The sequence below is a fragment of the Zootoca vivipara genome, chromosome 4 (assembly GCF_965207765.1).
Source record: "Zootoca vivipara chromosome 4, rZooViv2.hap1.1, whole genome shotgun sequence".
In the NCBI taxonomy this organism is placed as follows: Eukaryota; Metazoa; Chordata; class Lepidosauria; order Squamata; family Lacertidae; genus Zootoca; species Zootoca vivipara.
The window spans coordinates 78190718-78262806 of NC_142587.1; the positions used below are offsets into that span (position 1 = coordinate 78190718).

At 43.2% G+C, this 72089-nt stretch overlaps 1 protein-coding gene across 2 annotated transcripts; it reads left to right on the top strand.

Annotated features, from left to right (window-relative positions):
* Nucleotides 1-5371: 5371 nt before the first annotated feature.
* On the top strand, nt 5372-41104 carry KATNAL1 (katanin catalytic subunit A1 like 1). 2 transcript variants are annotated; one of them, XM_060273807.2, is made up of 11 exons: nt 5372-5655; nt 11037-11212; nt 14328-14488; nt 15288-15453; nt 20621-20748; nt 22327-22432; nt 28992-29150; nt 30805-30931; nt 32297-32431; nt 37283-37409; nt 38414-41104. In XM_060273807.2, exons 2-11 carry the CDS (start codon nt 11051-11053, stop codon nt 38610-38612), a joined length of 1470 nt encoding a protein of 489 aa, XP_060129790.2. In that variant the 5' UTR covers nt 5372-5655; nt 11037-11050; the 3' UTR covers nt 38613-41104. The 2 variants fall into 2 exon arrangements, with proteins under 2 accessions (XP_060129790.2, XP_060129791.2); XM_060273808.2 differs by having other exon boundaries at nt 5593-5853.
* Nucleotides 41105-72089: the final 30985 nt, after the last annotated feature.

Sequence of the window (72089 nt, forward strand, 5' to 3'; positions counted from 1 at the left end):
AGCAAATCCTGCCCATCAGCATGTTCTCCCACTCAGCCATTTGTTTGAGTTTCCTGACTGTGATAAGAAATCCTAGTGTGCAAGATAGCGCCGTGTGGAGCATACCTAAATTCTTCTGTTTAATTATTTTTTGCAGTAATAATATTTATTCATTTTCCACATAAAAAGAAATAACCATTTTGACAATTTCGACAAGTTATATCACTTCTTATCTTAATACACACATATAAATTTCCAACAACCATTTCATACCCGTAACCCACCTAAAGAGAAAAGGAGGGGGGGAAAGGGGGGGAGAAAAAACACACAAACAGAAAGGAAAAAAATACAAAAAACAAATATTGGACTTCCACACTACCTTTTGCTGTTGTTGCTGTTTTTTGGTTTTTTTGAAATTTTTTATAGTTTATGCAGTTTTCCCTTCTTTATTGTTGTTGTTTAATTATTTTTAATGGGCTTCCTGTTTTCAGAAAATACAAACTTAGTTGCATAACAGCATAGTGCTTGCATCAGTATAGATAACAATAAATGAATAAAAACTGAGTAACATTAAAATGCAGGTCTCGTAAAGTGGATGAGCAGCCCCAAATTCTTGTATCTTTTTGTACAAAAGTGCAAAGCAGTTTTTGCTGCCTGAGATGGGACTCATTCCCCTCCTCCATTCTTCCACACCGCCAGCAGCCACGAGTCAATAATAATAATAATAATAATAATAATAATAATAATAATAATAATAATAATATATTTATACCCCGCCCATCTGGCTGGGTTTCCCCAGCCACTCTGGGCGGCTTCCAACAGAAAAATGAAATAAAATAATCTATTAAACATTAAAAGCCTCCCTAAACAGGGCTGCCTTCAAATGTCTTCTAAAAATCTGGTAGTTGTTTTTCTCTTTGACATCTGGTGGGAGAGCGTTCCACAGGGCAGGTGCCACTACCGAGAAGGCCCTCTGCCTGGTTCCCTGTAACTTGGCTTCTCGCAGCAAGGGAACCGCCAGAAGGCCCTCGGCACTGGACCTCAGTGTCCGGGCAGAACAGTGGGGGTGGAGACGCTCTTTCAGGTATACTGGACCGAGGCCGTTTAGGGCTTTAAAGGTCAGCACCAACACTTTGAATTGTGCTCGGAAACGTACTGGGAGCCAATTTAGGTCTTCCAGGACTGGAGTTATATGGTTTCGGCGGCCGCTCCCAGTCACCAGTCTAGCTGCCACATTCTGGATTAGTTGTAGTTTCCAGGGTCACCTTCAAAGGTAGCCCCACGTAGAGTGCATTGCAGTAGTCCAAGCGAGAGATAACTAGAGCATGCACCACTCTGGCGAGACAGTCCACGGGCAGGTAGGGTCTCAGCCTGTGTACCAGATGGAGCTGGTAAACAGCTGCCCTGGACACAGAATTGACCTGCATTAAGTCTAATATCGCTTAATCAAGTCGGTGGTGAAAGACTTTGCCGAGTCTTCTGAGGCTTGGCCAGGCCAGACTTGAAGGCACCTGTAGGAGGGCTGCTGACCAGACCAGTCCTCTGCTGGAAGTGGGGCAGTTGCTGCCCTTCAGTCAAATGAGAAAGGGGCCCACCAGCAGCTCCCCATGGCCTAGCTGGCAGGCAGAGGTTCCAGTGGCGCAGTAGTGATGTCTCATGGCTGTAATGATCCAACAAGGGAAGAGTGGGAATTCAAGCAGTGGGGTGGTAGAGACTCAGGCAGGTGGTGACCGCAGAGTCACTTGCTCAGCTACCCCCCTCTCAGTCTTATCACCTGAGACTAAGGATCGGGGAGGAATTTGATTCAGTTCACATTTAAAGCTGAATTTATCAAATTAGCACTTTCTGAAACAGTAGAGCTGCAACATAGCCAGCCTTCCAGATTCACACTGAACTGAAGGTTGTGACCAATGTGTACAAAAATAAATGTAATAGGTAAAAGTGCATAAAAGGAATATATTAGTGAAAATAACAGACAAAATGCATTATATTGGGAATTTTTTTGGCAAAAAATGTGCACATTAGTCAAAAAAGAAGTGGCTTTTATGTTGTGCGAAAGAAAACTCAAAAAGCAGAAATTAAAGGAAACATTGGGAAAACGGAAAAATGTGCTGTCTGGCATGCTCACCACAGAGAGGCTTGCCAAGCAACAGACTTATTAAGTTTTTGGTAAAATATGATTTATTCTGCCACTCCTACAGAGATAGTTGCCAATGCTGTCGACATGAATTTTATAGTGTTCTTACCTTAAGTTATTCTACTGTTCAGGTTGTTTTATTGCATTGTTTTTATGTGTTTTATTGTACATTATTGCAGCTACTTTTGGAGAGACTGTTTATAAATATAAACAAACAGAGTGGCATTTGGCACATACTTCCGGATAAGTTGCTTAGGACTGAAACAGATGTGACACCAAAAACAAAAACAAAAAAACAACCATTTAAAACCATCCTCAGAGGGATTTTAATTTATGTCAAAGCAGACTGGAGGAAGGGAATGTTAACCCTGCTCATGTGCCATTATGAAGCTGCTATAACATCCATCAATGGGGGGGCGGGGGGAACACAGACACAGGTACTTGTAGTGTGTTCGTATTTTTCCACCAACAGGGCCAATAGCTGTGTGGGAGTGGGCCAAACTGAACATTGTTTTTCACCGGCTGATGGTGGTATGCACCACACAGGTACCCGATATATTTTTGCAAAATGCACGTGGCTTTATTTTGCTTTATCATCTGCCTTACAAAGGGGCCTGTGTACTGAATGGAGGTAGAGATTTGAAAAGCCCCGTTTTCTTTAGGAAATAGCACCTAAGAATCAAACTACATGTGTTGCGACCAGATCTCCTGGTGACCTTTTGGCTACATATATTTAAATCACACCTAAGCATGCTGGGAACTGGAACTCTGGGGGGGTGGTAAACTACAGTTCCCAGGATTCTTTTCTTTGGGGGAGGTGAATGTTCTTCAAATGTATGGGGTATATACAGGTTCTATGTATTTGTGGATTGTCTTGGGGTAGAACCTCTCTAAGGAATGGGTTAAATACCCAGAAGTTGCTAATAGACTCACTAAGGAGAAAAATACAGACACTAAACTCAGCGGAGCTTTCTTCTAAATAGGAATCCACAGGATTCTTGCCAGCTCATCTATCAACCCATGTCTGTTTATTGTATAACATTTTGTTCATCAGCGCTCCCAACCAGGAAGGACCATCTGCTCAACACCCTCCCCCCCCAAAAAACCCCAACCACCTTGCATATGAGAATATTCTGTATGTGCTTCAGAGATGCAAAAGAATGATATCTTCTGCCCTAGTCAACAGCAGCTTTGAGCTGAGGCGAGGGACGGGGAGGTCTGGAGCCAAGTCATTCTTTCCCATATCCACCCACAGTGGCTTTTAAGATTTAAAGAAATTATCAAGAGATCCAATAATGCATTGGCTACATTACATCTTACTTGGCCTTAAGGGGCAGCCTTTCATTGGAAGATGACACCCTTAGGAGTGCTGTACAGCAATGAATAATGGCTATTACATTTTTAAAGACATTTCCAGTGCCTAATAATGCTGATCTGATACCTACCTGGGAAATTGCCATTTTAGGCCTGGAGCTTTGAATTGAGTCCTTAGCTGCACGTTACGGCTGCAAGTTAATGCTAAAGTTTTCATTTTAGATGCTGCACCAAAATTATGGCGCACTTTGGTGCTGTTCATTGAAAACTCCTTTTTTTCCTGCTCTTTGCAGATGTTCAGTCGTCTCCAGCTCAATAACTTGAGCTTCTCTCCAGAGAGCTTTAAGTTCTTTAAATATCTTCAGGTTGCCAGATTTCTTATGTTCTCTATCCAGGAAACCAATTTTGTGTCTAAACTCTCGAGATCAGTTTGACAGCATCTTCCGTGTGTTCCATGCAGCCCAATAAAATGCTGCCTAATTGCTGCCTTTGCAGAGTCTCAGGGGTGAGTGGATTTGGCTTTAGACTATCATTGTGGACAATAAATTCTTCTCAGGCTGCCGTTAAGCCTTATTATTGAAATTGGAGCTGCCGTTCTCTTAAGTAACCCCAAAGCATCTTGTACAGTTGCTCCCTTCACACACAATGCAAGGCTGTGATTTGCAGGCAACTGATATGATGAATGATGACAGAAACACCAGATTTCTTTCCTCTTCAAAATGAAAATGAGTGTTTCTTCAAACACAGCAGTGAGTAGCACTTAAGTGGAAACTGATAGGATTTATGATAGTAGTGACCAAACTGTTTTGTCACCAACCCACCTAGAGACTTAAACATGAGTAAATTTAGTTGGATCTGAGCCAATTTTGTTAATTTAGTTGTATTTTTTATTTATTTACTCCATTTCAAAGGGCTGCAACAGGAGAAAGGGATTTAAAACACAAGCACCCTGCTTCTGCTTAAATATGTTTAGTATTGTACTGTTTTCTTTTATTACTGCTGCTAATTTTATTTATAATTATTAACAGCACAATCCTAAACCCGTCTACTCTGAAGTAAAATCCCAGTGAGTTCAATGGGATTCATCCTCAGAGACTACAGGCTTTTTTTTTTGTATCAAAAAGCACTGTACGGTAATGATGACTCTATACAGCTTTACTAATGTACACAGCACTTCAGTTCTACAATGGAGGAAATAAAGATAGATACCGTGTACACAATTTAATTCTACCATGATGTGTAAAGTTTAATAGAACACATCTTACTATATAGTCAGAGACTTGGTAAAAGCTTAATATGATTTTATTTGTATTTCTTTAGTTTATAAAATTTATATACCACTTCTTGATTGTAGGAAAAAACTCAAAGCGGTTACCGTTTCCCCATGACTACATTAAGGACCTTGGTGGGATAAAAGGTGGGTTATTTAGAAGAAGTAGGGCTGGATCCAGACCCATAGCTGACCCATTGACACTAATGGAGATGGTAGTCATGACTACCCTAATTCCCATTGATTTCAGTGGCATGACTGTCTGGCTACAAGCCGGAATGCCTATTTTATTTTATTTTATTTGTGTGTGTGATATATATATATATATCACGCTATTATATTATTACACTTTGTAGCCATGATCGTTATACATCAACCTAGCTCGCTTGCAATTAAAAGAAAAATGACATATGAAGTGGGGAAGGGGGCAGCATAGTAACACTCCCCCCCCCAAAAAAATCTCGGCGAATAGATTAAAAGATAGAATGGTTTTTTTTTAAAAAAATGCTGACGTGAGCAGAAAACTCTGAACTGAGGAAAAGTTTATTCGGTGGGGGAGGGGAGGGGGCAGCAGAAACCGCCCGTGATTCGTTCGACCTCGAAGATTCAAGTCTCCCTCCAGCAGGGGGAGGAGCGGCAGGAGCGTGCGCGTGCGCCCCTCCCCTCTCTGCCTCCATGGTAACCAATCGCCGCCACTACCGCGCGCTCGCACCAACGAGGCGAGGGAGCCGGAGGGCTGAGCCCCCTCCTCTCCCTACTCGTGTGCGCGAAGAGATACGCGCGAGCGTGCGCGCTCTCTCTCAGCCCGGCCTTTCCATCCTCCCGGCCGTCCCCCCCACCCCGCCCCGCGCGTTCTCACCGGATCGTCAGCCCAGAGTCAGGACGATGCGAAGCCAACCCCCTCGCCACCAGCCGCGTGCCGCAGTGTTTCGTAGTTAGGCGTCCCTGCGCACAGGTAGGCCAAGTCCAAAGGGGTCCGGGGGGGAAAGGGGATTTTTTTTCTCTCCCACCTTCCCTCTCACTCCTTCGCGAGGCATGATGGGAGTTGTAGTCCTGCCTTTGCCTGGTAGCCCAAGGAGACGCGAAGCTGACAAAAAGACTACAAATCCCAGCGCAGTTCTTGTCTCGGGGTTCGTGCTGCTTCTTTTTGCCTGTGAGTCTCTTTCAGCGCCCCGTCCCCGCTCCCGCTGCATTTTGAGGGTCGGCAAGAGGTGGGGGGGGGGAGAGAAAGGCAGTTATGTGAAGGGGAAGGTGGTGGGGAAGCGACCGCAATGTGGGGCGTCGCCCATATAACGGTGTCGAGAGGCCCCTCCCCTCCTCTTCTGCCTGTAGGAGGCCGTATAAATTCGGGCTCTCAGCCAAGGTTGGGGTGGCAACTTTAGGCGGCTAGATCATGATGCTATAAGTTTACGCGAGAAGAAGGAGCTGAGAAATTAATGAGATATATTGCCATGGCTGCAAAACCAAAAGAGAGAGGAGGCTGTACTGTACTTAGGGCTCTGCAGTAATGTCTCCTGTATAGATTTCAGTGGGGCTACGTGCAAAGGACAATAAAACCAGATAATTCCTTGCAGCTTTAATGGTGGAGATTGCTGCCCCCTTCACAACGTCATGGGATGAATTTAACATTTCAGGCTTTATTATTAATAATACTGCCCTATCTCTGCAGGTCTCTCGGTGGTTCACAGGAGAAAATTAGAATATAAAATCACAAAATACACAATCAAAATAAAAACAAAAAGAACCCAATAACAACCCACCCCCAACACATTTTAAAAGGGCATGGATTCATTTTGTATTTCAGCTTGTTTTCCTTAAAACACGTAACATTTTAACGGCAACATTTTAGGCGTTTAAAAAGAAAATTTCTTCAGGTCTGTATTGGATGAAGCATTTTGAAGCATTAAGTTGGGTGAAAGCTAACTGCAATCTCACCCTTTTCTAGAGCTGTGGCCCTTTCAGAGTTCTTCTGCAGTTGCTGTTATGTGGGTTCTCACCTGGATGTGATGCTTTGCATGTTTGAAACTGCCACCATTATTTGAATGCTACAGGTAGAACACTTGGAGTCTTTCAAACACAGTACATTCCAATAGAGGCATTTCACACAATCAGCCTAAAGTCATTGTGTGATGCCCATGAAGCAGCTATGAGTGGCATCCAAGTTAGCAAGGTGTGCTTAGCATGCTTTCATGTTCGCTCTCTGTCTCCATGGAGGACCCAGAAGACAAGACCGCATCAATGGGCTTGATGTGGCCAAATAAACATGCAGAATCCTGGCAAGACTGAGGTCCTATGGGCAAATGGGTATTGATTTGAGAAGCTGCATAGGTAGCCTGTTCTGGAAAGGGTTGCAACCTCCCCCCCCCCCCCGAAAAAATTGATTGTGCAGCCTGGGGCTGTTTCTGCACCCAACATTGTTACTTGAGGCACAGAGTGCCCTTTTCCAGCTCTGGCTGATTCATCAGCTCTGACCATTCCTGGTTAGAGAGAACCAGGCCAGAATGACATGTCCTCTGTTAATCTCATGTTTGGATTACTATAGTGCACTGTATGTATGGCTGCCCTTAAGAACAACCCAGAAGTCACAGTAGGGAATGCTGCTGCCAAAATATTGTTCAGGGCAGTAGGTAGGGATAATTTAATACCTAAGCTGGAAGATCACTTTTGGCTGCTCTATAGGTAGTTAAAAAGATATGGGGTTCAGCCTTAGACCCCTCTGAGTCACTCCCTAACAACACCCGTGCTTATTAGCACGTGCATCTGTATTTTGTGGAGCAAAGGCAAACTGAGGAAATGGGTCTAGTAGAGCATAGTGTTTGCTGGAATGGCAGAGTACAGAGTCTGCAAAAATGTTGGGACTCTCTTTCCGAAATGTAATTAAATTTGAAACAAACTTGTATGCAGGTGATTAAAAAAAGGAAAAGCCTTTCAGAATATATTAGATCATTGGTGTCTTGTTTATAACCCACAGAGAGAACTTTCTTTCTAACCTTGGTTAGGGATCAGCTCAGCTTATGCTGTTAAGAGTGAAGGTTAATATCTTTTGTGACCTCCTTATCTTATCTAGTGTAAGATTTCTAAACCTTGGGCAGGAGCAGCAGCTTTTTGATATGCATATATGAACTCTCTTGTGCATGATACATAAATGAAGGAGACTCAAAAGCTACCTGGGATTTTGTGATGGACTAACACAGGAGTCAAAGAATAGTTTTGGCAAATCATGACAAAACTGTAAAAAGAAAAGAAAAGGGAAAGCTGTTGGCATAAATGTAAGTAGCCAAAATGCTACAGTTTTAAAGAGCCAGGTTCTGCAGGCAGGAAAAAAAACAGAAAAATGTTTGAAGAAAAAACATTTTTGGTTATATCCTGTGTTGTGTGAGCGGCATTCCACTAATGCAGTAGGACTTTCCTTTCCTCTTTTCCATGTGCCCCTCAAATTGCTCCAGAGGGTCTCCCAACAACATGAGTTGGGAAAGCATTGCAAGCAGTGCCCTAATGTTATGGGGGACTATTTGCTTTACATAGCAGAGGTTGTTTTGTGCTCATTTCAAACTGAAGAACATTCTATAGAGCCTTTTTGGAGATGGACAGCACTCCTTTTGAGATTCCCCATACCATTGGGGCACTGCTTGCAATGCTTTCCCAACTCATGTTGTTGACTTTTAAGACAGGTTTCCTGTTGTGTTTGTTATTAGTAGGATACAGTAAGCCTGCAACTTAGGCACATTTTAGTTGTGCACATTCAGCTTTCCACACATGACAATTTAAAAAAATAAATAAGAGGCAGAAGGGGGCGGAGTTACGGGGGAAATGATTTTGGCAATCCCATCTGCCATTGAACCCAGTGAGTTTTGACCATATGTGATTTTGGCTTTAGGCACGATCCCCAGAACATAATCTCAAGGTGTGTCCAGAACACTGTCTATTCCTGTTGTGTTGGATGAGTTTCAATTTGGGAGGCTCAAGGATGTGGACAAGGTGCTTGGATCAGTCAGGGCAACCACTTGAGCTCTGGACCCTTGCCCTCTTGACTGATAAAGGAGGGGACAGTTGGCTGGGCCTGGGAGGTGATTAATGTTTTCTTGTGAGAGGGGGTAATCCCTGCCTGCTTGAAGGAGGCAATGGTAAAACCACTCCTCAAGAAACCCTCCCTGGATTTATTGGTTTGTTTATGTTTTATTGGTTTGTTCCTGTTTTAGTATGTATTATGTATTTTGTGTCCTCATTTTGCAGTTTTCTGTTGTGAACCTCCCTGTGATCTTTGGATGAAGGACGGTATACAAATTTAATAAACAAATTGTGTCTTCCTTGTGCCAGAAATAACTAGGTGACATCACCTTCTCTTCAACCATGTTTTCAGAAGCGTCCTGGAGGGCTTTAACTTTATCTCAAGTGCATTAATTTCTTTGGGTTGTTGTCTGGAAAGAGGCCAGCTTCAAGTAATCAGCAGTTCTGTACATTGAACCAAAAGAGCATTGCTTGGCCAGAACCTGCAGTGTAGCCTATGTTTTGACTGCTTTGCAACTGTCATTCAGCAAGGCATCTTTTGTGAGGACTAGAATGAATAAAAAACAACACAGAGCCAGCTTGTTGTGTAGGTTGATTTTTATTTTTAAAGATCTGAAAAACCTGCCCTTGTATGGATGAGCAGAGGGTTGGAGACTATTTTTATTGATGAGATGCAGTACTTTTGTACTGTATCCTTGCCATTATTGGGCCTCACATGCATGAATACTGCTGTTGGGTCCGCATTGTGTAAAACATTGCTCTACTGTATATATTTTGGTATTATTCACAAATGACACCTTTGCAGTGAATTTATTTTTAAAGGTAATATAGTTTCATAGTTAGCAAGCCAGCAATAAATTGCGCAGAACAGTAAAAGGTGAGATTACAGTGGTGCCTCGCAAGATGAATTTAATTCATTTCGCGAGCCAATTCGTTTTGCGAAAAATTCATCTTGCGAATCACGATTTCCCATAGGAATGCATTGAAATATCTTTTTTTGCCCATAGGAACACATTAATTAAATTTCAATGCATTCCTATGGGAAACCGCGATTTGCAAGACGAATTTTTCGCAAAACGAATTCGTCTTGCGAGTCACCATCAGATCGCAAGACACATTCGTCTTGTGAAAATTCGTCTTGCAGGGCATTTGTCTTGCGAGGTACCACTGTATAGGCCTAAATTGCAATTTTTTAAATTCATTGTTTTTCACACACAGAAGAATGTCCCAAAATGACTTACAACATAAATTACATTAAAACTATAATAATAATAATAATAATAATAATAATAATAATAATAATGTGGTACCTAATTGTGTCCATCCAAGAATATTCATAGAAGGACAAATCCTACCCACCTCACTAAAGGATGAGAACTGTAAAAGCCAAAAAAAAAAAATCACAACTCACCACCCTCCCAATTAACGAGGCCTGGTCACTGGGCACAAGTCCCTTGGGAGAGTTTGCCGCAAACAGGGAGATACCACTGAGAAGGCTTGCTTACATGTTGTGGCTCTCTGCACCACCCTCAGAGAAACCGGGTTGAGAAGAGCCTCTAATGGCTACCACAAGATCTAGATAGGTTCAGATGAGGAGCAGTATTGGAGTCCTGAGCCACATAGAGCTTTTAAAGCTCAAAACAGGACTTTGAACTGAGCTTAAGAATTGATCAATGGCCAATGCAGTTGTGCAATAATTGGACTCCTATACTCGGCAATCTTGCTACTTATGTCTATTTTAGCTGAAGTTTCTGAGCCATCTTCAAAGGCAGACTGTAGATAAATAGGTACCACTCCAACGGGAAGGTAAACGGCGTTTCCATGCGCTGCTCTGGTTCGCCAGAAGCAGCTTAGTCATGCTGGCCACATGACCCAGAAAAACTGTCTGCGGACAAACGCCGGCTCCCTCGGCCTATAGAGCGAGATGAGCGCCACAACCCCAGAGTTGTCTGCGACTGGACCTAACGGTCAGGGGTACCTTTACCTTTAATCTAAAATTGAAGCTACCACAGCATAGACAAGAGAAGTTTGGTTATCTCTGTCTATATAGGGTCATAGGTGGTGGAAGACACACTATGCTACAAAGGTTGTTTGTGCCTTGATCAACAGTACATAATGGATTCACAAGTACCCCCAAGCTACGCACCAGTTCCTTCAGGGGGAGTTTAGCAATATTCAGAGCAGACTGAGCCCCACTCATCTGGTCTAACAACACCTCAGTTTTTTTGGTCTCATCCAGTTCATGAGAATAACCTCAAGTTACTACTTAATTATTTGTTAAGACCGCATGTAATTATTTTCTTTTTATGTTTCCATGCTGCGTTATAGGTTTCTCGAAGAAAATGAATTTGGCCGAGATCTGTGATAATGCTAAAAAAGGAAGGGAGTATGCACTTCTCGGAAACTATGACTCCTCCATGGTTTATTACCAGGGTGTCATCCAGCAAATTCAAAGACACTGTCAATCCATCAGAGACCCAGCACTGAAGGGCAAATGGCAGCAGGTATGAAAAAACAATACTTGCATGACTAGATATTTTATTTATTGGGAAATATATATCATAGCTGCCAAGTTTTCCCTTTTCTCACGAGGAAGCCTATTCAGCATAATGGAAAATCCCTGTAAAAAAGGGATAACTTGGCAGCTATGATATATATGCTGCTGCTGATGGCTCATGTGATGGCCGGAAATAGAACAAAAAGATTGAAAACATTAAAATAAACAATACAAAACTTAATAACATCAACAAATTAGGAGCAGGGCAGGCTGCAACCTATGGAATACCCTTAGCAATCAGTCACATTAAAGTCCCCACCTTAACAAATGATTTTACTCTTTTCCTAAAATCCATTAGTTGATCTGGCTAGGTTAGCCTCACCTAGTAAGTGCACCACAAGAAAATGGGAATATATTTCAACAATTTTTAAACGTATTGATGGTCATGTATGAATTCTGCTAAATTGAAGTTCATAAACATTTAGTGGACATTTGCAGATTAGGTTTTTTCTATTTATAAACAATGGTTTTTACATCTAATGGAATCTGTTTTTGTTTTATTAATAATATTTTATTCAATCTCTTTTCTTTCTGAATGCATATTCATCATTGCATTACAAAGAAACACCCCTGTTCACAAGCATGGTTAACTCTTCCTATTCCTCTGCTGCCCCCGCTTTCCCTTTCCCATCCTCCTCCCCCTAACACTCTTTCCTGTGTTTTGCTTTTAGTAAAGATAGTGTAGGTGCTATTTTGCAAGTTCTTCTTTCCTGTCTCACCTAATGTGCAGGAAGCTTAGACGCATAAGCCTGATTTGCTAAAAGCGTTAACTTAGTCTGGACACTATACAGTGCCATCAAAATTTTTGTGGCAAATGTTTTGCGTTGATGTCAGAGATGTTTAATTTTCTACAATTAGCTTTTGGTTGGTGTCAGTTCCAGATAATTCTAATTAAGAACAAAGCAAATAAGAGTAATTGAATATTTAGAGTTGGGCTACAAGTCACATCTTCTTCAACCACAATTCTGTTAGAGACTATTGCTTTCTTGGGGGCGGGGGCGGGAATTGCACCCCTGTGTATGATGTGCTAAACTAGAACAAGGATAATTTCACTGTTACTGTGTACAGTGGTACCTCGACCTACGAACGACTCGAAAACCGAATTTTTCGACTTACAAATGGGGGTAATGGGCGTGCGCTTGCAAATGTCTTGACATCCGTAGGGAAAACCGCGGCGGTTTTAGATAGGGATTTTTCAACTTATGAATTTTTAGATAGGGTTGCTTCGACTTGCGAATTTTTCCATTTCCAATGCATTCCTATGGGAAATCGTGTTTCCAGTGGCATTTTTTGACTTACAAATTTTTCGACTTACGAAGGTGCCTTCGGAACGGATTAAATTTGTAAGTCGAGGCACCACTGTATTTTTATTTAAACTGGCATTTTACATGAATCCTCTTTTCATATAATAAAAAAAACCCTTAGCAATATTTCATCTCACTATTTCAAAATAGATTTTTGTTTTGACTCATTTAGCCTCCTTCATATTTGTTGAGTCCATTATGGCAGTTGCTCATTGCCTTATCATTAATAAGCACATCAATTTCTCCTGACGTATTGTCATGACTATGACTGTGCAATGTACAATTCGGCCTTTTAATTTAGGGGTGCATTCACAAATGCCATCTTGCTGTACATGCAAGCAGTCCTAAACATCCGTATACATACATATGGACAAATGTAACTTGTAAGGTATGCAATCATGGATACAGTCACCAGCAATGTCCATGATTGCATCAGCATTTTCCAGGGGCACTGATGATGGGCATTGCTGTCTGCTGGGTCCATGAGTGCCTACTTTGCATGTTACTTTGGCCCTACAAATGTGTAGTCATGAAAGTATCTGTTGTTAAGTGTCCTTGAGAAAACCAGAGGTTGAAAAATAATCTCTCTCTGATTCAGCAGGTTAATTCTCCCTGCCAAAACTAGAAAGTCCAATGATTTCAGTGGGTCTATACTGAATGTCACTTCCTTGGATATTGCCCAATGCCATTACACCTATTCAATTTTTTTGAAGTCTGTCTTATTTGTTAAACTCATGGAATCATACTGTTGGCTTTCTGTGTGTGATGCTTTGATTTTGTTTGAGGTGTGTGTGGAATTGAGTGTTTCAAAGGCCACACATCCTTTGATCGCAACAGAAGCGGAAATAGGCCATATGTTTGCTGTTGATAGATATAAGAGCAAGCTCATTGGAGGTTTCCGGTGCACTGTCTGTTCCATCTGTACTGGATCAATTTTGATTACTGTGTCATGAGGATGTAGACAAGCTGCTTGAAGAAGTGTGTCCGACCACCTGCCCCCTTAATACTTTTCCATCCTGGCTTCTTAAAGCTAGTGTTAGACTATTGACTGGGTGGGTCCAGGAAATGATCAGTGGTTCTCTGGAGAAATACCCAGCAACTAATATCCTCTTTTCAGGTAAGGTGCTCCAGAGGGTGGCAGCAGTCCAGCTTCAGGCATGCTTGGATTGAGACTGAATATCTGGATCCATTTCAGTATGGCTTTAGGCCTAGTCATGACACTGAAAGAGCCTTGGTTGCCCTAACATTTGTCAGGAAAGAGATGGGGGGAGTGTGACTCCGTTCATTCTTTTTAACCTCTTGGTGGCTTTCCAAAACCATTGATCATGCATGCTGTCTTTCTGGGGCAGCTCAGGGAGGTGGGGTTGGAGGCACTCTATAGTTCAATGGTTCTGTTCCTACCTTCAGGGCTATTTCCAGAAAGTAGTTTTGGGAGGCTACTGGGAAGCCATGGGAGTCTTCCTGTGGTCCCCATGCTATTTGAAATCTATGAAATGACTGGGAACTGCCATCAGGAGTTTTGCTGATGCAGGGCAGGTAATAAATTTAATGTTGGTAACATAAACACATTTTTTAAATAATAAATGATATGATCTCACACAGAAAATTGGGCAAATAGGTGTTGGGGAGATAGACTGCAGTCTGCCTACTGCCAGCTGTGCAGTATATCATTCCTGCCTTATCCTGATGATGAGCTTAATTCTTTTGTAACTTAACTATGAATGCTTTAGTCAGTGTAATAAACTGCTTATTTTCAAGGTTCGGCAAGAACTACTGGAAGAATATGAACAAGTAAAGAGCATTGTCAACACTTTAGAGAGTTTTAAAATAGACAAACCTACTGATATTCCTATATCTTATCAAGATGAAAATTTTAGGGATCCAACTGTTTGGCCACCTCCTGTTCCAGCTGAGCACAGGTAATTGGCTTTAAAATAAGTTTGCAGTTTTTATTGGTGGATTATTTACCTGTACTTAATATTTGAGAGTGTATGTAATATAGTGACTAAGAAATTAGGTTTATTTCAAACCTTGTATTACTTCTTTCCCTGTTCTGGCTTCTTTAGACTGTTTTCTGGTAAGGGCTTCAACTTGTTGCTGGATCAGTTCAGAAAACACAGCAAACAACAGTGGTCTGTGTGAACCATTGTTCATAACCCCAAGTATCGTTTGAGCATATAAAAATAGGGAAAAACTATGATTTACAGTGGGCCCTGCTTTGCGTAGGGATTGGCTGTGCTTCAGAGTTCCCACTTGGGAACTCCATAGTGTAGCCAATCCCACTATGGTTTGTTGTCAGTGCTGATCAGCTAATTGGGGCTGACAGCAAGGCTTGCTTTCCAAGTAACAATTGGGAATGTAATTTAAGGCTCACAGTTTTTCCTTTGCAGCCGTACCTCTACTTGTCCCATGCCTGACAACAAAATTGGGACCCGTGTTGAGTCTAATTTGGCTTCCGGGCAGAGGTCCCCCCCTCTGTTTTACAAAAATACAACCATTATTATTTTCATAGCCGTAGAAGGGATGGCAAGGTAGTATGGGGCTACAATGTAGTTTAATTCCACTCTCTGCCCCAAAGCATGGCCACTCACCCACTGGCGTCTCACAGATCAACTTGCACATCAGGTTTCACCCACTGAATTGGGTAGCAAAACACAGTAGTAAAGCATTTTTGTTTCTCTCCAATGCTAGCTGTATCGTGTTCCCTTTGCTTGACAGACTCCCACCTCAAATAAAACGACCCAATCGAGAAGTGAAACCTCTGAGGAGAGAATCGCCAGGATTGCAGCGTGGGCCTGTGGGCAGAGCTCAACCAATCTCAAAAAATGAAAAACCTGCCAGCAGCCGAGAAAGGGAATCTAGAGCAAAAGGAAAAGATGAAAAGGTAAGAATATAGGGGGCAGCCGGCAAATACCCTTTTTTTAGTGGGGAAAAAAATGTATATTTTCTGTAGGCAAAAAAGCATGAATCTGTAATGAATGTATATTTACAAAAATTTAATTTCCCTCCCAATATTTACAACTGGTTCAGATATTAAGAGAGGTAAAGGAACAAGACTGTGAGAGTTACCATCTCCTTTGAACAGCTGATACGAGATACAATTTTTAAATTGATGAAATTTAGAATGTTGAAAAGTTTGGTATTATATTCTTTGCTTCCCAAGCCAAAATGTGTCTTAGAGACTGAACTCCCCCCCAAAAAAGAAGAGGGGAAGATATGAACAGTGAATCTGTTCTGCTGTGTCAACACAAGAGAACTGCATTTTAAAAATTACTCTGAAACTATTAAGTTGTATAATAATGTGGTCCATGGGGGGGGGGGAGTTTTCTCAGATAACAGTTCTCTGCATGCATGTCCTCGAGTTCATTATTACCTTGACATAAATAACCAAATTAATCTAATTTTGGGTTGGGCAGTAGATACTGATAAAAGCTACAGCTTTTTAAAACTACTGGGTACAAGCAGAGGATTTTAACACCATCTATGCATAAAATTGGAAGTTTTGCACCAACTCTGGCAAATGAAAGCCTGACAGATTTTTGTTTTGGAAAGACTTTAAAGATAAAGTAAAATCGGCTCAAGGAAGGAAAAGCAATAATGATTTTCTTGAATTGTAATGAATGTAAGGTAATTATAAAGAGGCAGGTTTTTTCAGGCTATCTAAATACAGAACAATATTTTTGTATTGGCAAACTGTTTTACTTTGGTACATCCTTTATAGGTTGAGGGAAATGCCTTTTGTTAATATGATTAGATTATATCTCTGTCACAGTCTTAGGTTTGTAAAAATTCTATGATAGATAGCTTAACTTTGTAAAGTATTGTTCTTTGTGACAATGTGATTCAGCATCTGGAATTTAAATTCACATTTTAGCTTACAGGGTGTGTAAAGGAATGGACACAATGTTCTCTGCACTAAGATTTTAGATAATATCTTTGTGGTCAGCTTGCAGAAGTAGGAAGTGCTTGTCTCTATTTCTGCTTTTATGCCAATGATGGCAGTGTTCTTTATTGTTGTTGTCATTAGCTGTTTTTCCAAAATTTATATAAATAGTAGGAAATTGTTTTCCAAAATTTATATAAATAGTAGGAAATTGTTTTCCCACAGATCTAATTCCAGTGTGATGTTGTAGTAGGTAGAGGATCAGAGTTGCAGTAGGGCAGGCATGTCCAACAGGTAGATCATGATCTACTAATAGATCACTGGACGTCTGTGGTAGATCACTGGCTCCCCCCAAAGAAGCTCAGCAACTTTGGCCCCCCTAAAAAAAGCTCTACATCTTTGCCCTGAAGCCCCCAAAACAGGGCTTTCCTTCCTAAAAAAAAAAGCTCAACTTTGACCTGAACCCCCTAAACATGGATGGCTTTCCTTCCTAAGAAAAAGCTCAACAACCTCGACCTGAACCCCCCAAAAGGGGGTAGATCACTGCCAATTTTTAACTCTGTGAGTAGATCGCAGTCTCTTGGAAGTTGGCCACCCCTGCAGTAGGGCAATCTGAGTTTCTATTCATGCTCATCTATGGTGTTAATTGCAGGACTTTGGGCTAGCAATCTGTCCCTTAGGATTACTGTGAGGATAAAATTGGCTAGCCCCAGGAAAGTCATTCTGGGCTCGTTGAAGGTGGAGAAGTATACAAATGGAATAGAATAAATGGCGTAGTAGTTAATCATACATGATGTGTGCATGCTTTTGCTTAAATGGAAGTGACCTCTATATAGGAGGATGGTGTATGAAGCAGCCGTTAATAGCAGTGTGACAGATTCTTACGCTGAATGGATCAACAGTGCCAAGGTGAAATTAAAGGTTATGGTTAGAATGGAAAAAGACATGGTAAAATGAAAATGCTTTGTGAAACTTAGATGCATACCTTTCATTTGCATATATGGAAGATGGCACTTGTCATAAAACCTCTATATTCTACTAGGAGAGAGCTAGGGCAAAGAGGGGAAGAAGATTTCATTTTTCTTTTTGTCCACCTTCTCCACACATTCATGCACACCCATTTTCTCTTTCATACACCTACATTCTCTTATAAGCATGCAGATATATATTCTCTTTCTCTCTTAATTTGCATACATGGAAGTATGCACACATGCCTTTGTTCTTTCTCACCCCCCCCCATGCATTCTTTCCCCATTCATCTTCCCTGCCGCCGCTTTCCCACTCATTATCCTTCTTCTGCCCTCTGCTCTCCCCACATTGTCTCCTATTCCTACTTCTTATCGGTGGCTGCCAGCAAGATTTGCTGGATTCTCTGGATCCAGGGAGGCTCCTTGCCCACATCCCTAGTGCTCTTGGAACAGGATAACTAGATAGGACAGAGAGACCCTTTGCCTGAAGTGTTTCTCAAACTCAGGTTCCCAGCTGTTGTTTGACTACAGCTCCCACCATCCCTGACCTGCTAGCTAGGAATAATGGGAGTAATAGCCCAACAGCAGCTGGGGACCCAAGTTTGGGAAGTTTGCCTTGGGGCAAAGGGATCCTGCAGCTGAGAGCTCTTAGAGTTAACCCATCAGTGTTCACTTTGCGTAAGATAAGAAAAGCCTTCTCCCTTTGGGTGTAGGTCTAGCTCAGGCATCCCCCAAACTCAGCCCTCCAGATGTTTTTGGGACTACAACTCCCATCATCTCCTGTTAGCTAGGGATGATGGGAGTTGTAGTCCCAAAACATCTGGAGGGCCGAGTTTGGGGATGCTTGTGTTAGAGGAACGTAGGAAGTTGCCTTATACAGAGTCAAACCATTGGTCTATCTAGTTGTCTACACTGACTGTTAGCGACTCTCCAGGATTTAAAATAGAGGACATTCTCAGTTCTGCCAGGGATTGAACCTGGGACCTGCTGAATGAGAAGCAAGTGCTCTAAGACTGAGCTATGACCCTTCCTATGACCCTTCCTGTTAGCTAGGGATGATGGGAGTTGTAGTCCCAAAACATCTGGAGGGCCGAGTTTGGGGGTGCCTGGTCTAGCTGTAGTCAGGGTTTGGGTCTTGATTTTTAAAGCAACAGTAGCCGATCCCCAATATGCTTTTTGTCCTCAGCGGAACTGTTTATTTCTCAGTCTAGTTGCTTTCAGACAGTTTGAAGTCATGTTGTTCCCTCCCTCTTTCTACTAGGAAGTGTGGTCCCCAAGCCGAGGGTGGGGCCAAAATGAGCAGCACTTTTCTGCCACTTCCCAGTAAGCATCTGGCTGGTTCTAGTTGTCAGAAGGCCTTTGAGTGTGCCTGCCCTAGTCAGAGCAATTTATCTGACATCACATTGATGTCACGCAGGAGTTGTTTGCAGAATGTCTGGGGCGGGGCCTAATATCACCGCAACGTGTAATGCACCAGGATTATATATATCGCCCTCCAAGCATTGCTTGTAAACAGCAAAAAATGATGAATTCTGGGGGGTTCTGGTGAGATGCATTACAGAACTGGTCCATGGGTTAAACCTCCACTGATATGCAGCTATTGCTGGGAATAGTAATCCTAAAGCAGTGGCATTATGCAAAGGACCCTTTATTGTACAAAGCAGTTCTGCTTACCTCTCAGCCTGGGATTTTTAATGCAAAGAATCTGGTCACTAGGTGGCAGAAAGGAAATAGTTTATACTTTATATTGCAAAATGGAGTACAGTACAAAATGTGAAGATGCGTAGCCTGGGCAGCTGCATGAAGAAGTACCATTGTGGGTTACAGTACTATATTGTTTCCTGCCTGCTAAGCTGCCGTAGGGCACAGATGATCGGTGGGCTTTGTGCGAAGCAGCCAGCACCCAGAGGACAAAGCTGCTGGCAGCCTTGCACAAGTTTAACAGTCTTCTTCCCTTCCCTTCTGAGATTCTGCACCCTTTTGGTTACAATCTTCTGATTTAAATGAGATTTTCAGTGTTGCTTTTCTGTGCAAAAGGAAAGGTTGGTTAGAGATTTATGAATAGCCCTGTTACTCTCTTTTTTAAAAAGTGGGCTTGAGAAGGAACCAGACAGGAGTATTCTGCTTCCAAAGGGACTTGGGAAGAAATCGCTACAAAGGGAACCCCATAAATTACCACTCACGTACCCTCCTATTCCTCTGTCCTCTTGCTTACCTGTGCCTCCCAATTCCCCAGCTGCATCTATTCTCTTTCTCATTAGCTGCTTATCCCAAGCAACTAACGGCACTTTCTGATTTGATTTGAAGTATGTAGAGAACAAATTGTTTCTTAATTCTGTCTAGCTTGGCTAGAAACAACCAACCTGCAGATGTTTTTCTGCACCGCTGGGTACTGTAAATTTGCAAGGCAGCTAAAAGGTTCTTTCTGAACTATTTGTAGTGCAGTATGGAGCTGCTGGGACGCAGGTGGCGCTAGGGCAATCAGAAGGTTGGTGGTTCGAATCCCTGCCACGGGGTGAGCTCCCGTTGCTCGGTCCCTGCTCCTGCCAACCTAGCAGTTCGAAAGCACCTCAAAGTGCAAGTAGATAAATAAGTACCGCTACAGCGGGAAGGTAAATGGCGTTTCCGTGCACTGCTCTGGTTCACCAGAAGCGGCTTTGTCATGCTGGCCACATGACCTGGAAGCTGTACGCCGGCTCCCTCAACCAATAACGCAAGAGGAGTGCCGCAACCCTAGAGTCACCGCTGCCAGTTCTAGGACTTCCCTGGAAATCCTAAGTTGCTTTCAAGAAGCTTTAATTTGTCCCTTGCTTTTAATTAAATGCAACCTTCCCCTATTTTCAGAGTTCATAATTCCCTTTGAAACAAAACAGTGGGAGGAGGGGACATGGTGCTAGCAATTCTCAGTTAGTGATCCTAATTCCCCCCATGACGTATATTGATCTGATGTACCTGCTTTTAACTCCCCCCCTTTACTTTTTTCATATCAAAAGTTCTTGAAATGTGCTTTTGCTCCACCCCCCTCTCTCTGTGTATGTATGTTGGGGGGGGGGCTTTTTTGAGTCTGTTGCTTTCATGTCTTGTTGCGGTATCATGATGAAGGGAGTATGGCACAGAGAACAGCTCAAAAGAAGAAAAAGAAACGTAGCTGTAGAATTATTTTAACTTTCAGTTGATTAGCTTTCAACATCTTGATCTAGGGAAAGAAGATCCCCCAGGATGGTGCCGGTGATGGTGAAATTCAGAAGTTTGATGGAGCAGGATATGACAAAGATCTGGTTGAAGCTCTCGAAAGAGACATCGTGTCAAGGAATCTAAGTATTCATTGGTACAGTGCTTACTTTGTAAAGTGAGAAGTGCTAGAATTCTTATCTGCCCAAGAAACTAGATACCTTAATCCTGAGGTTGTGGTTACTGCATAGTAAGTAAAACTCAAGGAAAAAACAGGAAAAGTGGCTTGTGGCACCTTAAAAACCAGCATAAGCTGTGGTGGACTAGAGCTTAGTTGCAAAAAACAGAATGCACAGCTACCTTTCTGCAACTTGTATTGTGAGTGCATTTTCTTCCTACACTACAGCCATTCTCTACACATTGAGTGCGCTGGACATATTCAAAGGCATGTTCCTGCCCCAAAAGTACAAGGTAAAAACTGATTTCATAGTTATAATCCCCAATATTCAAAGTTAAGTTCCAGTGAGCCAAGGCTCAAACTAAGCTCAAATTGGCATCAAGTGTGGTTCACGTGACGTGGTAATCCAGGCTTTGTCTGGCAGTTGGAAAGCAGCTCACAGGTGATTTTCGCCTCCTTGGTCTTTTTTGCTTCCACCTGCTTCCACCTGGCGAGAAGAGAGCTAGGCTTAGCTCAACATAGTGTGTGGGTGCAAGAGTAAAGAAGACGAGGGACTGCAAAGACTATTTCTGAAGCCTCCCTTTCCCCACCTATGGCCATATAGTCAGTAATGGACAGGACATGTAATCCACCTAGAAACAGAGGATCCAAAATTCTCGGCTAACTTTAACTGAGGTCCTGCATGATGCTGTCTTAGCCAGCCCAAATAGTGTGGGCCTTACAGTTTCTTAGGATCCTACCTCCTGAAAGGTGTTCAGTGATCTTCCTTGCTGTTAGGGGTCTCTGAACGTGTTCAACTTCACACCCCATCCCCTCCCCCATCTCCCAAAAAGAGCAGTACTAGCCTAATCCTCTCCAACCTGCAGGACTGTTGGCAGCCTCCCCTTTTTGCTGGGTCCAGGCTATCATTTCAGCCTGAGACTGAATTAAAGGAGAGTGTTGGAAGTCTAAAATATTGGGGGCATCTGGTACAGTTGTCTCGATCACTCAGTGGATCTCATATATTTCATAGACTTATAGAGGGCTAGCTCCGTTTAGACAGTGGATATTTCTCCTATATCGGGACTGCCTGGTCCAGTATTGTAAGCAGACATATAACCAGCCTCTGTAGGCTTGACAGCCACACCTCCCACCTGGTTGAAGTGGTTCATTTGTGTTTCTGTTTTATCAGGAGAGCTTCTTTTGCTAATGGTGTACTGTTCAGAACATAAAGCAGGATTTTCATTCTTAGTACTATGAGCAAAAGCTTCATTACAGGCACTCATTAAAATGCCCTTGAGCATTTTCTCACATTTAAAAATGTTTCCTTGGTGATCATGCTTTCAGAGAGCCTTTATTATTATTATTATTATTCAACATCTTGTGGCAGGGTTAGTTGAAAGTCATTCTTCCCCACCCATGTCTTTCATGTAGAAAGCCATTTTCAGGAGGCTGGCTTTTACTTGCATCCTGCTTAAGAAAACACTATTACTTACTTTAAAATAAATGAAAGATGTTACTTTTTTAAAGCAGAATATATTGTGCATGAATCTTCTAATCTTGGTTGATCTTTCACAGGGATGATATAGCAGACTTGGAAGAAGCAAAAAAATTATTAAGAGAAGCAGTTGTTCTTCCCATGTGGATGCCGGATTTTTTCAAGGGGATCAGGCGACCTTGGAAGGTGAGAACCGTCAAACTATTGTATTCATGTCTGTGCAGTTGTAAGTACAAAAGATGTGTTTCTGCATAATGCTGCATTGTGTATTTAGTCGTTTCCTCCTATAATTGGCTGTCCAAAATTGCAGGGCTGCGTGTTAAATTTGATAATTTGTATTGGTTTACAAACAGTTAGTCTGGTTATTGGGTGTGTTTTGAGATGATGCTGTTATCACTGGCAGGTGACCTCATTTTATTTGGGAGTCACAACTGTGGACCCAGTTAAAACTTTGGGGATATTTGAGGCTTAGTCCTTTTTATGTGGATTAGGTGCAGTCACTCCATTCTTTTAGATAATGGGTCAAGATGCATCTGTCCTGCAAAGCTTTTGGAGAAGGGTGGGATGGTTTGGATGGATTTGTTTATTTATTTAACTTATTGGTTGCAAGTTACCCAAAGGTCTCAAAGAGAATTACAATAAAGAAAAAAATATATACAAATACATAGTAACAAAGGGGAAAGGAGAGACTTTGACACATATTCCCCCATTGTACCATTTTATGTGTTGCTTTTTATGTTGTTGACATTTTAATTAGGGTTGTACTTGTTAATTTCTGTGTGCTGCCCTGTCACCATAAGGCAAGGGTGGTATATAAATATTTTTAAAAAGAAAAATACCATTAACTTTCTGGATTTCTGCTGATCTCATTTTCAATTTGGATATTAAGATATACCTTATTGTTTTGATCAACAATCACACGTTAGAAACCAATGTGGAAATTGCAGCCTGTAGATCCTGATAAACTTTTCTTCTGCCATGTATATCATGATCAAAGGACCTAACAGGTGTTTGAGAAACTGAAAAGTGCAGAATGTTTGCTAAACAATAAATACAGAAGCTGGGGAAAATATGGAATGATGCTCTCTCTGTCTGGCTCTCTCCATACATACCCTGTTTCTCATATTTTAAGACATACCCATAAAATAAGCCATAGCAGGATTTTTAAGCATTCAAGGAATATAAGCCATACCCCAAAAATAAGACATAGTGATAGGCACAGCAGCAATGCCGGCCGCAGCAGGAGGAGGAGGAAAAAAATAAGACATCCCTTGAAAGTAAGCCATAGTGTGTTTTTTTGAGGAAAAAATAAATATAAGACATGTCTTATAATATGAGAAACACGGTACATACATACATACATGCATGCATAATTTTGTTTGTATGCCACCTTTCCACAGTTCAAATCATGCTGAAGCATTACAACATGAAAAAATACATAACTGCAACATAACAAAAGTAGTCAATAAATGAAGCATTAAAAATACACAACCAAATGGAACAATTTCCACGTATCTCACAAGTTCTAAAATAAAGATACATAAAACCACAGCATCAACAACCTCCTCATCCCCCGGAACAATACCCCAACCCAAGTATCTGTTCAGCAGCCTCAGCTTTTGTTGCTTCAGTCATTTAGGGCAGCGTTTCTCAACCGCTGTTCCGCGGCACACTAGTGTGCCGCGAGATGCTGGCTGGTGTGCCGCGACGTGCCGCGACGAGAAGGGCGATTTGCATTGTCACGTGCCTGGCGGCCGCCAATAAACACCACTGACCCGCCGGAAAGCAATATTTCTCCTCCTCTTTCCCGAAGCTCAGTGCAAACGAGCCTGGCGGCCGCCAATACTCAACACTAACCCGCCGGAAAGCAATATTTGGCAAGTGTTTCTTACAGTCATAATTATAATATAGGGCGGCACAGAGTTAAATTTTTAAACTTTTTTAATGGTGGTGTGCCTCGTGATTTTTTTCATGGAACAAGTGTGCCGTGGCCCAAAAAAGGTTGAGAAACACTGATTTAGGGCCCTGCTTTCCCAGGCCAGGTGGGGAAAGGCCTGCAAGGCAGGGAGCAGTTCTTCCAAGACAGCTAGTATGGTCTGTTCTCTCCTCCATCCCCTCTTGACCTTTGTTTGCATTATGGGGTGAGGACAGGGTGATTTTTTCACCATTATTGGCCGAAATAAGCATTTGGTGTCACTCATTCTGAGTAATAACTCGGATAGCAACCAGCCAGCTCTTGTGTGCTCAGGCTCTCTCGAGAACAATTCTCAGGACAGCTGCTTTTATTTCCAAAGTAGGCCCTCTGTATGAAACAGACAGCTCCCCTCCTAGCTGAGCACAGGCATGGGTAGATATATTTGTGTGGACATCAGAGAGGTTCCGGTTTTGCTTCCATGGAACTGTACTTTGAGCTAAGAAAGGCCAGGCGCCAGTTGTGCTTCCCACTGTTCAACTAGCGATGGTTACAACAGCAAGGCATAACCCTGCTGTGCTTCCATCAAAACACCCACCCCTTGCTGTGCAATTGAGCATATGTGGAAAATTTGTAGATTTGACTGAGCCAGAAAGAAAAGATAAGTTTTGTATAGAGGAGTTTAACTAGCCATTCATTGCTGGAATCTAATTTTCATAAAGAAACAAAGCAAGGCGTTTCATAAATTCACTTTGTTCAACTGCCCAGTTTTGAAAAATAGGTCAACTGTGTGGAGTGGAATACAGTGCAGATTAGCACCTGGGTTCCTATAAAGCAAAGATTGGGAACCTATGGCTCCCTAGATGAAGATAGTTTTCCATCAGCCAACAGCAGGTATGGCCAGGAATGATTGGAGTTGTAGTGCGGCGACATCAGGGTGGGGCAGAGTTTCTCCTGCTATATAGGTATGAGTTTAAAGCAGGCATCCCCAAACTTCGGCCCTCCAGATGTTTTGGACTACAATTCCCATCTTCCCCGACCACTGGTCCTGTTAGCTAGGGATCATGGGAGTTGTAGGCCAAAACATCTGGAGGGCCACAGTTTGGGGATGCCTGGTTTAAAGAGTCAAAACATGATTGGATCTCATAGCACTTTCACCTTAACTTACCTAGGGTTGTTTATGACTTCATGACTACTACAACCACCATGGAAATATCCTAAATTGTCTCATATTTGTTTATTAAATAAGAAGAGGGGATGAAATGTTCCATAGTGCAAGCAGAAATTCTTGCACTCGTGGAAGCACTTCATCAGATCCTGCCCCATTTTTGTTCTTCCGTACTTTTACCTGTATTTCCTATTGTAGCTATGATTTTATTAAAAATTCTGGTGGGTTTTTTAATCTATTTGTGTTTGTTTTCCTTTTCGCCTTTGTTGCTAAAGAGAGTATTTAATTTTTTTCAAAAACGAAATATATATTTTGTGTGTGTGGACCAGAGCCCATTTTACTACTATGGCCAAGTATTTAACGATATTACAAAATACTATTTTATCTTCTGCAGCTTTTACCTTTGATTTCAGGAGAATGTCTGTAGCCATAGAAATGCCATTTAAATACCAGCTGTATAGAAATAATATGAACACTTGTGATTTAATTACCCATAAACGTACGTTGGAGCCTACATTAGGAGAGTCCTTAAATGGCTATAGAGGTAGTGAGAGTTAATGGAAAATCTAGACACAGTGAGTCCATTATGCCCAAAGAATCGGGGAGGGGAAAACAATTTTGAATAATTGCGTTTTCGGTTGATTTGTTTTTATAAGTCTTCTCCATGTCAAACTTTCAAAGTAATCTCCACCCCACTCTGAGGAGCAGGCAATTTTTAATTTGCAGAGTGGATAGCTTTTAACTGGTTATTTTATTGTGGTGGTGTTTTATGTAAGATATTAATTGCAGGAAGTCTATTGTGATGTGCAATTCTAATTTCAGCTAATTTTATTACCCTGAAAAAAAAGTTCTTGTTAGAATTTAATCTGATCTTATGTTTGCAGGGGAATGAAATATGTCAGTAGCAGAGTGTCTGGTGAGAGAGCATGGTGGCAACTGGTCTCCTTAAATTATTGCTGTGCATTTCTGAGGGTGAAAATCTTCTGTAGTGAGACCCCAGCCTTTACCAGCGATGGCCAAATTCTAGCTCCTGAGCTCTTCAGGGCTCTTTAAAAGATCTGAACATTGCCAACAGTTCAACAATGTGAATGGGAGAAAAGGGCGGGGGGACCCGCATGTGAACGAGGTTGGCATTCTTCCCACCTTTCCAACCCCCGTCTTCCCAGCCGATGTTTGGTAGGCCAGGATAGTGAAACCTTGAGAATCAAAGAGCAGGGTTAGCTAGGGGCAAATTTTTAGCTTCAGGCTAACTTGGGTAGGGTGAAGAAGAAGTGAAGTGGGGTTAGGGTTTTAGAAAGGAAGGACATGGTGGCAGTTGAGACTACAGTATTATCCAGTAGCACTTAGAGAGAGATATTTTTAAAGTGCAGCTCTGGGTCCTCATCATCCAAAGGTGAACAAGCTTTAATATCTGTCTCCTTTCAGAGTACTTTTAAGTTGATAGTTCTACTGTTAGATAAGCTCTGTCCCTGAAGACAGAGTTTGTGAAACACAGAAGTTTACTAGTTTATCAGAACGGATTATATTCCCGCTGCCCCTGTCTGTCAGTTGAAACACTTTGGATATTCTTTTTTGCTTTGTACTATGCTGATATATATTCCTTTCAACTTTCATTGCACACTAAGAGGTGACTTGCATTTTCTTTAGGTGTGCAGTATCTTCCTGCAGAAGTGCTTGAAAATATTGGCCTGGTTTGAATGATGGTTCCAGGCTTCATAAACCATAATGTGATCCTGACTTATTTTCCTGGTTTATTAACCAGCATTAAGCCAGACTTCCTTGTTCAAGTGCAATGGGGAACTCTGTCTTAATACAAGCCAGAAGCTGGTGCGTGATGGGATTGAGGGGAGGAGCGCTTGGCCCTGATGCTTATCTCTGGCTTCATAAACCGTGGAATGATTGTCCAAAGCCGTGCGTGAGCTTTGCTGGTCAGGACGCAGGGGAGAAAACATGTAGGCTATTCAGGATGCCAATTCATATTGCATGTGTGCTTGATGAAGCCCTAATTTTTAAAGGGGGGCGGCAGCTTTGTATTGCAGAAAGGTCACCTGATTTATTTATTTAATTAATTTGTTAGTTGCTTTATCTTACCAGGGCAACCCAAAGCAACATAAAACCAACCAAACAGACTGAGGGAAAAATCTCACAGAGATACTTTAAAACCCCAAAGAAAAAGAAATACATTACAAACACCCTTGCCCACTTCTAAAAGGCCACAGATAATTAAATGCCAAAAGCCTGGCTATAGAGGAAATATTTTGCCTGGCACCTAAATATATATATATAATGATGGTGCCAGGCGAGCCTCTCTGGGGAGAGCATTCTGCAAATGAGGAAGCACGGCAAAAAAAGGCCTGTTCTTGTGTTGTTGCCCTCCAGACCTCGTGTGGAGGAGGCACGCGAAGAAGGGGCTCAGATGCTGGTTGCAGGGTTCAGGTTGGTTTGTATGGGGCAAGGCGGTATTGAATCTGAGTTTGTGGCGGGTTGTTCATTGTACACAGTCATCTATTTATTTCAGTGCAAGGTGTTTTCTCCATAAAGTGGCAAACTAAATTTGGGGTGGGGAGGGGAACCTGCTACAGTGGTATTTATTACCATTATTTATTAAATTTATATACCGCCCTTCATCCAAGGATCACAGGGCAGTTTACAGCATAAAAATACAAAACGAAAACACAAAATACGTAACAACAAAAACCAACAATCCCTTCTCACAAACACATTTAAAAGGCCATAGATAGTTTAATCAGCCCAAAGGTCTGATTATAAAGTTACTAAATGCCACAGATTAGAGCCAAATATACAGTAGTACCTCGGGTTACGAACACGATCCGTTCCGGATCGCGGCTCGTAACCCGGAAAGGTCGCAAACCGAGTGCCGCTTCTGCGCATGCGCGGGATGTGCGCGTGCCGAAAACACTTCTGGGTTTATGGAGTTCGTAACTCGAAGTGTTCGCAACCCGAGTGGGTCGTAAACCGAGGTACGACTGTACTCTGCTTGCGCCTGGATCTTGGCACTTTTCTGGTCTGTGCTGCTGAAAGGGAAAAGACTCCAGGTAAACTCAACCTGTGGAAGCTGGAAGAGCAGGTTGTTCTCATTCCCTCTTCTGCAGTCTCTCACTAGTGCCTACAAACTCCTCTTCCTTTCCTGGGCACCCTGCCAAGAAGAAACAGTGCTGGTTCAAAATGTATTGCTCCGGAAAGCCCACTAGGGTGAGCGTTTTGCTGAGAGGCACTTATCTGCTGGGACTCTGACCCTTGGACCACAACTAGCACACTGCTTGCTCATTGTAAACTGATGTGCACCATCTTAGTATACCTCCAATATTAAAAAACAACAACCCGTGTCTTATCATTTTATCCTGCAGCAAGACTTCTAGGCTCAATTTAGCTCAATATTTCTACAATAGTAGCTACAAAAGGGTTGAACTATAGGAGATACTCTCTAATTTCCATTACCTTTCAGGTGTCAAGTAGCAGTCAGCTTTGCGTTAATGAAATCAATTATGGTTTTTATGAATCAACAGCCGCAGATTATCGTAATAGCACAACTGGCTTTGACAATGCTAGGCTGTGTTTAGACAAGTTCATTTAATTTTATTATTCTGCACCGTTGTGCACTTGTACCCGCTTGTGCTTATTCAGTTGCCCTCCTTTAATTTTAGGGAGTGTTGATGGTTGGCCCTCCTGGGACTGGTAAAACCATGCTAGCGAAGGCTGTCGCTACAGAATGTGGAACAACTTTCTTCAACGTTTCTTCCTCCACTCTGACATCCAAGTATCGAGGCGAGTCTGAAAAGTTAGTTCGCTTGTTGTTTGAAATGGTAAGTATTACTGATGCTCAAGATGTTATATAGTGGGCATCTAAGTTACTCCAACACATTGGATAGTATCCAACTCAGTTTTATTCAGGGCAGACCCATTGAAATGAATGAACCTAAGTTTGTTGTGCCCATTGATTTCAATGGCTGTACTTAGAAGTCCTAGAACTATCATTACTCATTGGGTAACGTTTCTCAGCCACATTTGCCAACCATGTTATACCAACCAACAACAACTACAGAGTGCCTGTAATATCCCTAGCTTTTAGATCTAATGGCATCTGTTTCCAAAATGACTCATTATGTGTGTGTTGTTTACCTGTAGGTAGTATGAAATCTTTCACAGCTTCCTTTAATGCTTTGCATTTATCAGAGTCAAGGCCTGATATTTCTTTAACTTTCTGCCTTCTGAGGGGTTTTTTTTGTTTCTTATTCAAAATGTTTTCTTCTTTCTATTTCATCTTTTGCATTCCCCCCTTTCATTTTCTGTAGCACTTGTAATGTGCAGAATTCTTTCTAAACATCATGTTACTCATCTTTACACAATTATTGCGAGGTAGGCTGCTTTGATACCTGCTTTACAAAAGAGGCTCGTTGATTAACATGCATATGTAAAATATAATGATTCAATCACCACAGCCCCATAACAGAAGGAAATAGTTTGTTTTTGTCTTCTGCTCATTAGAACTTTGTGTCAGAGCTATGTCACACATCTGACTGATTCACGGTTTGCAATGTTTTAGAAATGACTCGAACAGTAGCTAGAACTTACGTTACAGACACACAAACAGGGGCAAATCTGTCAGGTTTTCTAAGGTGCCACAATAATTTTTTTCAAGAGATTTGCAAAAAATATATGAAAAATTGAGTGTTTTTTTGGTACATGTTGTACCATTTTTATGTCCCCCCCCCCACAGTCGTAACAGTTGGCCAACACCACAGTAGTGATGTCTACATCTGCTCTGCTGAAACTTTCCTACCAACAATGGAGCCCTATGCCTTTTGTGCTGACAATTAAAAAACAAGTGTCTAAGCACCTGGAATATTAATAAACATTCAATAGCACCCTACCAACTGAGCCAGTGGCTAGGGAGGGCTCATTTATTCCACTGAAGCCAGAGCCCTCATAATCTATAATAGGGGCATCTACTTTGGTGTCCTCCAGATGTTGTGGGACTCCAACTCCCATTGGCCCTATTCAGTATGTCCAGTGGTCCTATAACTTTTGGAGGACACCGTGCTGGCCACCTGCTGTCTGTAGCTACAAAGGGTTAAGAAAACTGCTAGACTAGCATTTTCCCCTCTTGTTGATTCCCTCCCCCTCTTATATTTGGAGATAAATTGACAAAAATGTACTTTTTCTATATCTGTGTGATTTAATCAGATATATTATTTGCCTTTCTGCAATCATGCAAGTGGTTCTAAAAGAATATCCCAAACCAGCTTTGATTTAGCATTAGATACTGTATATAGATGCTTTTCCTAAGGCAGATGTTGTAAGGTAAGCACATCTTTGTCAAAGGGGCATAGTCAACTAAGCTTTGCTCAGAGTAGACTCAATGAAATGAATGAGCATCACTTAAAGTACATCTTGTATATGATGGAATCTCACAAAAACTGAAATGTTGTATTTAGTAAATGTTTTCTTTGTTTCAAGGCCCGATTTTATGCACCCACAACCATTTTCATTGATGAAATAGACTCCATCTGTAGCCGCAGAGGCACCTCTGATGAACATGAGGCAAGCCGTCGGGTCAAATCTGAGTTGCTTGTTCAGATGGATGGTAATGTTTGATATCTGCACTGGAGCTTCCCTTTGATTTTTATAAATTGCTTGTAGGCTTGTTTTGGAGAACGTGTGTGGCTGGTTAAAAAGCAGCACATTTACCAACATGTTCTGAACTGTTCTCGTTTTAAGCTGTTCACCTTTTGCTGACATAAATATTCTGGCCATGGTCAGAGGACACATGATGCAGCCACCTTGCTGAAGCTAACCTGTTCTGGGTCTGCATGGGGGAACCATGAAAGCTGCTTGGAGTTCTATCATAGAGGAAATGTGAAATGTAAATGTAATACAAAGAAAGAACACGGCATAGTTTTATGCTCATTTTTCTCTACAAAGACCACTTAAAATGCATTTTCCCAATTAAGTGGCAAATTTTATATATATACTGTATGTTTTGTATATATATATGTTTCCTTTTGTAAAAAGTTTTAAATACTGTTCTTAAGACTGTCCCCAGGGTACTTAATAAAGATGATTAAATATAAGAATAAAAAATAATATATTACAATACACAAGACATGGGAGATTAATAATCACCATTTTTTGGTTTTGTTTTATAGTAATTAGCAGCCCTGCGTAGTTGCTTTGAAAACTGGTAAAGAGTTGCTGGGGGAAATTAACCCTTCTGTCCACCCCATTTCCTGGCCATCTAAATGGCTACTTACCCTCCAGTGCTGTTTGGATGTGTTTCTCTGACCATCATCAGTTTCTGTGGAATGGGTTACTTTGTTGTGCTTTGTGGAAGCAAATACAGTAGAACCTCGGTTGATGAACGTTTTGGCTTTCGAACGCCGAAAACCTGGAAGTTTCCCTATTATATTGAGGCTACTGCTTTCAGTTTTCAGTTTTCGAACATTTCGGAAGTCGAATGGTCTTCCAGAACAGATTATGTTCGAAAACCGAGGTTCCACTGTACATGGTTTGGCATTGGGCCTCATACACTGCCTCTGTTCTGTACTCATCATATTGTGCCTAGCCAAGTGCCTCCCCCCCCCAAGTCACCTGTGTTATGGTGCTGCCCACAATAAGTTCTTAGATTTCTCTGTGTACCCCTGGGCTCAGAAAAGTTTGGGGCCTTAACCTCTTCATTTCATGGTTTTAGGCTGGTGTTCTTTAGTTGAGGAGGATTTAATGGCTCCCCTGTATCATGTATTCTGAGCTGGAATCTCTCCTTAGCTTTTGTTGCACTAGTTTTATAGGATCTCTGTGTTATATAAACTAGCTTTATTAGAACTTTGATTTTAATTGTTTGGTTGTTTTGTTTCTTTGAAGTATAGGATAAGCTCAGCTTTTGGATGTCTGAAAAATCTAATAAATAATATAAATAGTACCCTGTTGTCAGCTATGTCTTTTGTTGATGTAGGAGTAGGCGGGGCTCTGGAAAACGATGACCCTTCGAGAATGGTGATGGTGCTGGCTGCTACAAATTTCCCCTGGGACATTGATGAAGCTTTGAGAAGGAGACTGGAGAAAAGGATCTATATACCATTGCCTACAGGTGGGAGGGCCATGATCTTTTCTGTCCAGATGCACTTTTCTTACATTTTGTTATTTGAAGTCCTCTGACACTTTGGTTGCAAACATTTGGTTGCATTTTCAGCAGCTAATAACTTGCCAGTGCTCTCTCCCTCACTACCTTTTCCCTTAAGGGTTGAGATTGGAGACTGAAAGGGTTTCAGTGTTCCATTACAGACCTGGTGAGAGAGATGGTAGTTCATTTTAATGAGCTTGGACTTATTTTGAATGTTTAACAGTCCTTGATTAAGCATCAAAGGCTGCCTTCAGACATATTTTAAAGAAATATTGCCAGTGCATTTCCATGCTCTTGCCGATTAATGCAGAGAAGCGGATCCATGAATTTTCACTCTCAGGCTGGCTGTGCTGTAAATCAGCTCTCGCCTGACCTTTACGACTAGATTTCCAGCCGTTCAGATTGCAGCGTGCTGATTGTTCCCCTGCCTGAGGATGCCATTTCATATATTGCTTCTCCTTGGCTGTCAGTCATATATGCTATTAATTTCAAGATCCTTTATCATTTTAGCTTTATAAAGTGGCGTTTTCTCTTGATACATTGGGATGCCTGCTTGCCTCCATGACCCCTCGAGATAACAGAATAGAAGTACAGTGTGGTTGTAAACTCTTAAGGGTTGAAGTAAAATAAAAAAATTCCTTCAGTAGCACCTTAAAGACCAACTAAGTTTTTATTTTGGTATGAGCTTTCGTGTGCATGCACACTTCTTCAGATACAGTGAAATGGAAGTTTCCAGGCACTTATGTAGAGAAGGGGTGGGGAGGGGTGGGGATGGGGAGGGGGGATCACTCAGAAGGGTGGTGGAAATGGGTGATTGACTGACTGATAGCTGTTGATGACCGCAAACGACTGCAAATGGTTTTGCATGAAAAAGCAAGGGTTGAGATGGCTGAAGATCGCTTATCATGTATAATGAGATAAGAACCCGATATCTCTGTTCAAACCAGGTCCCTCCATGGTTTTGAGCTTGGTGATAAGTTGCAATTCAGCAACTTCTCTTTCCAGTCTATTTCTGAAATTCTTTTGTAGTAAGACAGCTACTTTGAGATCTTGTATAGAATGTCCTGGGAGATTGAAGTGTTCTCCTACTGGTTTTTCTGTCTTCTGGTTCCTGATGTCAGATTTATGTCCATTTATCCTTTGGCGTAGGGTTTGGCCTGTTTGTCCAATATAGAGAGCTGAAGGGCACTGTTGGCATTTGATGGCATACACAATGTTAGAGGATGAGCAATTAAATAGTCCTGAGATGGTATGTTGGATGTTGTTGGGGCCAGTAATGGTGTTGTCTGGGTGTATGTGGCAGCAAAGTTGGCATCTGGGTTTATTGCAGGCTCTGGTACCAGTGTCCATGTTAAGTCTGGTGGTTGTATTATTGTGGGTGAGGAGTTGTTTAAGATTGGGTGGCTGTCTGTAGGCAATGAAAGGTCTTCCTCCCAGAGCTTGAGAAAGGGAGCGGTCATTGTCCAGGAGAGGCTGTAGATCTCTGATGATGCGTTGTACTGTTTTAGCTTGGGAGCTGTATGTGATGACTAGTGGTGTTCTGTTATTTTCTTTTTTGGGTCTGTCTTGCAGCAGGTTCTCTCTAGGTATCTGTCTGGCTCTGTTGATCTGTTGTTTAACTTCATCAGGTGGATATTTTAGTTCTAAAAAGGTTTGCTGTAGATCTCTTAGGTGAGATTCTCTGTCTGTAGAGTTGGAACAGATGCGGTTGTAACGTAAGGCCTGGCTGTATACGATGGATTGTTTGGTATGTTTGGATGATGACGACAGCTCCACCCTTGTCTGCCTCTTTAATTATAATGTCTGGGTTGTTCCTGAGATTTTCTATGGCTCTCCTTTCAGCATGGTTTAGATTTTGTTGTAAGCGATGGTGTTTTCTGGTCACATCCGTTTGGATTCTGTGGCGGAAGCATTCGATGTACAGATCTAGTGTGGTATTGCGTCCATCAGGAGGGGTCCATGTGGAGTCCCTTTTTGTGTAACTTCTTTTCGGTGGTAGTTGGTGGTCAATGTTCTGTTCATTGATGCGTTTGGAGGGTGATGGTTGTTCCCCAGTAAGTTGAGAGGTGTTGTGTTGTGTTTCAACTCTTAAGGGTTGAAACAACGTATTGGAGCACAGCATGGGGCTGCTGGCAATAACAGCATCTCTAGCATACATTCTTCCCCTCTCCCCTTGTAAGGTTGAGGTTGACTTAATATATATCATGATGACATTGGTGTGAGTTTCCCTACTCCACACTTTCGGATCCTGCTGGTAGGATGGGAGAATCACCACCGTGTGATGTCTTGATACATGAGAAGTGATCCAAAAGGTTACAGAGGAGAGGGAAAATGCTTAACCTAGAGATTTAATTTTGCTGTGTCAACTTGCATGTTGTATGTAATGTGTGGTGTGGTGTTGATCTGTCATCAGGGAGCCTCTGGTTCACATCCTCATCCATGAATTCACCTGGTGAGCTTGGACCAGTCACTCTCTCGGCTTTACTTTACAAGGCTGTTGTCAGGATAAAATAGCTGACAACGGTTGGGGGAGAACCATGCATGCTGCCTTGAGCTCGTTGGAGAAAAGACTGACTACACACATTCAATAAATACTAATAGTTCCAGCTTATAATGGGAGCCCTGACTTTATGGCTGATTGGGGTATTACATATGATTTAAATTGCCTTGCAGATCTCTGTCATGTTATTGATCTAAACTTCCCACTTATTGCTAATGCAAAAGAGAAGATGAAAGGCATACATTTGTTTGCATTTATAGTTTTAATCATTTGAAGCCATAATTGCTTTCAGCCCTGTTTGCAGGGCGGGGCGGGGGAAGTACCTCATCTGAAGTTCTACCACGTTATTGGTTCTGGCTTCTATCTGTGCAGTGCAGAATGGGCACCTTGCTAAGGTGTGTCTACTTCTCCACCGAGACAAGGATAGAGTGCCACTTCCAGATTGCCACTGTTTTGTGGGTGGGATTCAGCCACACCTGACATCTTATAGCATCCCCACAAACCTTTTGCAAACAGATCAGGAAGAATGTTCAATGAACAGGTCATCTGGAAGAAACTAGTGTTGGAAAAAACATGGAAAAATAACTTTCACTGTTGCTGTTTTAGGTACTCTGCAAAGTTACCCATGGTGAGACATGTATGCAGAATCATCTTAAAAGATCAATTATTCTGTGTTTTTTGAAACCACTATTTTTAACTGTCAACACAGTACAGAACTCCCAGCTACAATGTGTGCATGGAATGTTTTTATACCAGTACAGTATAGCTTGCCAAAGGCACATTGTGATGGATGGGAAGCTTGTATATTTTATATTTTTGGTGTTTATACTATACCATCAATGTTCATTGTACCTTACAGCACCATACGGGCAAATTGGGCATCTCTCTGCTCACAAAAAGCTGGCACTCGAAAACTCACAATGAGGGGAAAGGGAAAGGAGAGAAGAATGTGGGCAAAGGTCAATGCATGTGCTTAATTAAATTAACTTAAAAAGAAACATTGTTCAACTGAAACCCCTGGGTCACTTATATCATCAGAGCAATCATTTTCATTATCTAAAACTTGTTCAGGGTCCCTCCTCAGCAACTGGGGCAATCACTCTTTAATAGGGAGGGTGTTAAATTCAGAAACTGAAGATAATACAGCAAAATCTATTGGGCAGAGGGAGAGGAGGGACCTCTGTGTGTTTGACAGGGGAGAGGGAAGGAATCCACCCATCCTTATTTAGAGTGTATCCGTTCCACTTGGCTTCCCCCATTGTGTAACCACTTCCTTTTTCTCATAATTAAAAGGATCTCCCTTCCTATTTTTCTGTTTGTCTAAAAAGAAAGTGGAAAAGGATCAACCTGGTTTAACAGTAACTTAATACCTTAACCAAATAATTCATTTAATACCGATTGCTTTAACAAATACTGTTAGCTAAGTAGGACTAAGATTTAGGGTGTTTTCTGCTCTTTCTACAGCTTCTTATTGTCCTGTTGTCTTGTAGACCAATAGAACAATATGCTTCCATTGTCTCCTGTGCTCAACACCAAATATGCACTTAGCACCACACTTTTCATGTTGGCAAGGCATGGACCAAGGTGCTGTCTTAGTGGCCTCGCCCTTTCATACCTGGGGAAAGAAGGGGGGTCAGCAGGTGCAGGGGGTGGGGGAGAGGACCCAACAAAACTCCAGTCTCCAGGAACTCCCCCCCAGACAAACCACACTAAAGTTTGATTGCAGCTAGGCATTAGCAAAGGCTGCACAGAAAATGTGGTTTTGAGAAATGGTTGACACTTGATAGAAGGTATGCTGAAAAAACTTGGGTAGGATAGGGTAGAGCAGGCATCCCCAAACTGTGGCCCTCCAGATGTTTTGGCCTACAACTCCCATGATCCCTAGCTAACAGGACCAGTGGTCAGGGAAGATGCGATTTGTTGTCCAAAACATCTGGAGGGCCGAAGTTTGGGGATGCCTGGGGTAGAGAGTGCATGTTTATGGATGTATGCATATCTATGGATGTTTTCATAGTTAATGGCAAAATGGCTGTTGGAAATTGCTCTCTCTCTCTTTCTGTGTGTGTACACACTGCTTCATACAGAATTCACTAAAATTATATAATTTATTTTCTTTTCAAATGCACTTTTTGCAGTTAATACAGTGACAGTGTCTTTAACATTTAAGAGTCGTCACCAGCGAAATCGCTTCCAGGCTGCTTTTGCTTAGTAATCCCACCCCCCCCACCCCTCCTAAAACCAAATTACAGGGTTAAGTGTTAATGAATATCTACATGTTTGCAAGCCCTGCTCTGATCAAACAACTTTTATTTTTGCAGCAAAAGGCCGAGCAGAGCTGCTTAAGATTAATCTTCGGGAAGTAGAACTGGATCCTGACATCAGCCTGGAAGAAATTGCCGAGAAGATTGAAGGCTACTCTGGTGCTGACATCACTAACGTTTGCAGGTATCCTATTTCCCGGGATTGCAAGCTAAAGAAAAATGGAATTGCTAGGCAAACTACACATACTGAATGCTTTTTTTTTTTTTTAGTACATTGCTGACGACTCAATCTTTTGCCTTTACGCCAGTGCTTTTTAAATTCTCCTTCCCTGGAAACCCTTTCTGCTTCAAATAGTTTGCTGAGGAACCAGCACAAAGCCCAGAGTGTTGCATAAGATCTTGGAACCATTTGGCGGGCTATACACTCAGTTTACACAGGAGGCAGATTAGGTTTCTTAGGTCTTACCGGTGCTCCTTGTGAACTGATAACCCGAAAAGACATTCAGTATTTCTCTGTGCCATGTATTGCAGGGGAAAGCTTGTTTCCCGTTATGGATCTTCTCATTGAAGGAGCCTTAATAGGTGTCTGAGGAATGTAAGTTTCTCCTCGCGCTAGAACTCAGGGTATTTCCAATGATCAAGGGAATGGAGCAACTCCCCTGTAGGAGTTGCAGCATTTGAGGCTTTTTAGTTTAGAGAAAAGGCAAGTAACAGGTGACTGACATGATAGAAGTTAATAAAATTATACATGGCATGGAGGAATCCGATAGAGAAAAGGTTCCCCCCCTCTCATAACACTAGCCACTCATGGACATTCAATAAAGCTGGATGTTGGGCGATTTGGCACATGCAAGAGAGTAGTTCATGAACTGAACAATTGCCTCAGCATCTCCATAAATCCTTGCAAAAAGGGGCGGGTAGGTCTTTTTTTATCGTTTTAATTATCCTCTGCACATTTACCAGATGCCTTAGTGGGTTTCCGTTCCAAAGTGTTGTTTTATGTTACATTAATGTTGGGGATGTTGGAGATGTGCAAGCTTGTTTCGCCACAGGGGAACGCTGAGATAGCTAAGAATAAATGCTTCTGCATTTCTGCTAGAGGCCTGCAACACAAGAGAGGTAATCAAAATCCATATAGTTCCTAGCACACAGTGTTAGTAATTAGTTCTTGTGGATTTTCCTTTGCAGGGATGCTTCTTTGATGGCAATGAGGCGCCGCATTAATGGCTTATCCCCAGAAGAGATCCGTGCATTATCTAAAGAAGAGCTTCAGATGCCTGTTACCAAGGGAGACTTTGACCTGGCTCTGAAGAAAATCTCCAAGTCTGTTTCAGCGGCAGACCTGGAGAAATATGAGAAGTGGATGTCAGAATTTGGATCTGCTTAAGAGACATCATCTCACAAGGGATTTTAGCTTTTCAGTTATAAAATATTACGAAGACTTAGAAATCTTTTAAGGCTTGAGTTTTTCCTATGGACAAGGACCCTTTTAAACTTTTTTTTGCACTTTAAAGGGAACAAAATAAAATGTTACACAATGAAATCATGGTATTTCATGGATGAATACTAAAAGCTGTAAATGTAGCAAGGGAATCCTATGTGGTTTTGGTTGTCTGCACTTTTTTTTAACACTAGTTCCCAGTGTCCTGATTTTCACGTTCTAGTCTTTCCTGGCTTTAATCTGCCAATCAGATATAGGACTGCAGGGGGAAAAAGTTGACAAAACTTACTGTTCTGTACTCTTGTTGTTGGGTCATATTGTTTGTCTAGTTAGAACCTGATTCCTTGAACGTAGGACTGGCATTTTTATTCTTTGCCTCTCCCTCTCTGTTTAGAGAGCTCATCAGTATGATCTAAGTTGAAAACACTGAGATCACTTTACACTGCAGTCACGTTGTCATGGCTACAGTCATACCGTATTTGCTAGAACACTAATAATCATATAAAATGTGAAAGGGAAGTGCATACCTCCAAAATATACACTGTAAATCTGCGGCCAGTTATAGCTCTTTGGCATCTTTTGCTCCCAAACTCTGAAGAAATGCACATGTACTTTTCTCTCCCCTTGTGTTCGCTGCAGCTTGCACCAGGAGAAGTGCAGTGAATGCAATCGCTGCTTAAAGCGTGGAGCAGCCAGTCACAGAAATCATGTTGCATCACAACCTTGATGTTTGAAATCTCAGGGCCAATATTGTTCTTGTTTCAGTTTTACACTTGTGTAAATCTATGGATTTTGCTGGATCTACTGCTGCCCTTGATTTCTCATTGTATACCACTGTAAGCAAACATTTCTTGATATACTTTGGCCTGGTAAGGGCATATAAATTCCAGAGGTTATAGTGGCTTAACTCTCCAGAGTAGGTCATGTTAAATGAGTGTACATCTTGCACTTTTTCATGCTTTAGACTAGCCTTTTTCTAATTGGCTTTGTTACTGCCAGTTGCACCTTTGTTGCAGTACAGGATCCCAAGGATACCACTTGTGGAAGCTAAACTTGAAGATAGAGAGCTGTCATTCTTGACATCCAGGAATAATCTCTCTCTCTCTCTTCTCCCCACCACCCTTATTTCTGGTGCTTTCTAGCATTTATACTTGCGTTTGCATATTTCAGCCGTTTTCTTGGATATGACAAATGGGTTCTCATCTCTGCATAATATTACCAAGGATCCATGGACATGAAAAGAGGCACATAACAGTGGCTTGTTCTTTGGGGCCCTTCAAAAATAATGTATAAGCTCGCTTCTTGAACTTGTTTTGGGTGTGTGTATGTGGAACTCGTTATCAAAAGCTATGTATTTGGAGATGAATGTATATGATCAGAACTGCAACTGAATCTGGCTATAAGAGAGTTACATGAATCACCTAAACCTAAGGCAAGGTTTCCAGTTTAGGGGAAAAAACAGGAATGTCATGTAAATCGGTCTTCGACATCTTGAAATAATCAATAGACATTTCCAAGCCACCCTTTCCTTTGGCAACTCATCTAAAATAATTTGCATTCCTGTCCTTTAAGGCATTGCAAGATGTAGGGGTTTTCAGATGTCAAGCATGCTGATCTAGCACTTTGGGGCAGTATCCAACCCAACAGTTCCTCTGGCACAAGGATGTTTAGCTGCTTGGAAATTTCCCTCCGTCCCTTATCCCCATACATCTCCTAAATTTGCTCTAGAAGGTTGGGGGAAAAACCCAGAACAGATTTAGAGGTCACACAGAGAAGTTCTATGGTGTTCGAGTCCTTGCCCTGGCAGAACTGTTCAGTTGGATATTGCTCTCTGACACCAGTGAGTCACCTGGGAGTAGAGCTGCTCCCTGTATAGATCTCTACTGGTCTTGCCACCATTAGCCGTGTTAGACCAAGGACAAGCATGTTCTATGCTGTGTGGGTGGCACAGTAAAAAAGAAAGAGTAGTCAAGACATCGGATTACCTGGTGGTGTTTCCTAGAGGTGTCTTCCCCAGTTCAGTACTGCAGTGCTAAATCAGTTTTCAGGAAAACGTCCGTCTAGGCCCGGCCTTAGTTTAGTTTCCGCCTCAATCTCCAAGCAACTGACACAACATCTCAGGGAGCTTTTCCTTATAAGGGCTCCGTGCGTTGTTACTTATTCGTTGTAATAGCCGCCTTGTCAGCATAGCACTTTCTAGACCTGTCCAGAACTACAGGTGTGACTTGGTTCCATAAGAGAAGCAAGAGTGCTTATGTAGCAGAGTCCTATCATACCATATTCGGCGAGCTATTAAGGTTGTGTTGGGTTTCTTTACTTTGTTTTAACATAGAAGATGTATTAGGTCAAGACTGTGAATGATCCACTGTGTTCATCTCCAACAAAAGGCAGCTCTGCTTTGGGAGTAATAATAATAATAATAAATATCCTAATGGTGACTCACTTTTTTCTTTTTATGTGGTGCTGTGTGTTCTGTGTACATATTTTGTTGTGTTCCTGGTGTGGCTGAGTTGGGTTTCCTGCTTTGGAAGCGTAAGAGGAGCATGACACCTCATGGAGCTTCCCCCCCCCCCCCCCGGTCTGTTTTCCCAGCATTATCTCCAGTAGTTCTTTCTTCTCGCTGTCTCCCTTTGGGAAGGTAGCAGGCAACATCATCAAAGTACTTAAGGAATGAAAGGGCTGTCATGGGAAAGGCAACACTCTCTTGGGACCCACCACTTTCCCTCTCGCAGTAGGAGCTGTCTGATTCATGTCAGTAGCTATTTGTACACTTCGGAAATGGCAGAACTTTGTGAATATAAATGAACTCTCCCTTGCTGGAGTTCTTCAAACAGAGGCCGGTTGGGGGTACTCTGTTTCTGCACCAGACAGGGAGCTGGATGAGATTATCTGTACAGCTCCTAACAAGGGTTTGCCCAAGACATTTTGGCAACCGAGGCAAACCCTAAAATGCTCTCCACCAAGAAAGAATGGGGTAAGGGAAGATCTACATCAGGAACAGGGGCGGGCGAGAAAAAATGACATCGGGATCTGCTGTTCCTGCCACCTGAGGTGGTTCCCTCTCCTTGCCTCAAGTCTCTGTCTTGTCCACATAGAAGCACAAAAAAGTATCAATACTTCTCGGTAGGAGGAAGTCAAAATCAGTTTGGGTTATGTAACTTAATAGGCTAAAGTGTTCTCCTTCATGAGTCACTTGCTTGTCTGAAATTACTGAAATTTTCTATTTCTCATCACCCATGTTCCTTCTCTTACCTATTGGGACATTGGGGAGGGGGTGTGTGCCTAACTTTTTGCTTAACTGCGGGTGCGCTTGTATAGTCTGTGGCAACGATTATACCTGAACTGACAAATGCGTGCAAGAGCTGAGTGAGGGGGGTGGGCGGGAGTCATTGTGATGATGAAAGTGAGAGGAAATGAGCCGTATGCCAAATGGGCTGCATGTAATGGAAACCATAGCAACTCCAAGAGAGGTTTATAAATACCATATCACACAGGCTAAGTGAATTCCTCCAAGGATTTGCAGGTAACACTTCAGGACCCGGACAGAGAAAATGAGTGCAACATATAGGAGTGCCAGCCGGGGAGATGTGATGTTACCAAATGGTGGATCAGACCAGTGGCCCCTCTAGTCCAGCATCCTGTTCTCACAGTGGCCAACCAGGTGCCCATGGGAATATCCTGCAAACGGGATCTGAGCACAAGAGCACTCTCCCCTTCATTTAAAAAAGGGTAAAGGTTAAGGACCCCTGACAGTTAAGTCCACTTGCAAATGACTGGGCTTGCGGCGCTCATCTCGCTTTACTGGCTGAGGGAGCTGACATTTGTCCGCAGACAGTTTTTCCGGGTCATGTGGCCAGCATGACTAATCCACCGTTTACCTTCCTGCCGGAGCAGTACCTATTTATCTACTTGCACGGCGTGCTTTTGAACTGCTAGGTTAGCAGGAGCTGGGACTCAGCAGTGGGAGCTCACCCCGTCGCAGGGATTTGAACCGCTGACCTTCCGATCAGCAAGCCCTAGGCTCAGTGGTTTAGACCACAGCGCCAACCTCCCCTTCATAGTTTCCAGCAACTGTTATTCAGGAGCGTTACTGCTGCCAGTTGCGGAAGCGCAGCATAGCCATCATTAAGTCTCCATTAATTTATCCAATCCTCTTTTAAAACCATCCAAGCTGGTGGCAATTGCAGCCTCCTGTGGGAGCAAGTTCCAGAAAAGTGCTTTCTTTTCTCTGTCCTGTGCCTTGCAACATTCAGCTTCGCTGGGTGCCCACAAGTTCTAGTGTTATGAGAGAGGGAGAAATCTTTCTCTACTTTCTCTATGCCATGCATTTTATAAACTTCTATTATGTCGCCTCTTCCTTGCCTTTTCTCTAGGCTGGTTTAGAGAACAAAAAAGAGAGAGGATCCATAGTTACTACCCCTCGCCTGCTTTTTTGCCCATGCTCCTTTGAATGAGTGACATGGACTAGTTGGATGCAGAGGAATGGTGGGAGGAACCAGCTCTTGTGACAAGCTTCCCACCCCACTGGCCTCCCAGAACCAGGAGAGGCATGAAGCAGGAGGGGTAAAGACAGGCATGCAGGCGCAGTCTCTGATTGCTTGGTGGTGGTGGTGGGGACTGGAGAGGAAGAGACCTAGACAGCTGTGAGGAGGTGGGGACCTTTAGTTTTGGCAACTGCATCATGAGGAAAGACTTACTGGAGATGTGTTGCTGTGCTCCTTAGGTCTGGCACTCCTGTGTAGATCCTGTTTCGCTAATAAATTTGAACTTGCTTGGTGTGATTTACTGCAGCCTCGCTCCTGTCAATGAACTGCTTAATTGGATTACTGGGCTGTACTGGTTACACTGTAGGACTGGTTAACCTACTGTGACTGCGCTCCTAGATGTTAAAGGAGGGAGTCATGCTGAAGCTGCCAAACTGGAGAGTTGGATTCAGCTTCCTGTTCCCCTAACTCTCTTTTTTAATATAATATTTTTTATTAATTTTTCTATTAATAATAATCCAATATGAGCCACCTTGATAAAATACCAAATCATAATACAATTAAAAGAGCCAATTATTCCATTCCAAATTAAACATTTTTGGGTGACTTCCTATGTTCTGATTTTGGGGAGATGCTGTTGTTTTTCCTTCTTTCTGCTTCCATTCTTATTTAATAAAAATAATACAGTTCCGATGTTAATCCTTTATCTTAGCAGCCACTGACATAATGACTTTCGTTCATATTTAACTCTTCCATATCTGTTAGTTTGCCAGAGGGGTTTATATCTTGTAACTTTCTGTGTGGAATATTGTATATTTTAACGTTTGTCAATGTTTGTTGCAACCCATTATTTCTGGCATTTCTCCCACCACCACCACTTCGAGAACTTAACTCTTACTGCGCACTTCTCTTCGCCATCTTTCTTTGGCATCTAGCCTTTGCTCTGGGCAGACTTCCAGCATTTCTCTTTGATCTCTTACCGTCTGTTAACAAGCTGGTATCGCTCCTGAGCTGTAATAAATTAAAGTCAGCGTCCTCATTGGGGGGGGGGGGTATACAAAACATCCCATATTCCACACAGTTCCACTCTTTCAATTAGTCCATAAAAATTATGAAGTTTTTGTTGATTCCCTCTCACATTCCATTAATAGTTGCAATCCATTCATAATTATATTCCATTAGAATTTTTCTGTCTTTCTTCAGTGAAGGGTTGCCAAATCATAAAACAATGTAGTGCATATGTAGAGCAGAAACAAAGGCTTCCTTCCACCCAGCTTCCAATCTGGTTACGGCAATAGTCCTCTCCAGATCAAGACCTTGGCACTCAGTGGCTGATTCATTTAGCAGGTATCTCCTTCTTCCAGAAAATGTCTGTTTCTTTAGTCCAAATTAATATTTTTCTTAAAAAACAGAGGAACTGCCGCTCATAGTGACTGCATTGGAGAGTTACCGATACGTGCAGTGCTATGCACTCAGCGTTCCCTGGCCCCGCATTGTAGAAGTGAGAAGCAGGTATCGGACGATCTGCAAGTGAGAGCTCACCCCCCTGACCCAGAGGTGTGGGTGTGGCTTGCAAGGATAATTACTCTCAGATTATCCTTAATTTGCTGCACGCCCAGCCTCTGCTATCATGGGAGCTGCTGTTCACCATGGCGGCTTGAGCCGGAAGTCCCTGTTTCCCTAACTCTCAAGGAGACCGCCCTAAGGCAGATGGAATCCTATGCCCCCTGGTTGTGGCAACAGAAAGAAGAACTGCCCAACCCTACAGAGAACCAGGGACTGCCCGACCATTAACCCGTAGACCACCCCAATGCCATGAATGCACAATAAATAGACTGTCTGGAGACCCTTCTGTTGGTCTTTAACCACAGGACATATTGAAGTTAATATGCTTCGGATTGGGCTATGTTCAACATTGAAAACTCCAAAATGGCTGCCCTGTTAATTTCTGGTACTGGTTGCTTCCAGGTGATCTGAATGCTGAGCACTCATCCAGATTCCCCCCCCCCCTGCAGGGATGTTGCATCAAAGCAAGGGTCATGCCACACTTTCTGGTGTGTTTCTCCATCACTTTCCTTGTTGCAAAAAGTTTGATGGGGAAGGGGGATCATGACTGTTACACAAGACCTCCCAATCAACACCAATTGTGCCACCTGAATTTGCTGGTCTGTGATTGAATCCCACCCAAAAATAGTGCCAGCCTGGAAGTGCTCTTTGCCAGCTTGTTTTGGTTCAGCTTGGCACACGCAGCCCTCTGGAGGGGACTTTGAAGAATCTATTTCCAGCGTGCGAAGATTAAAGGCAATGAAGATTAACACGTTATCAGCATATGGCACCATCGCTTGGCTTCTTCTGATGTGATATGTTGTGTGTGTGTGTGTGTGTGTGTGCTGCTAAAGAGCTACGTTCAAATATCCGTTTGCTCTAATTATCTTGGCTCTTTCTTCCGCGATGCTTGAAGCTCAGGCCTTGCAATATTATGTTCCTCATTTCCTAGTGCCGGCTCCTGGAAAAGTGCTGAGCTGTGGGGTGGCAGCCAGCAAACACAGAATAGACAGTTTTGTGGAAAATGCAGCAACCGCAGCTTTCATAGGGCTGGGAATTGCAGCCTCATTTTGCTGTACATAACAAGCACACCAGTGTGACTCTGGCTTGGACAAGGAAGGGAGAGGACTGTAGCACTTCAGACTGCAGGTCACAATTCTGCATGGTTGGTTGTGTCTAGTAATTACTTGCAAGTAGAAAACTAGCATAACAGGGAGAGGGCTGGCGAGAACCCTTTTCTCTGGTGTGCTGGTTTTTGCTTTCCACAATGTTTTGGTTTTTAACCCAGCACAATTGTCAGCAATATGTCACACCTATAGTCTGAAGTGAAATCCTCCATTCTGACTCCTCAAGTGCCTCTTTGCACAACCTGTGTGTACCAGGGCTCAGTCAGCTTACTTTACGGCACATTCTAGAAGTTTCTTGAGCAATCCCCTGACCAGGGGCCAGACCAAGAAATGTTGGCACCTGAAGCAAGCCACAAAATGGTGCCCGCCTCAAGCCATCAGGGAAGAAAGGAGAAGTGAGAATCTCTACATCAGGAACAGGGGAGGAGTAAAGCTCTACATGTGATGTGTTCCTTGGAGGCCAGATCTTCTGCCCCGTAGGTCCTGCCACCTGAGACGGTCACCTGACCTTACCTCATGGGAGGGTCAACCGTGCCCCTGACCAAACTGCAATTCTCTGCCCAGCAGCTGTGAGCGCCTCTCATTAAATGATTGAGAGCAAGACTGAGGTGTATGTGCCTTTCCAGCATTAAAACCATGCTCAACTGGGCTTACCACATATTTAAAAAACACATAATTACAAACATAACAAAAGCAGACAGAAACAATTAATAAAGCATCCAAAAGTACACAACCGAATTGATCAATTTCCACATAAATCATGAGAGGAGCCAAAATAAAGATTAAAAAAATTAACACCATCAACCGCAACAACCCCCCCCCCCCAAACAATACCCCAGCCCAAGAGTCTTGTTATGAGTTTGTGGGTGCGAGACGTTTCTAAATTCCTGGATTCAGTAAGTGTTAGAATGTAATCAAATTTGGGGGTGTTAAGATCTGTGCCAGACTACTGTAATCCCTGGATCTAACAAGTGTTTGTAGCTATTTAAGCCAGGCTAGCTTCCTCTTGGCTTCCTCTTAAAGGTTTAAACCACAGAGCCTAGGGCTTGCCGATCAGAAGGCTGGCGGTTCGAATCCCCGCGACGGGGTGAGCTTCCATTGTTCGGTCACAGCTCCTGCCCACCTAGCAGTTTGAAAGCGTGTCAAGTGCAAGTAGATAAATAGGTACCGCTCTGGCGGGAAGGTAAAGGGCGTTTCTGTGCGCCACTCTGGTTCGCCAGAAGCAGCTTAGTCATGGTGGCCACATGACCCGGAAGCTGTCTGTGGACAAAGGCCAGCTCCCTTGGCCTATAGAGCGAAATGAGTGCGTAACCTCAGAGTTGTCCACGACTGGACCAAACGGTCAGGGGTACCTTTACCTTTACCTTCCTCTTGAGGTGATAAGACTCAAGTGTTGGTCCATTAAGAGAAAAAAGCATCAAAGGGGCTCTCCAGGAGCATCAATCTCACAATAAACACCCACCTGGAAGCACCTTAGAGCTCAGTCTGCAAAGCTCTTCACAAGAAATCTCAAATAAACAGAAAGTCCTGTCTTTCTCCCCTGATAAAATTTTTCCTCTCCCTGTTGGTATTCTAGGTTCTCTTGGCACACACACACACATTCTCTCTCTCTCTCTCTCTCTCTCTCTCTCTCTCTCTCTCTCTCTCTCTCTCTCTCTCTCTCTCTCTCTCAATCTCTCCCTCCGGGTTGTCATGACAATTCAAGATATTTTACTGTGTAAAGGAGACAGCATCAGGAAAAACGAGAGTTGTGCCTGAGTGGCTTTGCACACAAAGCATCTACTCAGCACGCTTGTCAGTGAGCTCTCAATTTAAACTATTGATTCACCCATGGCCTTGTTATCTGTCGTTAAAGATTCTCGGAATTCCCCTGTGCATAAAGATTTAGGCTGCTTCCAGACTAATCTTGCAGGTATGATTCAATCATATGCTGGCAAATTTAGTGGATTTGGTGTGCCAAACAAAGCTGATAATGGATGCTCTGAGTCACTGAGTTCACCTGGGTCTCCAGTGACAGCAATGGATCTAGGAGCACCCCCAAACTACATCCATGCTCTTTCCAGAGAAATTGAGTGGGTGTCATGACCACCTTGCAGTGTCAAGAATGACTATACAATCTGTGGGAAATTGCAGTCAAACATAAATATTCATGAGTACTAGTTAGTTCATGAAGGGGATAAGACCACAGAGTTAGATTCCCAGACTCAGCTGGGTAATGCCCCCTCTTCTCCGACGGGGCTCTGAAATACACTTTCTGAAATATATAGTAGTTGAGGAAACTCCACAAGCTTCACCTCCAGCAGTATAGGGTGGAATCTACACACATATTTAAAAATGTGCTGTGAAAAAGCTTTTTTAAAAAAGTTTTGAAAAATACATTGAATTTGGCATAGCTCAGTTTCGCCATCTAGTGTCACATTTATAACACATTTAAAACGTTCTCTTTATAACACATTTATAACACATTTAAAACGTTCTCTTTGCAGCTGTATAGCCGAGTCCTAGGTCTCCTTCTGGGGCAATGCAGAGACTGTAACACAATGCGATTGCCGTAACAATAATCTTTAGCGTCTGTCTATGTAAACCAGAGCATTGGGCAAGGGGCTGGCAAGGAGAATCACTGTGATATTACTGGTGGTGGTTGTTTGGAAATTTTACCTATTTTACATGTTTCACTTTATGTATGTAAAAAATGAATGTGAAATGTTGACTGTTGGCTGTTAGTAGCTCTGGATAAGTCCTGATAAACTAGATCTGTTTGATCCCATTGATTGCAGTAGGATTAAAGAGCCTGAAACTGAATCTTGCCCGGTTAACAGGTCTCCGGATCTGCTGCAAGCAACTGCTGTTCCATAAACAATTATTCTTTGGGTGGAGCTGCCCTCTACTGTTCTGGTTATGTAAGACTTTGCAATTGTTTATTGTTTCAGAAACTATCTGCATCATTTTTCACAGCTGCCACCGTCCTCTAATACTGAATCAGATCAATGGACCAGCTATTTGCGGTTATGTTCATTCTTGCCTTGAAGCAAAGTCATATATAGGTCTCTCTCCTGTCCCTGGTACCTGCAAGAGATGTAAGAGAGATGCCAGGATTAGACCTGGGAGCCACATGCATGCCAGCAGGGTTGGATTAAGACCCTTAAAGGCCCTAAGCACTGGAAAAATTAGGGTAGTTTAAAATAAAAACGCAGTTGAACTATAAAATAAAATTAAAAAATTCCAAAAGGACACAAAGCACGTATGCCATGTGCAACTTGACAGGATCTGTTTTTCTTGCATTATTTTGATCTATGTTAGTAGGATGCCGCCCTGGTTTAGGGTGGGGATAAGTAATAAAAAGAGAACCAAAAAAATTAGGGAAGAGTGTAAAGTGAGGGAGGTGTAACAAAGTTCTGATTTCCCCCCGATGGTTACTTTTTTTCTTTTTTAGAATATTAAATGCCAAATTTTTCTTTTAAAAAAGTTTTCAAATCTCCTTCTCACTTTCTCTCCCTCTCTCTCCTTTGGGTTCCCCTGCTTTGCTACTGCCCTAAGCACCGTGCTTAGACTGCCTAGTGGGCAATCTAGTCCTGTATGCTAGACAATTTACCTCAGTGTCTGATTTTTAATTTTTTTTGTACACATTAGTTGACAGGAGAAGTGCTTTGCAAAATCTGGAGCAGTGCGAATTTCAAACAACGCCTGTGTTCCTGTTCACACATCTTTTCGTAAGCTGCAAATTAGGTAGATTCGCCTTTAAACATGAGCAGATTTGAATCCCCCCCCCTGCCACCAGTTGTAGCCCGAGGCCACATTTGCATCATACATTTAAAACACTGTGATATCACTTTAAATAGTTATGGCTTCCCTCTAAGAATCCTGGGAGTTGTAGTTTGTTAAGGGTGCTGAGAGTTCCCCTCATGGAGCTACAATTCCCAGGGTGGTTTAACAATCGATCCCTCTTCCCAGGGAGTGCTGGTAAAACACAGTGCATTACTAAAACACCACCATATTGCTATGCAAAGCCCTGATATTATGCCAGAGGGTGTTATATACATACAGTGGTACCTTGGGTTACAGACGCTTCAGGTTACAGACGCTTCAAGTTACAGACGCTTCAGGTTACAGACTCCGCTAACCCAGAAATAGTACCTTGGGTTAAGAACTTTGCTTCAGGATGAGAACAGAAATTGTGCCGTGCTGACGCACTGGCGGCAGGAGGCCCCATTAGCTAAAGTGGTACTTCAGGTTAAGAGCAGTTTCAGGTTAAGAACGGACCTCCAGGATGAATTAAGTTCTTAACCCGAGGTACCACTGTACTTTAACAAATGCTTGTGATCTAAGACAACCTTCCCTAACCTAGTCCTCTGCAGATGTTTTGAACTACAATTACAACCACCCCCAGCAAAAACATCTGGAGAGCACTAAATTTGGGAAGGCTGGCTTAAGACAAAGCTGTGGGTTTGATGCTGATTGCCCCTTCCCAAACCCAAGGTGGGGACACGAGAAACCGAACTGAGGTGTTTGGGGGGCAGCTGCCTGTCGCTTGTCTTTTTTCATAATGTGAGGTGTATCTGCCTTTTGTAAGAGCTTCAGAGCAGAGGAAGGGAAAAGGTAGGAACTGCATGAACAAGAACGTCAGGAAATGAGTTGCCAAAACAAAAAGTCATTTCGTTCTTTAACTAGCTTTCAGGCTTTATCCCAGGATGTGGGGGGAAATACCAAGTGGAGGTGAAAGCGCATGCCAGCTAATCAATAAAAATTAATTCACAAATCATGAATTATAAAACACGGATTTTAATTCGAGCTGCTCTGGTCACAGGGGGTTCAGTGCCAACAGCATGCATTTCAACAATATGTGTTTATGACTCAAGGACTGCATTTAAGATAGTCTTACCAAGGTTAAATGATGGATTGTCCATCACTTATTCAAGAAAAACCGTTTCCTAAATCTTCTCTGATTTCTCGTGCTTTGAAACCACAGAGCGTTGAATGGAATGACATGGTTAGCTGAATGGATTTGAAGAAAGACGGAAGACATTGTTCACCATTATTCTTAAAAAGAAAGTTTTAGCATGCAAGGAAAAACTGATTGGGACAGAAAAAATTCAGAGAAAAAGTGATGGAAGAACTGTTTCAAATGTTGGTTAATTATGGGCAATAAGCCCTAATTGACCATAATTTGATTTGAGTCTGACCATAATTTGAGAGATTTGAGTCTGCGGGAGGCAGTGGAAGACAGGAGTGCCTGGCGTGCTCTGCTCCATGGGGTCACAAATAGTTGGCCACGACTAAACGACTAAACAACAACAAGCCCCACTTCCATGAAATGTACTTGTGCAGTCCAAATATTAAATGCTTAACACAAATGGAGATCCACTTTTGTTTATGTATGTTTCTCCTTTTGTTGTCCTACAATCAGTATTAAAATCTTGCTGATTAATCCCATTTCTAGATTGGCCATTTAGGATTCACCTAAACAAACAAACAAACAAACAAACAAACAAACAAACAAACACACCACCAATCGAATGTGCATATGCTAGTTTTTCCGTCTAGCTGCAAATGTGAAAACAATTCCTATAATTTCCATAGAAATACAGGCTGTGGCCTGGGTGCCTTGTGTGTCTGCTCTGACTGCTCCCCGGATGCTAGCCAGTGATGGGCAACTTTAAGGCTCTTTTCTCCCATCTTACAGTGAAGTTGGTTAGGCTAAGAGGCAGAGACTGGCCCAAGGTCACCTAGTGAGCATAATGTCTAACAGAGGATTTGAACCTCCTAGGTCCTCCTCCAGCACTTTTAACCACACCACCACTCTGAACTCCAGCTCACATCAACCTCAGTCAGTGTGGCCAATGGTCAGGGATGATGGAAACTGTGTTCCAGTAACATCTGTAGACAGGTTTCTTCTAAATCCCCTCCTAAATCTCCCATGTCTCATGGGTAGACCAGGCAGGGAAGATTCTTGAGCGCTGGATAGTCTCTCAGGCTATTGATGCGACCGATTTGGATGTGGGTGGGCAAGCAGCAACAGATGTCAGTCATTTATGTCATGTTGGTGGCTGAAATGTTATTGAGAATCAACACCTCCCCAATTTTCTTCAGTTTCCCTGTCTGGCCAGTGGCCACCTAGAGACAATTTTTGCTCATTGAAGTCGGCAGAGCATTTCCCCACCCCCAAGCCTGTTTTAGCTCTTTGGTATGCACTTAGAGACACAACCTTATTGGCAGAAAGTGAGGAGGAATTAAAGAACCTTTTAATGAGGGTGAAAGAGGAGAGTGCAAAATATGGTCTGAAGCTCAACATCAAAAAAACCAAGATCATGGCCACTGGTCCCATCACCTCCTGGCAAATAGAAGGGGAAGAAATGGAGGCAGTGAGAGATTTTACTTTCTTGGGCTCCTTGATCACTGCAGATGGTGACAGCAGTCACGAAATTAAAAGACGCCTGCTTCTTGGGAGAAAAGCAATGACAAACCTAGACAGCATCTTAAAAAGCAGAGACATCACCTTGCCGACAAGGGTCCGTATGGCTTTCCCAGTAGTGATGTATGGAAGTGAGAGCTGGACCATAAAGAAGGCTGATCGCCGAAGAATTGATGCTTTTGAGTTATGGTGCTGGAGGAGACTCTTGAGAGTCCCATGGACTGCAAGATCAAACCTATCCATTCTTAAGGAAATCAGCCCTGAGTGCTCACTGGAAGGACAGATCGTGAAGCTGAGGCTCCAATACTTTGGCCACCTCATGAGAAGAGAAGAATCCTTGGAAAAGACCCTGATGTTGGGAAAGATGGAGGGCACTAGGAGAAGGGGATGACAGAGGACGAGATGGTTGGACAGTGTTCTCGAAGCTACGAACATGAGTTTGACCAAACTGCAGGAGGCAGTGCAAGACAGGAGTGCCTGGCGTGCTATGGTCCATGGGGTCACGAAGAGTCGGACACGACTAAACGACTAAACAACAAATGCACTTAGAGAAGGTCAACGTATTTCCTTTATATTTCAGCCCTATTATCTTTGTAACGGTATGGATTATATGCAGACACCCTTTTTGGGATCTTTACACTGAATATCACTGTGCAAGTCACTGTGCTTAGATCGAATGACACAAATTTGTTTCCAGCTTGCAAAATACATCAGGTTCTGTCTCAGTAAAAGTTCAGTGCATGTATCACATACCCTGCAGGACATTATCACTGCCCTGAATTTGGCAGAGGAAGACCCAGCACTTTGAAGCTTCTGCCATCAATCAAAGGAGGCATTGACACAATCTGGGGGAGCCAAAGCGAGAAGACCAAGGCACTTCTTTCATTGCTCTGTTGGAAACAGAAATGGTTCAAAGTAGGGATGCTGTAGTCCCGTCAGGGTGGTATTGGAGTTTTTTCCTTTATTTGTTTCCCTTTTAATTTTCCTCTGATTGATGATAATTGTACAGGACAACAGCAATTTGCGCAAATAGCTTGCTGTAATTTCAGGGAAATGTGGGAATTTTCTGTTGCCCCCGTCTGCCAAATTGCTCACAGTTATTGAAAAGCATAAATAGATATGTAAACCACTCTGAGGCTGTTTCCCACTTCAGTTCCCAAGGACAGCAGTGTTTGGCTTTGTTCTGTGGAAAGTATAAAATGAAAATATTTTAATGGGAAACATTTTATCTGAACCTAGCTAGATTTAATCACAGTTATCATATTTTTAATTAAAAATTCTCCCAGCATGCTACTTTGATAAACTGTTAGTGGTTATGCGAATGTATTGTTAATAAGGTACCAGCTATTCTGCTTGATGATATTCTCTAAATCAAATTCCCACTGAAAGATTGGATTTTTAAAAGTCTATAAGGCTGATCACCACCTCCTCAAAATAAATGTATCAGCCTAAATTCGGTGACTTTGCCATTTTACTTATGCATTTGTATGTGTGACAAAGAGATTTTTGGGACGGAGCCAGAACTGAAGTATGGGACTTAAGTCATGACTAATTTAAGTCTTATTAATTTAAGTGGATCTTCACTAAGCATGACAATGCCTGGATCCATCTCTTTTTCAGAAATAGCCTTCTTACATGAGAATATTAAGAATGCCTGGTTAGAGAAAAGGCTAGTTTTGAAAGTTGTCACATGATGTGGTAACAAGCGATGGTAATAAATAGTTAAATTACAAGTAGTTAGATTATTAGGTTAAACTCCTTTTCATGTACAGTGGTACCTCAGGTTACAAACACCTCGGGTTACAAATACTTTGGGTTACAGACTCCACTAACCCGGAAGTAGTTGTTGTTGTTTAGTCGTTTAGTCGTGTCTGACTCTTCGTGACCCCATGGACAATAGCACGCCAGGCACTCCTGTCTTCCATTGCCTCCCGCAGTTTGGTCAAACTCATGTTTGTAGCTTCGGGAACACTGTCCAACCATCTTGTCCTCTGTCGTCCCCTTCTCCTAGTGCCCTCAATCTTTCCCAACATCAGGGTCTTTTCCAAGGATTCTTCTCTTCTCATGAGGTGGCCAAAGTATTGGAGCCTCAGCTTCACGATCTATCCTTCCAGGGAGCACTCAGGGCTGATTTCCTTCAGAATGGAAAGGTTTGATCTTCTTGCAGTCCATGGGACTCTCAAGAGTCTCCTCCAGCACCATAATTCAAAAGCATCAATTCTTTGGTGATCACCCGGAAGTAGTACCTTGGGTTAAGAACTTTGCCCCAGGATGAGAACTGAAATCGTGTGGTGACAACAGGAGGCCCCATTAGCTAAAGTGGTACCTCAGGTTAAGAACAGTTTCAGGTTAAGAACGGATCTCTGCAACGAATTAAGTTCGTAACCAGAGGCACCACTGTACTTGAGTGAAATTTTTAAAGAGTTATTGAAAAGTAGATCACACTACATAGCTGAAGTGTTTTTACTGGTACTTAACTACTACTGGTCAGAAGTTCCAGATATAGTATGTGAATTGGGATTAGTACATCTCCCCTCTTTTGAGTGTCTGGATGATCTAACCCACACCCTGTAACCCTCCCATTACACCTCATTAAATTTCCATGCATTTTACCATCTCAGCTGGTAAAATCCATGTTGTATTTCCCCCCATGATTGTGGCGCAACGTTCACCAGTGTGGTTGTTCCAGAGTGCTATTATATTTCATCCTATAGTGATTTTATATGTGTGTGTGGTTTTGACATTTGTGCTGACGTCAGGCGAGCTATGCTCTAAAAAAATATCCTCTTAGTTCCAGTGGCTTTGCACCTGGAAATACATGGATCATTTTGTTTCCAGTTACCCTTGTTACAAGCCTGCCTTCCAGTCCATTACGGATGTGGGTGGCGCTGTGGTCTAAATCACCAAGCCTCTAGGGCTTGCCGATCAGGTTGGCGGTTCGAATCCCTGCAATGGGGTGAGCTCCCGTTGCTCTGTCCCAGCTCCTGCCAACTAAGCAGTTTGAAAGAACGTCAGTGCAAGTAGATAAATAGTTACTGCTGCGGCAGGAAGGTAAACAGCGTTTCTGTGCTCTCTTACTTCCATCACGGTGTTCTGTTACGCCAGAAGCGGTTTAGTCATGCTGGCCACATGACCTGGAAAGCTGTCTGTGGACAAACACTGGCTTCCTTGGCCTGAAGTGAGATGAGCACTGCACCTCATAGTTGCTTTTGACTGGACTTAACATCCAGGGATCTTTACCTTTGCCCAGTCCATTGTGTTTGCGGCAGAAATCTTTGCTCCAGATACTGTGCCATTCTAATTTAGAGATCCTTCACTTTTTTCTGGGTTTGTTATCCATTGTTTTCCCTAGATGTTTGGGCCAGGGGTAAGTTGGGGTGGCAGAGAGAGATGGAGTACAACCAGAACTTAGTGTTTAGGCCAAGATAGGATCAGTTTGAACTAGCAGAATAACCCTGCTCAGGACAAGCTGATTACATAATATGCAGTTCTAGGGAGAGGGGCAGTAATGCATGTGAGAAAATACCAAACTCCCCGTTGGGTCGTGGGAAAGATGGATGAAGACACAGCTCTTAAACAACCAGCTCTTTATTTCAGCTCTGAGTCCTGGACTGCACAATAGCTTAGACGGCTGGCTTATATAGTACTCAGTAATTTGCAACAGTAACAAACTTCCCCTAGCTACCCAATCCGTGAACAGCAGTCTCAATCCTTCATTTGCATGTTGTGGACCTGAGTGAGAACTGCAGCCACTGTGGGCAGGGTAAGAACTGCAGCCACGGTGGCCAGAATGAGTACTGCAGTCAAACTTAATACATAATATATAACACTCCCTCCCTTCTGTACCTATCAGCTTTTGAAGGTCAGTCCAATGTTTTTGGCTACCTGGGCCAAGGACGCTGTTCTTGCAGTGGCCAACCAGATACCTATGGTTTCCTCCTCTGCCCCCTGAATTCTCCAGCTCTGGTTTTAATATAATTTGAACCATCTCTGTTTAAACCCCAGAGGCTATAAACTAAAGATGGCTGTTAAGAACGGCTAAACAAATTGACTTTCTCTTTTTTTAAAAAATGGCTTTCTCATTTATTCAATTTTGTCCCCTTTTTTTATGGGTGCTGACTCAGCACTCTCCTGAGCTTGCTGGTGTGTTTTCCTCTTAGCTTTTATTCCCCCCCCCCCAGTTTTGATGGATCAGAGCAATTAGCTCTGTGCACATTGATCTGTTTCCTGACATTTCACTTCTATCTGGCCCAGGGGCTTTCCTGCCCTATGAGCACGAGAGTCGTTGTGCAACAGTAAATGTGATTTCTTCTATAAGAAGTGCCTTGACACCTTCCAGCCATGTTAGAATCATAGAATCGTTAGAGTTGAAAGGGACCCCAGGGGTCATCTAGTCAAACTCCTTGCAACGCAGGAATCTCAAATATCTTGCCATCATGTATTCAGCCCCAAGAGCACACAAATATCAAAGTGGGGTTGTTGTTTTTGACAGGTGGGTGTCCAGAGGCATATGGGAAGCCTGCAAGGAGGACCTGAATGTAGTGGCAGACCTACATTTTGGGGGTGCCTTTGCCACCAGCAATAAGGTCTGGGTAGCAACTGTTATCTTCTTCACTTGGGCTGTTTCACGGCAGATCACCACACCTTTACAACATCTGTACTACTGGCTCTAAGACTTTGGGATTGTTGAAATATATACAACAATTCCGAAGTATGAGAACCAGTAGTACAGATCAATTTGAGATGTGCAACTCACACTGGGTCTACTAGACCCCGTTTTTTTAAAGCAATGTGGACTAAATTTGCTTCTGCAGCCCCTCTGGCTGGCTTTTTTTTCCAGACGGAACTCAGTTCTGGCACCTCTCAGGTGGGCGCCATTGCACCAGCCATGCCATGCACACCCAGGTCTTCCTTTCAAGTGGAATTGGAAGCATTGAGCTGAATTCAACCAAATAGTTGTGTTAGCAAGAGACAGCACAATGTGTCCTACTAATGCAATGAGTCCCCCCCCACTCCTCCTCCTGCACCCCTTGAAAGGAATCAGGAGAACCCCCAACAGCATATGGGAAGAGGAGAGGGACACACATGGCTTTTTTCAGCCGGAACTCACCAGAACTCAGTTCTGGCACCTCTCAGGTGGGCCCCATTGCCTTGTAAGCAAACAAGGGAGGTGTTTGCGGTGAGTTCCAGCACCTCTTTTTCTAGAAAAATAGCAATGCCCTCTGGGATTAGGGGCCCTGAAGCTTAATTTTCATTAGTTTCATAGCAGATCCGCCCTTCCCTGAGTGCAACAATACTCTTCCCACTTGTGTTTCTCAGTAACTGCTATTCAGAGGCATAGTACCTCCAGCAGTGGAGGCTAGTGACCACATTGCATACCTTCCAACATTTCTCCGATGAAAATAGGGACGTCCTAAGGAAAAGGGGGACATTCTGGGATCAAATCAGAAACTGGGATGGCTTCTGTAAATCCAGGACTGTCCCTGGAAAATAGGGATATTGGTAACCTGACCCTTCATGAGTTTGTCTAATCCTTTCAATGGTCATTTAGACACATAAGTCTAAAATATCATTGCTACATCTGCTTCCCTTTCTCCCTACATTCCTGGCCACTTCACACACCTAAGATGTTTTAAATGTACGTCTACCATATAGAATTGATGCTTTTGAATTATGGTGCTGGAGGAGACTCTTGAGAGTCCCATGGACTGCTAGAAGATCAAACCTATCAATTCTTAAGGAAATCAGCCCTGAGTGCTCCCTGGAAGGACAGATCGTGAAGCTGAGGCTCCAATACTTTGGCCACCTCATGAGAAGAGAAGAATCCTTGGAGAAGAGAAGAATCCTTGGGAAAGACCCTGATGTTGGGAAAGATTGAGGGCACTAGGAGAAGGGGACGACAGAGGACAAGATGGTTGGACAGTGTTCTCGAAGCTACGAACCTGAGTTTGACCAAACTACGGGAGGCAGTGCAAGACAGGAGTGCCTGGCGTGCTATGGTCCATGGGGTCACGAAGAGTCGGACACGACTAAACGACTAAACAACAACAACAACCATATAGCAGGGATGCAGGTGGCACTGTGGGTTAAACCACTGAACCTAGGGCTTGCCGATCAGAAGGTCGGCGGTTCGAATCCCGCGACGGGGTGAGCTCCCGTTGCTCGGTCCAAGCTCCTGCCCACCTAGCAGTTCAAAAGCACATCAAAGTGCAAGTAGATAAATAGGTACCGCTCCAGCGGGAAGGTAAACGGTGTTTCCGTGTGCTGCTCTGGTTCGCCAGAAGTGGCTTTGTCATGCCGGCCACATGACCTGGAAACTGTATGCCGGCTCCCTCGGCCAATAGAGCGAGATGAGCGCCGCAACCCCAGAGTCGGTCACGACTGGACCTAATGGTCAGGGGTCCCTTTACCTTTTACTACCCTATAGCTCATGATTGTGATAAGTTCATGTATCCTATAGGCCAAGGATGGGGAATGTGTGGCCCTCCAGCTGTTGTTGGACTCCAACCCCCATCGGGAACAGCAATAATGGCCAGTGGTTGTTGGGAGCTGCAGCCTAACAACATCTCTAAGGCCATAGGTTCTCCGCCCCTGTTTTGCCACTGTATTGTTGCACATCACCCCAATCTCCAAGGAGTGGAAAGTTTCCAGAGGTTCCAGACACTCATTCAGCATTTGTGTTTTCTTCAAAATTCATACACAGCATACATCTCTTGCTGCCGAGCCTTTTCACTCTCATGAATGCTTCGTCTGCTCACAAAGCAGCACAAAGACCTGTTGGTGAGGTTTTGAACGGGAACTTTGAATGGAACACCGCCATGAAATGTTAGCTAAAGTGTCAAAATCAAAGAGCAATTGACATATAAGAAAAATATACAGCGGTCGACCCAAGAAGTTGTAGTCACTCCAGACGGACATGCTGTTTTTATTTTAATACCCAGAGGGCAGTGCTGCATATTATATGCTCTCTCAATACTGCATGCAAACACACAGGCGGGTCGGGTGGGGGGAGGGGAGAGAGAGAGAAATATCCTGCCCATCTGACTTGGTTGCCCCAGCCACTCTGGGTGGCTTCAAAAAATGTAAAAATACAGGAAAACAACAACAACAACAACAACAACAACAACAACAACAACAACACGCTTCCCCAAATAGGGATGCCTTCAGATGTCTATGAAAACTTATATAGTTGTTAACTATTTGACCTCTGCTGGGAGGGGTGGGTGCCACTACCGAGAAGGCCCTCTGCCTGGTTCTCTGTAGTTTCACTTCTCGCAGAAGTGAGCAACAGGGGTAAAGCTGCTCCTTCAGATGTATGAGGCCAAACCTGTGTAGGACTTTAATGTACAGTGGTGCCTCGACTTACGAATTTAATCCATTCCAAAGGCACCTTCTTAGGTCGAAAAATTCGTAAGTTGAAAAGCGCCATTGGAAACGCGATTTCCCATAGGAATGCATTGAAAAGGGAAAAATTCGTAAGTCGAAGCAACCCCATCTAAAAATTCGTAAGTCGTAAAAACCCTATCTAAAACCGCCACAGTTTCCGTTTGGATGTCAAGAAATTCGTAAGCATGCGGCCATTTGCCCCACTCGTAAGTCGAAAAATTCGGTTGTCGAGTTGTTCGTAAGTCGAAGGACCACTGTATGTGTTTTTCACTACATATTCCCGTGCCGCTTCCTCAGGCCCACCAGTTTCTCACAGAAGGGAAGTTTTCTCTGCCAGAGAAGAACCACCTTTAAAATGTAAAAGCAACTCAGACGAGAGCCTGCTACCTAGAAATCCTCTTCGCTGGAGGGAGCAGTTTAACTGAATGAGACAGCAATCCTGCAGGATAAGTACCGTAGCTGTGGGGGTGCAGTGGGGGTGCTTCAGCAAAAACATTGTTCACAGCAAAGAAGGGAATCAGATGATGGGCTTATTGCAGTGGTTCATTTTGCAGACCCTCAGCCCCCCCCCCCGTCGGCTCCGTTGGAACCTCAATTCCAGCTCTCCGCTGCTGTTCATTGCTGGCTCTGCAGAGGGCCTATCCACTACGAGAGAAAGGAGCCCTGATTTATTTTCGATTAGCTTTGGCAAGGAGGTGGGTTGAGGGAAGGCCGGCCAACGCTGGTGGTTATCGTTCATAATGTATAAATAGTCTTTCCCTGCTGTTATAAAGCAGCTCGGAGAAGGAGACAAAGCACAACTCCTGGCTTCTCTGCATCATTCTCAGCTTGGTGACAGAGAAGCACGGAAAATTCATCTCCTGCTGCCTCCTTGCCGCACGCTAGAGATGCTGCCTTTTCAGTGACACACCAATCTTGGGGGGGACGGGGACAAACTGCCATTAGTCACAGAACACAGAGTCGGCTCAGAAAGATTTGTACACTCCTTAAAAACTCCCTGTCAACACCCCAGTGAGCTGAGTGACAAATAGTTAAGGAAGCCTGAAACCACTTAAGTTTGTCAGGGTGCAACTGATGGAAATAAATGGCCGGAAAGAGGTTACCTCTACCATCTCTGTAAAAGCAGAATTTATCTCACTACCTTGCACTTGCCCTTCTTTATTTTTTTAAAAAAAGAAGTCCCAAGGTTTCTCGTAGTTCGGATTTACACTGAAAACCTTCCACTTGCCACGAGGACACAGAGCTTGTTTGTGTGGGTTTTGCGGTTACCAAGAGATAAAAACCCATCAACTCACAAACATTTTTTTTCAACTGCTGTTGTCCATATCAGGTTATTCACAGGTCACAGAGTTTCTCTACAAGAACTGCAAAGCCTACATTAAGACAATACCTTTATCCGGTGAACCATCAAGTCGAAAGAGCGTGCACAAGCTTTCGAGAGTTCTCCAGTACTGTACTCTTCATCAGGCTGAAACAATAGAACCAAAACACAGCCATCCTTCAAAATTCACATGTGTCGGAAATTTGCTATGCAGTTCTCCAACCAAATAATGTTTACAAGAATGTATATAGTAGGGGAAAGTGTGCATAAAAATGAATATTCACTGCAGGTGGATGGACTAACCTTGCAGTCCTTTCCAGTGATTCTATATTAGTGAAAATAGTGCACACAAATGCATTTTATTAGGAAAAGGTGCTTGCAAAAATGCGTCCATTAGTCAAAACTGCTTACAAAAATGTGTCTGCTATGAGAAAATGCTGAATAATTTTCATCAAGAAAGAAAATTTGCAAACTGTTGCAGAAATGTGGAGAACTGAATTTAAAATTGGAAAAATGAGAAACTGAGAGAATGGATATGGACAGATTTGAATAGGTAGCCGTGTTGGTCTGCCATAGTCAAAATAAATTAAAACAATTCTTTAAAAAGATAGTTAAAATGACTTCTTAAAAACCTAAAAACTCCCTTAAAAGAATGAAGTCTTCAAAAAAGTTATATGATCTAATAAAGTCCTTAAAAGAATCCTTCCAAAAGAATTTAAAAATTATAAGTGAGTAGCTTCTGAGTAATACCCCTCCCCACCCTCTCACTATATACAGTAAAAGGGTCTGGTGACTTCTGTTTCAGTGTATCTGAAGAAGTGTGCATGCACACGAAAGCCCATACCCATGACAAACTTAGTTGGTCTCTACGGTGCTACTGGAAGGAATTTTTAAATTTTGTTTTGATTAGTTTTAGGTATAAGCTTTCGTGTGCATGCACACTTCTTCACCTGATATGGACAGATCATTCCATTCCTTGTCACCACCTGAAGTCTTCCATCTTAAACTTATAAAATAGAGACAGATCTAAATAATATAGATAATACAGAAAATTCCCATCAATTAAAATAGAAATACAGTGGACGCTCGGGTTGCGAACGTGATCCGTTTGGGAGGCACGTTCGCAACCCGCAGTGTTCACAACCTGCGCGTGTGCAGACGAGCAGATGCATTCGGCGCTGCTGCACATGCGCAAAGCGTGATTTAGTGCTTCTGCGCATGCGCGCGCCAAAACCCAGAAGTAACCCATTCCGGTACTTCAGGGTTTGGCGCAGAGCGCAACCCGAAAAGACGCAACCTGAAGCGTCTGTAACCCGAGGTATGACTGTATAACTGGGGGGGGGATGGGGGGGACATACCACAAGATTAATGGGTATAGAGATGGAATTGTATTCCACAGTTGTCTGTAAATGAATCTAAAATAACATTTCTATAATATGAACTGCAGTTCTCAGGATTCCCTTTTAAAGGGAAATAGGCAAAGGGAGAAGATCTAAGCAGATGCCAAATCAACACTTCCATGAACTCTAACCAAAGAGGGGAAGATGGAATGATCAAAGTTTGAGCATTGAATGTATGGCAGACGGGGAAAAGTTAGACAGCAAGATAGCCCCAGATTGGTCAAAATCCCCGACCAGAATGTGGATTTCTCCACCAGATATATCCCTGTCTCTCCCTTTTGATTTCTTCAAATTGTATTTCAAATCCCCAGAGCATCTAATTGTTTCTATGCACTATCTATTGTGCTTAGCTGAAGCTACAAATAGCTACATACAATCTTCCTCTTCCTGAGATAGCCAGGAACAAACATTTATTGGCTGGGCTCAGTTGCAAACATCTCTTATCAGATGGCATTACAAAGGAAAGTCTTGCTGTGTACGCAGCAGCTGCATGAACATTGAAGGTTTTCATTACAGCAGTATAGTCTTCTCTCACAGCTGTAGCAACAACTTTCTAATGCAAGCTATGGATGAATTCTGGCAGATATCAAGTGGAAAGTTTGGATTGCCAGAACAGCAAGCACAAAGCAATGTTTATAAAAGTACATTTCAAGCTCATCTAGAATACAAACAGCTATACATTTCCATGTTTTAGAAGTTGTTAGGAGATGCCTATTCCCCCCACAAAGCTATAATTCCCAGAGCAAACTGTGAAGAGGGGCTGAGTGTTAAACCAGCCTGGGAGCTGTAGTTCTGTGAGGGGAATAAGGGTCTCTCAGCTCCCTTAACAAAGTACAGCTCCCAGAATTGTTTGTGGGAAGCCATGGCTGTTTAAACTGGTATTACTGTGTTTTAAATTTATGGTGTGAACATGGCCTAATTCTAGGTTTTGGACCCTTCCTTATGTGGAGTTCTGCAAGGGCAACACTGAGGTTGAGGAGGAGGAAACTGACAGCCAGAGTCAACCCTGTAATCTTTGAATAATGGGTGGTGGTACAACAACAACAACAACAGCAACCCTAGACTAGTTGTGAGTAAGAAGGTAGGCAGGTGGGAACTGGCTGAGGGCAGACTCAAGTTAATGAGACAGTGCCCCATGGCCTCCAACATTTCTCTGATGAAAAGAGGGACATTATTTATACCCCCATCCTTATGAGTGGGTTGTCCCAGCCACTCTGGGCAGCTTCCAGCACATATAAAAACATAAATAAAACATTTAACATTAAAAAACTTCCCTATACAGGACTGCCTTCAGATGTCTTCTAAAGGTTGTATAGTTACTTATCTCCTTAGCTCAGGGGTCATATAACTCCATACCCTCCAACATTTCTCCGGGGAAAATAGGGGTGTCCTAAGGAAAAAACTAGACATTCAGGGATCAAATCAGAAACTGGCTGCTGTAAATCTGGGACTGTCCCTAGAAAATAGGGACACCTGGAGGGTCTGAATGCCTCATCTACCTGAATAAATCAGCCTCCACTGCCATCATTTCCCTAAAATAAAATGGCAGGCACAGCACAACCCCACTGAGTGTCCTGACCCACTTGTTGGACCACTGCTCAATCATGCCATCATCAACTCAACGTTGAAATTATTATTATATTTATACCCCACCCATCTGGCTGGGTTTCCCCAGCCGCTCCGAAAGCTATTGTCTGCCTCTAGCCACAGCCATTTCCATACCCTTGGAACACTGACTGAAGGGAACATCTTGTCAGAGGGTTTTACAATCAGTCTGCCACTTTCTAAGCAACGCCAGGGACTCTGAGCATAGATGAAAATACATCTGTTTCTTAGAAGTCAACCCCCTTGGGTGCTCAGAACTCTGCAAAGACGAGAGACCAAGCTGAACTCAAGCAAAAGTTATATTTTAACTTTTCGCAAATGAGCTGGATCCAGAAGTCTGCGTTCCTTCACACGCGAAGATACACAAACTTGCTAATTGGCCGGCTGGCAACGTTGTGGCAGCAGTCGGGCTGTAAGAGTGATTGGAAAGATGAATTCAATTACGCTCGACATCTTTTGACAAAATGTGCTGGGCGAGGAGTGACAGGCACTGAAAACAAAGCCTGAGACGTGTACATTTGCAAGTGTGCGCCAGAAGTGAACTTCGACTTCCCTTCAGCCTGGGGACTCAGCATGTGTTGAGGATGGTGGTAGGAGAGGAGGAGGAGGAGGAGGAGGAGGAGGAGGAGGGGGAGGAGGAGGGGGAAATAATCCTGGGAATGTGCAGCTTTTCCCTGTGTACTCTTGAGCCCAAGTTTGCCTCCCAAGGAGCCTTTGAAACAGACAGGGGACTGGGCAAGCAATTTAAGGAATTGCTGGAAGGAGCAGCACCTCATCTAAGCAACCCTTTCCACAACCTCAACTACCATAGGATCCATCAAAGCAGAGGGTGGCATTATTTGACTCCAGATCCCATCAGCCCCAACCAGTGTGGCCAATGGGCAGGGATGATGGGAGTTGCAGTCCATCAACATCTGGAAGGTCATGGGTTCTCCACCCTTGCTTTAAACTGCAGCCTCATCTCCATTTGAAGGGCTGCCTAGTATAGCTGCCTTGGGCACTATATGTAGAAAGATAGAGCAGAACCTGAAAATAAATGAACTGCATGCATGTCCAGGTTAGAACAGCAGCTCCCACAAATCTGGAACTGGCCCTGAGTGGGTGAGATGATTTTTTAAATTTGCCACTTGGTTGTAGGTAGAAAGAAAGCAGGTCTCGCAATCTGGGTCTAGAGGTGACATATTCACAGTGTGTGTTTTCCAGGCAGATCTAAGCTCCCTTGCTGTTCCTTTAAGAAATTAAGTACTAAAAAAAGGTAAAGGTAAATGATCCCTGGATGGTTAAGTCTAGTCAAAGGTGACTATGGGATGCGGCACTCATCTCACTTTCAGGCCGAGACAGCTTTCTGGGTCACATGGCCAGCATGACAACAACAACAACAACAACAACAACAACAATTTATTTATTCCCCAGCCACTCTGGGCGGCTTCCAACAGAAATATTAGAATACACTAATTTCTTAAAGATTAAAAGCTTCCTTAAACACGGCTGCCTTCAGATGTCCTCTAAAAGTCTGGTAGTTGTTTTTCTCTTTGACATCTGGTGGGAGGGCGTTCCACAGGGCAGGTGCCACTACCGAGAAGGCCCTCTGCCTGGTTCCCTGTAACTTGGCTTCTCGCAGCAAGGGAACCGGCAGAAGGCCCTCGGCGCTGGTCCTTAGTGTCCGGGCAGAGTGATGGAGGTGGAGACTAAACTGCTTCTAGCCCAACGGAACACCATAACGAAGCCAGAGCGCATGGAAACTTTGTTTACCTTCCCGCCGCAGCAGTACCTATTTATCTATTTGCATGCTTTCAAATTGATAGGTTGGTAGGAGCTGGGACAGAGCAATGGGAGCTCACTCTGTCACTGGGATTCGAACTGCTGACCTTCTGATCAGCAAGCCCAAGAACCTCAGTGGTTTAGACCACAGCGCCACCCGTGTCCCTTTTAGACCTTTGCCTTTTAAGAAATTAAGTGCCGCCTACTGTGAGTATAGAACCAACATTCAAATAATTGATATAAAATAGTCAGTTAGCGAACCAAACATAATTTACAGACGCAAGTGGGTGCTTGCAGACTGACCAAATTGCATACTGAAAGCCAAATATCAGAAGTCAAACATTAAGTGCTACTGTCTTATCAAATAATGTCAGCCTTCAAATAATGAACAATGCAAGTTGTCACCCATCAAATAACTATCACAGTTCCAACAATAGCGTGTAAAAGAAAAAAGAAAAATATTAAAATGCCCTTGCATGTTTACGATCAAATACTGACAGACACTCGACTCACATTTTGGGGAATTAATTCAAAAGCTTTCATTGGAAGGTTTCTTTCATTAGGACTAGTGGGGCACTGCCCGCACCAAGCTCCCTCTACGCTCAGCCAACCCTCACCTGTCTGCCTTCTCTTTTATAACCAGTCCAAGCGGGTAGCACTGCTTATCTTCCTTAGTCTCAGTGTTGTGCTTGCAGAACTCAGCAGTAAGGAAGATGGGTAGAAAACTAGGATTACAGTAGTTGGCTCTGCCTATCATTGTGCTAGCTTCCCCTACTGCTGGTCTCTTTGCCTTCTCCCTTACCATCCCCAATGAGCACTTAGTCTACAATGGGGTAGACTAAGTGGTGCATCAGTGAAGGAGACACAGTAGCTGCATCTTCTCCCACTATCTCAGAACTTTTGCAGAGGCTCTCCAAGCTGAGATCTGACAACCCTCCGGTGCATTGCTCTGCAAAATGCTTTAACTCATTGCCATTTCTACTGCTATGATTCATAATGCCCCTTCCCTAACACGTCAAGATCTTCCCAAACTCAATGAAGCCAGTTTTGATTCAGGTCTGTTTGTTCATCCTCCTCAATGGAAGCCTCCAGTAGCAGAAGCAGTTTTCTTTCCTCCATTTATTGCCTTGTGATTTTGGAGCTTATTAACAGTGCCTGCAGTCTCACACACTTTTTATGCCTGGGCGCTGCTAGTCCTGCTGCCCTTGTAAGCTTATCATTGTGGCGCCACCAAGCTGTCACGGTGGTCCCAGAGGGCACTTTGTCTAGAACTGCCCCCCCCCTCAAATCTGGTGCCAGCACTGGAAGATAGATTCCTGCCTCGGGTGTGTGTGTGTGTGTGTGTGTGTGTGTGTGTGTGTGTGTCTTAGAATCCATCAATTAAAATATAAAATATTGAAATTGTATGTTGTCAGATGTCAAATATTGATGTAGAACACTGAGTTTGCAAATTGTTGAGTTTGAAAATGTGCAGGTGTGGGTTTTCAGGACAATTTAGAGGGCGAATTTATTTATAATTTGAAGTTCCATTTGATAGTTATCCTGCAGCTTGTGTGTGTGTAGCCTGGGGAAGTGAACTGGGCTTAATGTGTTTTGATACTCGCAGACAGTATTATGTCACCTTACTGGCAATGTTATCAAATGGTTTTATGAACTTTCTAGGATTAAAGATCCAGGCAAACATATACTATTTATATTTCCTGACTTACAACCTATTTATTTGGGTGTTCTGGGCCTGTTATGATCTCATAAAATCCCAATTTATTGTGGCTGGTGCTTAAGTCTGTGCTGCTATGGTGGGTGGAGGAGGGCCTTCTGTACGAGATGCCTGTAAAGGCTTCCCAGGAAACGTTTCATGCTCTGTGTAAGTGAGACTGCATTCTCCTGGATGGAAATTAATAACCTTAATTTTCAGATTCATGGGTAGTTACAAAACCAAGCACTCGGTTGCAGCTTAGTTGCTATGGACAACTGTGCAAAACCGTGAGCCAAGAATGTGGGAGCACCACTAAGGTATCCAGAGAGCCAGGATAGAATAGCAGCTGATAAAAAGCAGGGCTCCTGGGCTAAGGCTGCGTTAAGGACCCTTGAAAGACTCAAAAGCAGGCCAATCTATAAAGTACCGCTGTGCTGGAAAACACAATGACAAGGCAGACAGCTCGGTGCTTTTTTTCTTTTTGCATCCCAGAGACAAGCCTGGTATTGTTGGTGCTTTGTCTTGCTAGATTTGCTGCATCAGGGCATCTGTGGCTGGAACAAGAATGCTAATGGTCATGATCCAAGCAGATGCTTTCCTGCATTTTCCCTCCTCCAAAGTAGCCTCAGCGGTGGCTGGTTCAGCACTTTGGATGTGGCAGCTTTGAAGGGTGTCTCTCCCCACCCCCACAACTCCACTGTATATTTTATATACATTATTATTAGCAATAGCTTCTGATATAGTGTTATGAGCTTGGCGGGGGTAAGCTGCATGCTGAGACTCTTCTGATTCCTGGGTCCAGCAAGTGTTAAAATCTAAACAAGGATTCAGTTTACTGAAAATTGTGGACAACTCTCTTGGTACTGGCTATTTAAGCATGGGCCATTAAAGGAACAGGACACGGGTGGCACTGTGGGTTAAACCACAGAGCCTAGGGCTTGCCGATCAGAAGGTCGGCAGTTCGAATCCCCACGATGGGGTGAGCTCCCGTTGCTCAGTCCCAGCTCCTGCCAACCCTAGCAGTTTGAAAGCATGTCAAAGTGCAAGTAGATAAATAGGAACCGCTACAGCGGGAAGGTAAACGGTGTTTCCGTGTGCTGCTCTGGTTCGCCAGAAGTGGCTTTGTCATGCTGGCCACATGACCTGGAAGCTGTACGCTGGCTCCCTCGGCCAATAATGCGAGATGAGCGTGCAACCCCAGAGTTGGTCACGACTGGACCTAATGGTCAGGGGTCCCTTTACCTTTACTTTACCATTAAAGGAACACCATTCCCTTCCAGAGGTTCCACGCTCTTAGTTTCCTTGGAGTGAAGGTCACTGAAGTGTCAAGCACTTAAAAGTGTTTGTTGCACTTGACATGCACTATCTGGTTGAAATCCTGACTGCTGCCCTGTAAAAGGTAGGCAAATCAGTGCCACTAACTCCCAGGCTGCAGAGAAGGGGACAGGGCTGAGAGAAGATAGCTTGCCACAGGCCACCTTGGGAGTTTGTGGCAGATGCTTTGAACTAAGGACTCCCTGATTCGCGGCTAGGTCTCTTTGCCAGTTGCAAACTGTTGACATGTTTCTGTTACTAGGAGATACTGTAGCTCTGCACACACCCAGGAGAGGGGAAAGTGCCAAAGAAAAGAAGCTGGAAAGATACAAATCTTACTAGCCAGGAGGTGATGTAAAGTCAGGCTAACACCTACAAGTGCCAGGCGGGCCGTGGATTTGACTTTCTAACACTGAAGTTGGCTGATCTCATGAGGAGTTAAAGGCGCGAGCTAGCTCATCTCCCGAAACGGGCTGTCTAGGAGAGTGAAAGGCACACATACCTTGTTTATCAGAAATGTGCATGAATCATGCTTGTAAATCCAGATAAACACATGACACGCTTTTCTCTTTTTGAAACAACATTACTTTGAGAGGCACTCTGGACTTCAAAACAGCATCTAGTGGCTTGCATGTTTATAGGGAAATGCTGTTATTAGTCCTCCTGATGGTTTTGATCAATTGGTTGTACACAGTGTTGTATTCTAATTTAGCTAAACTAAGGGCCAAAGCAGATGTTACATTAAGGAGGTAATAAAAGCCTGCTGGATCAGGCCAGTGACCCATCTAGTCCAGGATCCTGTTCTCACAGTGGCCAACCAGATGCTCGTGGGAAATCCATGAGCTGGACATGGGAGAGGAGAAGAGAGTAGACGTCTCCCTGCCCAAGAGTGCAGTAATTTGCAGACAACTCCTGGCAGACTAAAACTGGCAAACTGCATGCACAATAATCCGTTGTGTGTGTGTGTGTGTGTGTGTGTGTGTGTGTGAGAGAGAGAGAGAGAGAGAGAGAGAGAGAGAGAGAGAGAGAGAGAGAGAGAGAGAGAGAGAGAGAGAGAATACTCTCTCTCTTTCTGGTGCTTTTTCACTAGAAAGGTACTCTGTACCTTTGAGGAGTCCCACCAGGAAAAAAAGCACTGGTTATTGGTTATGAGGCTTTTCCCTTTCCTGACTCTCTCCCCATCCTCACCAGCATGTCCATGCAAAATGTAAGGGCACAAGCAGTCATTAGGTTTCTCTTGCGGGAAAGAAGGACATTCAAACTTTGATTCTTGATTTAACAAGGCTCACCAGGATGAGGTTTGTGAAGCTGTGCCTTGTATCACATCAAGGATCTGTTTATTAAACAGATGCTCCATGACCTTTCTCTTACCCAGGAGGTTTTTTTCCCTTTTTTCTTTAGCGAGCTGGCTGCCATCTGGACCCTTTCGTTGTCTATAATAACCCAACTCATATGCACACAATTGCTACTGACAATGGATTTGTGCTCAAAGCCCTGGAAAGATTGTATTTGTGTGAATCCAAGAGAATCCCCTATTGTGTCAGTGATGACGTAAAATAACACTTGTGCTGTTAATTAATCCTCCCGTAGGGTATGCTGGGTGGCTCGAGAGGAGACTTAAATTCTCAGGTTTCCGTGATCTTTTCTGCCGAAGGGTATTTTCTGGAAGACTTGCAAGGACTGCATGCATCTCGTACTGCCGTGTACTTCAGCGCATGCGGCAAAGATGCACTTAGCTTCCCTTTGGGTGCCCATAGGCGGAAAATGTGTCTAAGAAATGTGATGGATAAAATAATTCTGGAGTTTAATTCAAGGGTCAAAGGCCTGGAAACAATGTCTTATGAGGAACGGCTTAGGGAGCTGGGTATGTTTAGCCTGGAGAAGAGAAGCTTAAGGGGTGATATGATAGCCATGTTCAAATATATGAAAGGATGTCATATGGAGGAGGGAGAAAGGTTGTTTTCTGCTGCTCCAGAGAAGCGGACACGGAGCAATGGATTCAAACTACAAGAAAGAAGATTCCACCTAAACATTAGGAAGAACTTCCTGACAGTAAGAGCTGTTCGGCAGTGGAATTTGCTGCCAAGGAGTGTGGTGGAGTCTCCTTCTTTGGAGGTCTTTAAGCAGAGGCTTGACAGGCATATGTCAAGAATGCTTTGATGGTGTTTCCTGCTCGGCAGGGGGTTGGACTGGATGGCCCTTGTGGTCTCTTCCAACTCTGTGATTCTATGATTCCTCCAGCATCCAGCTAGTATGTAAAAACAGAGACAAAAAAATATCCCAGGAACAACTGCCCCAACTAAACTCTGAAACACACAATAAAGTTACACGCTACAACTTCGCTTACGTAAAAACAACAACAATTTCCAGACCTTTAGAAGGCATCTCAAGGCAGCCCTGTTTAGGGAAGCTTTTAATGTTTGATGGATTTCTGTATTTTAATATTTTGTTGGAAGCTGCCCAGAGTGGCTGGGGGAACCCGGCCAGATGGGCGGGGTATAAATAATAAATAATAATAATAATAATAATAATAATAATAATAATAATAATTATATACTGCTGGGGGAACTGTGCCACTTTATCGAACCATGGAAGAAGCCTTCAGCTGCTGCCAACTCTCCTGGAACTCTAGCGTGCAGTTGCCCTGTTGATGAATGCAGCTGGCATGGAAGTGACACTGGCCATTGTGGGAGGCCTGTGGCTCAGGGGTTAGAGCATTGGCCTTGCATGCAGAAGGCCCTGGGTTCAATCCCCAACATATCCAGGTAGAGCTGGGAGAGACCCTTGCCTGATACCCTGGACAGCTGCTGCTGGTCAGTGTAGACAACACTGAGCTAGATGGACCAGCGGTCTGACTCAGTGTATGGCAGCTTCCTATGCTCCCCACTGTGCTTGAAGGGGACCCTTTCTGTCTTAGTAACCTTGAGCAAGACCCTGGCTCTCTAAGATTTCCCAGAGTTCCCTTGGGGCAAAAAACAGGACCATGGCATCATTCCTTGAGGCCACCGCTTCCCATATCTCAACACTTTCAACATGGCAAGAAAAAAGGGAGGAGGAGGAGGAGGAGAAGGAGGAGGAGGAGGAGGAGGAGGAGGAGGAGGAGGAGGAGGAGGAGGGTGATACAGGCAGGGCTGCCACTTCTTCTCATACCCTCCAACATTCCTCAGATGAAAATAGGAACATTTCTTACTCCCCTGCCAACTGACCCTCCTCAACCCCCCCCATTTTCCCTCTCCCCCACAATAGTATTTTCTATCAGAAGAAGGGTGAGTCACCAAAGGGACACAGCACAAACATCCTCCATTGACCTGACAAACCCCCTTAGTCCTGATTTGATTTGATTCTTTGGTAGTTTTGCAAAAAGATAAACACACG

What these genes read in the sequence shown, in the direction of transcription:
- KATNAL1 (XM_060273808.2), top strand. Translation starts at nt 5,736, where the DNA reads ATGATGGGAGTTGTAGTCCTGCCTTTGCCTGGTAGCCCAAGGAGACGC. An exon ending in CGTGCTGCTTCTTTTTGCCT is followed by an intron (nt 5,854 to 11,036) that starts GTGAGTCTCTTT and finishes GCTGCGTTATAG; the next exon opens with GTTTCTCGAAGAAAATGAAT. An exon ending in GGATCAGGCGACCTTGGAAG is followed by an intron (nt 22,433 to 28,991) that starts GTGAGAACCGTC and finishes CTTTAATTTTAG; the next exon opens with GGAGTGTTGATGGTTGGCCC.